Here is a 63,290-nt window from a genome sequence, read left to right on the forward strand (position 1 = left end):
CATGTTATAATGAAGTGTCCAAGATACGGAAAGGAAAGACAGATACTGATTGATGTCCTCAAGGAAAATAAAGAAAAACTTAATTTGATGAACATTTTGGGCAATGAATCAGGGGATAAAAACTTTCGATTTTTAATGCGTTATTTAAAGGACACGGGATTATATAATAGAATTTAGTGAAGAGTACGGTCCTGATACTATTTCCGTGACACTCGTGGTCCTCCATAATCCACACTCCTAATCAGTAGCTGCGGTAATGCACCTAAAAGTTGTATGCCATCCGCCATTAAACACCAAGAAGAAGAAGAAGAAGAAGAAGAAGAAGAAGAAGAAGAAGAAGAAGAAGAAGAAGAAGAAGAAGAAGAAGAAGAAGAAGAAGAAGAAGAAGAAGAAGAAGAAGAAGAAGAAGAAGAAGAAGAAGAAGAAGAAGAAGAAGAAGAAGAAGAAGAAGAAGAAGAAGAAGAAGAAGAAGAAGAAGAAGAAGAAGAAGAAGAAGAAGAAGAAGGTCGTTAGATGGCGCTGATTCACTTACTCAGCAACGCTCACTGCCAGCAAAACATCTCGCGAAGTAAACATTCACGTGTTGTTACACTATAGCTAGTCAACGAAACAGAGTGCAAATGCGGGATAAAAAGGATAAAGAGAAGACCCAGATGTCCGATGACCCTGTGAAGAATTTTGACAAATGGAAAAGGAAATACAACAAAACAAAGAAACGAGTCAAACTAGTTCAAAAGACCACCAAGAAACGCGACTGGGAGGTGGAGAGAGAAAACATACAGAAGCTGGTGAATAAATACTCGGAGGTGAGATATCATGAGGCTGATATTGCAAAGCATTTCTGACTTCTCGTACAGTACTTGTTTCTAGGGATTGCCACGTGTTTACCCACCTGTTACGCAGCTGTTGTGGCATCTGGCTTGACAGATCAGTCTTTTGACATTTAAAAGCAATGTTTACAAGTACTAGTCCTGTGGATGTTGTGCTTGAAGTGTTGCTGATGGTTGTTTGTCAGCACAGGTCTTCACATAAACATGATACTGTTTTATTGGTGGTCAGTGTTTTTTAGTCCTGGGACAGAACAGGCCACGTAACAGACATAAAAGTTAACATGTCAAGGTTTTTTCAGCATGTCAAGTATTCAGACGTGTTGCACTGTTCAGCATCTTCTATTTTATGTGGTGTTGTTGTTGAGATTGATAATAGTCCTGATATCCTTCAGAAGACACCTAATCCATCTTAAAACATGCCACTGTGAAGGTTTTGACAGGAGTAACTGTTTTCCTAGATCAATCCCAAAGAGGCTGTGAAGTTCTCTGATTTTCCACTCTCAAAAAAGACTCTGAAAGGTGAGCAAACTTGATTATTTGCATGTTAATAAGTGTGTGGCAGCAGCAATATACAGTATCCTAAATAAATCAATAAATCCACTGCTCTCGTCTCCTCTGAGGCTGGGACTCTAAATATTGTTCTGTGCTCGTCTGTGCAGTCAAAGACAGAACAGCTAGCATGTTTTGCTCAAACTTTCGCCATGGCATTAGAACTGGTACACCGTTGTCGCTTGCGAAATCAAAATGACGGTGCCGTGGGTGGGAACTCTTTTAGATTAAGGGGTGGTAATATTATAATGAGATCCCTTTGCCACGTCACCAAGGGAGCGAAATCGGACGTGCTCGTTTTCTCAGAGGCTTGCAGAAAAAAGCTTACCAAAACAAAGTTACTGGGTTAATCTTTTTCACGTTTCCTTGGTTGGTAGATGCACCAGGGACCTGATTATAGCACTTAAAACCTGGAAAAGTCAGATGTTCATGATATGTCACCTTTAAATAACATGATATATTTTCTCTTCCATGGCAGTACTTGATGAAGCCGACAGAATTCTGGACATGGGTTTCGCCGACACGCTCAATGCCATTATTGAAAACCTTCCGAAAACACGGCAGACCCTTCTCTTCTCTGCCACTCAAACCAAGTCTGTCAAAGATCTGGCCAGACTGAGCCTGAAGAACCCAGAGTATGTGTGGGTCCATGAGCAGGCCAAGTTCAGGTAAGCTCATGGTTTTATAGTGATTTATGTTGAGCATCTGTGTTAGTCAGCCCGCTCTTAAAGAGATGAAAATTGTGTCATAATTTCCTGAACCTCATGTTGTTCCAAACTTGTAAGAATTTCTTTATTCTTCAGAACACACACACAAAAAAATTTAAGAATGTTGGTAACCAAACAGTTTGCGGTACCTACTGACTTCCCTAGTATTGAAAAAAAATTATGTGGAAGTCAATGGCTACCAGCAACTGTTTAGTTACCCACTTTCTTCCAAATATCTTCTTTTTTGGAGGGGTCAATACCTTTAATGTCTTTTTAACATCATGGATGGACACGAAGCTCTTAAACACTGATCTTCTCTGCAGTACACCAGCCACTCTGGAACAGAACTATATGGTGTGTGAGCTGCACCAGAAAGTCAACATGCTCTTCTCGTTTTTGAGGAGTCATCTTAAGAAGAAGATCATTGTCTTTTTTGCCTGCTGCAAAGAGGTAACAGCTCAAACCATTTCTGTAGTACATCTCCGTGTCTGTTTTCATAGAATGGAGTGGGTTTAAAAAGTCTGAAACCACTAGTAAAAATGATTAAACATATCTTGTACTACTGTTCAAAAGAATCTGTAAACCTTTCTTGAGTCTCTTATGCTCACCAAGGTTGCTTTTAGAAATTTATTTTGCATTTAGATCAAAAATACACTTGAAAACAGTAACATTTTGAAATATTATTTTCATTTGCCATAACATCTTTTTTTTACTTGAATATACTTTAAAATGTAATATACATGATTGCAAAGCTGAATTTGCAGCATTACTCCAGTCTTCAGTGTCACATGATCGTTTAGAAATCATTCTAATATGCTGATTTGCTGCTTAAGAAACATTTCTTATTATTATTATTATTATCAGTGTTGAAACCAGTTGTGCTGCTTAATTTTGAATGAATAGAAAGTTAAGAAGAACAAACATTTTTGTAACATTATAAATATATTCACTGTTTAATCAATTAAATGCATGCTTGCTGAACAAAAGTATTGATCAAAAAAACTTTTGAATGGTAGTGTGTTACTAGTAGTGTAATGAAGATGAAATGCATTGGTGTTGTTCTGTATGTGCAGGTTCAGTATCTGTTCCGGGTCTTCTGCCGGTTGCGTCCGGGTATCTCCGTACTTGCTTTGCATGGCAAACAGCAGCAGATGAAGAGGGTGGAGGTTTATAATGACTTTGTCCGCAAGACCTCAGCCGTCCTCTTTGCCACAGACATCGCTGCCAGAGGACTTGGTAATGGAAATTTATTCTGTGGAAAAATGCACATTTTAGCTTTGAATGACTGAAATAATTGCTGTCAATTTAATATTTGATTTGAGCACAAATCTCAGCAAATGTTTGTGAATATTTTTTTAATGAAGCAGCATGTCCTGTAAATAATTCAGTTTGATGGACAGCTGTAACTGAAACACATTTAATGGGTTTTTGTTTGTGGTCCTAGACTTCCCTGCAGTGAACTGGGTGCTGCAGTTTGACTGTCCTGAAGATGCAAACACATACATCCACAGAGTTGGCAGAACAGCCAGGTAACACTGATTAACTGTTTTAATCTGTATATTTAGTGACGGTTAATTTTTCATAAAGCATTGTAAAAAATCTTAACAGAAGAGTGTTTTATCTGAAACACTAGATGGCAGATTTGAACCGTTCCTCATCACTTCCATTTTTCTAATACATATGGAAACAATGTTGACATTGGAGTAAGCTCTTACATAAAATCATATTTAACCACTGTACAGATTTGTCTATTTACACTGGACACATGATGGATTAACAGCAGCTCAGCTATTTAGTTTTTCCATTTTTGGACTTGTTACAGTCTCACCTTGAGGGCACGTTTTAGGCACTGGATAGTTACAGAAACATGTCAAGTTTCTCAGCGCTTAGAGCGAGACAGCACACACCTGCCATCCACCCAGCTGCCAGCTTCACTCTCTTTTCTTGGTGCTACGCTTGTCTTTTCAGTGTGGAATCGATAATCTCAGTAACTCCCCTTCATAGATCACCACCCTCTGCAGAAAGCTCATGAGCTTTAACACGAACACTCACAGAGCTGAGCATTTAAAAAAAAGAGAAACGGTTGTGTGAGAGGCCTGTATTGCAGCAGACCACTTAGTGTGTCCTTAAAGGGACAGTTCACCAAAAAAGAAAAAATTCTGACCTCATGCACTCACTGTCATGCCATTCCAAACCCGATTGCTGATATTTTTATGTGGCACAGAAATGAGGAAATTGAGTGAAATATTCCTTTAACACACGCATTCTCTTTCTCTCTTTCTCTGCAGGTATAAGGAGGGAGGCGAAGCTCTCCTTGTCCTATTGGCCTCAGAGGAGAAGGGCATGATTGCACAGCTTCAAAAGAAGAAAGTTCCCATTAACAAAATCGAGTGAGTGCATCTCTCCTTTCCTCTGTGACTGCATGCAGTCAGTTTTGCAGTGAAAATAAGGAGCTAATGTGTAGTTTTGTCAGTGTTGTAGTGTGTGACGTGTTTAGCAGAGACTGTATGCATGGGCTTTGTGAATAATAGAGGAAGCCACATGCATGCTGAGAATGAAAGATGGCAGCTTAATGCATGTGATCATGTGAGATCATTATGATCTGTGATATCTGCTGTGAGAATGCAGCTGCAGTCACAGTCTCCACAGGCCTGATTTTATGTTTGCTGTTATTCAGTGTTACTGTATTCACAGAAATGTCCCAATTTAACCAGAATGCTCAGTTAATTTAGTTGCATTTGCAACTGCATTTACAAACATCAGTGCCTGACTGGAATGGGCAAAAATTCCGTTGTTTGTTTAATTTCAATTTCATTGAAATCCCTGTTGGTGTAACGGTCAGATGTCCCAATACTTTTGTGTTTATTTAGTGTATATTCCATAATTAGACACTTTTATTTAAAGCAAGTTATGTCACTATATGATCAGCAGCCGTTTTTGTAGACAGGTGTTTTTTTTTTTTTTTCAAAGCAGCATGCGATGATTTCAATTTAAAGTTCAATTAAACATTTTATATCATACAAAATATAATAATATAAAATAATGTGCTTCTGTGTTTTTTTTTAATAATTTATTTGTTTTATAACTAAGTATTTGTTTATTTATGTGTTTTATTATAAACCATTTCATTGTTAATAAAGTGTTTTTTGAGTTGTTAATAAACTTAAAATTAATTAAACCTCTATATTTTTAAATTTTCATCCAATCACAAATATGTTGGACTCTGTTTACACCTGCACTGACCGCTTGACAGATGTTAATACCAGGTGTAAATAAGGCCATTGACTTAAAGGGATAGTTCACCCAAAAATGAAAATTCTGTCATTAATTACTCATCCTCATGTTGTTCCAAACCCATAAGACCTCTGTTCATCTTCGGAACACAGATAAAAATATTTTTGAAGGAATCTGAGAGCTCTCTAACCGTCCCATATACAGCAAGGGCACTACCACGATCAAGGTCCAGAAACGTAGCAAGGACATCGTTAAAATAATCCATGTGACATCAGTGGTTCAACCATAATTTCAAGGAGCTATGAGAATACTTTTTGTGCAAAAAGAAAACAGAAAAATAGCTAAAAATAGCACCATTTTCACGTATGTGATACTCTCCAAAATGGCGCTATAGGGTGACGCGGAGGAGACAAATTGTTGAATAAAGTTATTTTTGTTTTCTTTTCGCACAAAGTATTCTCATAGCTTCATAAAATTACGGTTGAACCACTGATGTCTATAGGAGGGTCAGAGAGCTCTCAGAATTCATCAAAAATATCTTAATTTGTGTTCTGAAGACGAACGGAGTAATTAATGACAGAATTTCTATTTTTGGGTGAACTATGCCTTTAATCATTTGTTTTAATTCATTCACAGGGTGAACCCAGAGAAGTTGGTGTTCGTCCAGCAGAAGTTGGAGGCCTTCCTGGCACAGGAGAAGGAGCAGAAGGAACGAGCACAGAGGGTAAGGCCCGAGGAGACCTGAGTTCCTGTGCAGTCTGTCACACCTCGTCTCAAACACTAAAGCTTGATGCTATACTGTAGAGCAGAGCCATGCTTTTAGGATAATCTGATTGTCTGCCTCACGCTCAGGGCTGAGCTTTGTGAGGCTCATTATAGAGAGAAGAACAGCATGAAATGTAATCGGCCAAATTGCTGCCATGAACGCCTGCTAGTGCACTCTCACTAATGTGTTTATCAGGGATAAGTTTTCAGATTTTATCCTCCGTAATGCCTCTTCTCTTTTTCCCCTCCTCTCAACGGCAGTGTTTTGTGTCCTACCTCCGCTCCATCTATCTGATGAAGAACAAAGACGTCTTTGATGTTTTCCAGCTCAAACTCCCAGAATATGCCATGTGAGTGGATGCTATGAAGTAATGCCCAGCAGTCCTCTGTGTAAATGTGTTTGTGTGTGTGCCATGCGTGTCCACTTTGAACACACTCTTGAGGACTTCAAATGATGTGTCATTGTTATGCAATTAAATCATCCAAAAAGAAACCATCACCATCTGTTTTGAAAGCAGAGACTGTTTAATACAATTATTTTGTTCATAATTCATTATAGTCTAGTGGTTTGTGTCCATAATCTTGTCTCTATTTTTCCATACCCTGTCCAAAACTGTCTTTATTTATAAAAAGTGTCAAAAATGACCTGTCACTGTATGTTCAGAGGTCATATTTCTGATCATACTTGAACATTTTAAAGCAGCATGTACCTTTTAATTTATTTGTAAAAAATTGTTTTATTAATATGAAAAATATACAAATATTATATAAATGTTTTGTTCTAAAAGCTTTTTTTGCCCATCTGCAAATGTCTCTATTAATAAAAAGTGGTTAAAAGAACTGAAATAGTAAAAAATTGTCACTATATTCAGTAATCGTTTATAATCATATTTGAGCAGTTACTTTCTTTTAAAACAGCATATAACTGTTTTAATTTTTAAAAAACATTTGGCGTTTTATTAATGCACATTTGATATATTATAGAATATATACTCTATTATAAATGCTTTATTTTTTACAAAACATTTTATTTTTAAGACTTTATAAAAAGTGGCAAAAATAACTCAAATGGGATTTTTTTTAAATGCATTTGATTTGATGTTAAGCTGACATCTTTGTATGGTCTTGTCGCTGTCAGGTCACTGGGTTTGGCGGTGGCTCCGCGGGTCCGTTTCCTCAATAAGGCCCAGCAGCAGAAGAGTGGAGTGACGCAGGACAACAGCGGCGCTGCAGGACACCAGTCTGAAGATGAGCTGAAGAGTTTCAAAGCCCAACTCAAAGGAGAGCAGTCTCAGTCCTCACAGTCTGAGGAAGAAGAGGATGAGAATGATGAGGATGAGAATAAGGATGAGGAGACATTAAAGCCTGCAGCTCTGCTATGTGGCTTTAATGAAGAGGATGAGGATGACCAGAAAGATCAGGACCTACTGACTGTCAAGCGTAAAGATGTGTTCAATATCAGTGAAGAGAGCCAGGATGATGAGGTAAATAAACAACACGCATCTGGTGTAATTACAGTTATTGCACATTTCTGATGGGCTGTGCTTTGTGAACACATGAATTATTAGCAGTTAAGGGGTCCCATTTCAATTTACAGTGGTGTGAAAAAGTGTTGGCCCCCTTCCTGATTTCTTATTTTTTTGCATGTTTGTCACACTTTAATGTTTCAGATCATCAAACTAATTTAAATATTAGTCAAAGATAACACAAGTGAACACAACATGCAGTTTTTAAATGAAGGTTTTTATTATTAAAGGAAAACAAAATCCAAAACTACATGGCCCAGTAATATATGGTGGTGGTAGTGTGATGTCTGGGGCTGTTTTGCTGCTTCAGGACCTGGAAGACTTGCTGTGATGGAACCATGAACCATGAATTCTGCTGTTTACCAAAAAATCCTGAAGGAGAATGTCCGGCCATCTGTTCGTGACCTCAAGTTCAAGTGCACTTGGGTTCTGCAGCAGGACAATGATCCAAAACACACCAGCAAGTCCACCTCTGAATGGCTGAAGAAAAACAAAATGAAGACTTTGGAGTGGCCTAGTCAAAGTCCTGACCTGAATCCTATTGAGATGCTGTGGCATGACCTTAAAAAGGCAGTTCATGCTCGAAAACCCTCCAATGTGGCTGAATTACAACAATTCTGCATAGATGAGTGGACCAAAATTCCTCCACAGCGCTGTAACAGACTCATTGCAAGTTATCGCAAACGCTTGATTGCAGTTGTTGCTGCTAAGGGTGGCCCAACCAGTTATTAGGTTTAGGGGGCAAACACTTTTCACACAGGGCCATGTAGTTTTGGATTTAGTTTTCCCTTAATAATAAAAACCTTCATTTAAAAACTGCATGTTGTGTTCACTTGTGTTATCTTTTACTAATATTTAAATTAGTTTGATGATCTGAAACATTAAAGTGTGACAAATATGCAAAAAAATAAGAAATCAGGAAGGGGGCCAACACTTTTTCACACCACTGTAAATGGTTGCCTAAGGCAAATTCATGGCTGAATGTTTGATTTTATGCACCTGCTAGTAATAAGTGTGACAGAAATGGCTCAAACTATTAATTAGAGGAAAATGTCCATATACTTTTGGCTTTATAACCGAGTAATAGTCACATTTTGTCATGCAGAAACAGGACGTTCCTGAATGCATCATTTGCATCTATTTTAACATAACGCAGGAATTCAATTGAGAATACAGAATCACAAATTATCTAAAAAATGTTTGAATACAAATTACACACTTCAGCTTTATCCTTAACATGAAACATGGAAAATAGTGAATGCAGCTTATCTTTGTAACAGTGGGAAGATTGTGTCTGTGGTGCTTGAGAAATTGACATTTTTTTTCAGTCATCTTCCTCCTAACGTCTCGGCTGTTGTGACCCATTGCACTGTGATTCAGAAGAGCTTCTATTCGAGGTTCTGTGCACTTGGCGTTCAGAGCGCGTGGTTTTAATAGGCCTCTAGATATGAAAACATGCTAAATTATGTAACTTTCCTCTGAATATGCCTTTGAGACGCAGTTAACATGACTCCTGTGCAGACCTGGCAGGTTTATGAGAGACGCGGACCTGTGAGTCATGTCAGAATTGCCTGATATGTCTTGAGGCTCCACAATCAAATACTGCAGTACAGTCAGATATATATATTTTTAAATAATATTAAAATAATTTAAAAACTTTCCATACAGCTACTTTGCCAAAACAAGGGCTGTCAGTTGTATTAATTTAGCCCTATAATTTATTGTTATTATTAAAAATAGTTAATTATTAAACATTTGGTATTATTATTAGTATTTTAAAGAATAATGATTCTATTGACCGATTAAATTCAAATGTAAAGACATTTTAAAAAATGCTGTTCTTTATCAGTCACAGTTTTAACAAAACTAAGAAGCAGCAACTGTTTTCAACAGTAAGAAATGTTTCTTAAACACCAAAACAGCATATTAAAATGATTTCTAAAGGACCATGTGCCACTGAAGGCTGGAGTAATGGCTGCTAAATATTCACAGGAATAAATTAATCGTAAAGTATAGAAAACAACAATTATTTTAAATTTTAATATTTTACAATATATGAGTGTCACAGCAAAGGGTCTGAATACTTAGGACCATGTGATATTTCAGTTTTTCTTTTTTAATAAATCTGCAAAAATGTCAACAATTCTGTGTTTTTCTGTCAATATGGGGTGCTGTGTGTACATTGAGGAAAAAAAAATAACTTAAATGATTTTAGCAAATGGCTGCAATATAACAAAGAGTGAAAAATTTAAGGGGGTCTGAATACTTTCCTTACCCACTGTACATGCATATAAAGAATTAAATGATCAAAGCAACAACTCGATTTATAATTAAAATATGGTAATAAAACACAATATATAGAGAGTTCTAAAGACATTTGACATCTATTTAATTATTACATATCACAATAATAAAATGTCTTTGAATTATCATCTTTTGCTGGCTTTTCTCTGCAAATGTGGATATATTGATTAGTCAACACCTTGTAAATGATTTGATTTAGATTTTTATAGTCAATTAAGTCAACAATTTTTGTTAAAATTTGATGCACAAGGGCTAAAGGCTGTTACAACGACACACTTGCTCATCTGCACTTTAATAGTTGTATCTTTTTTCGAGTTTGCAGAGTGTTTAAGTGGAAAGTGGTTTTCCTCAAGATCTGAACCTTTTCACATCTCATCAGCAATCGACTTTAATGACTAGAGAGGAGAAAGTAATATTGTGGAGTGGTGTTGGGTGTCTCAATGTCCTGGTTGAATGACGGGATCAAATGAACTGCTTTCGGAGCTCCTTTATGAATTCGCTTTTTTTAATCTTGGCCCCAGGGAGGTAAAAATGACAGCTTTTATAATTACATCTGCTTGTGTAAAATACATTTTCTCTTTCTGTAGGGCACAGATGCTAAGGCCAAGAATCAGAAACAAAAGGAATCCAAATTCAAAGATGCAAAGAAAATACAGAAAAAGAACTTCAGGGTCAACACTAAGAAGATCTTCACTGAGGAGGGAGAGGTTTGTATGATCAGAAACACATTACTGAGAGTCATAAAAGGCAGTGTACATTAACTGTGATGTATGTGTGCAGGTGGTGCAGCAGTGGCCTCCATTGCAAAAGACCATGGTACTAGATGAAGAGGAGGAGGAAACGTCTGGCATTAACATGGAAGCAGCCAAAGAGCGGCTTCGCAAGGAAGACCAGGAGTTCGACAAGATCGAGTACCGTCGTAAAATCAAGGAGAAACATAGGGTGAGATAGACCATACCATCATATTTTCCATCCTCCTGGTTCATGCCAAGTTTATATAGATCCTCCTGGAGTCAAAAGGCTTCTTTGAATCACTTTATTTATTGTGTTCAGCTCCAGGTGTTTCAGATTAAAGTAATATTGAAGGAGCTGAGGGCAGTGGGCAATCGAAAAGACACTCTGGCCCTGTGGCTGGTGCTCTCGCAGGTTCAGGCAAATCGAAATAACAGATGCCTGAGCAGGCAGCGTGGCTTGAAGCTCCAGGCGTCAGTGCTGAGATTGGGCCTCCGTGAATTATTACTGTAGTTCTGAGACAAGCTATTGGACAAGCTTTTAAAGGATTGCTCTCCGGCAAAGTCACACCATTTGCATTGTTCCAGCAAAGAGTCTTTCTCGTTGAGAGTCAAGTATGGTGAAGTGCATCCCTAGTTTATGTCTGATGTAGTTCAGTTTATTTTTGTTTTTTTGAAATCGATCGCTGGGAGAGTGTAGCTCAGTGAGAAAGCACAGAAGTAATGGGATCTATTTCTATAACTGGACACAGAGCAGATGAGCGCCATGTTCTTTATGTCCTGTTTCAGTGGCCCTTTTTCATTCCAGTTAAACCTAGAGTTAGTTTTTATTCGATTTTTGGCTGTTTTCCACTTTTTTTTAACGATAGAGTACAGAAGGCAGGAACTGATTGGAAAAAGAGTTGAACTTGCAGCAATCATATGAGCACCATGGCTTAATATGTCTGCTAAACAGTAGATCAGGGTTTTCCAAACTCCAAAGTAAATCACAAAAATACAAATGAAATAAAAATGAATAATTAATAAAATCATAAAAATCTTAGAATAAAGACAGTCAAAATAAAATGCTTACTCACAAGATTAAATGATTTACGGACAAATAATTAATCATAAACATTTTAAATTAAAGTAAACCTTTTTAAAAATTAAAAACTCTAAAAATAATAAATATTTTATTTGTTTACCTGCATGTCATGTGACTATTAACCTACATCAGTAAATCATGAACATGGAAATGTGTTGTTAAAATATCTAAATAATCAATTCAAATCTCAGATGTACTTCAAGCAAATATTTTGTCATAAAGCTTTGACAGACAACAAAAGTTTGGTAGTTCCTGCACTAGGTCTTGGCTTGGTTTTTGCCAAACATTTAACCAGATGAGTCATCCATTGAAAAGCAAATATTAAAGTCAATGTAAAATAAGATGCAGGTATTTCATTGAATAATTTTTTTTTTTTTTACGTAATCTCTGAAACAACAATCCTGTTCTTCTGACATTACTTAGACTTTACATGTTATATGTAATGTTCCCCAATAGCCACACAGCTATTTAGCCCATGTTTTGGTAAACTCTCATTCTGGTCAGGCTCTATTTGTATGTAATGGCCACTTTTTTTCCAATCAATACAATCACCTTTTTTTTTTAATCTTATAAAAAAAACTATTTTGCTCAGAAATACATCAAATTGTGGAATTAAGTTGTGTTATAAACTAAATTCTCTTTGATTTTAATAAGCTGAAACTGAATATTTGGCCCTATTTTTTTATAAACAGAGAGGTTGTTGTCTATGTTAACCCAGCATAGTACATTTTAAATCTTTCATATCTCAGCCAAGCAAAAACTAAAATAAAACATGCTGGTGCCAGTCTCTCCTGCCAATTTCTTCTGTCAAGTACTGACATGCAGACTGGCATACAGTAAAAAAAAAATTCATTTTTTCTCTGAAAGTCACGAGGCAGAAGACATTGTCTGTGAACATTCCTGTGAAAAGCCTAACCATCCTAATCCATTTTGATTTAGTATTTTGTGCTGTCAGAGACTTTGAGAGGCAGCTACCCAGTAATCCATCAGATACGTGCTCATGTTCATTAATCAGACACGCTAGGCTCGCTGGTGCCTTTGTGTTTCATATTCTCTTATGGAGTCTTTATTACTCCAGCAAAACAACATCTGTAGCTGAACCCTAAGACTTACATCATGCATAGGGTTTTTTCTGTTCCTTTAAAACTGCTGATGGGTTTTGCTGTTTGCTGTCAAGTCAGCAACTCAAGATGTGTCAGTAAAGTTGAACTTTAAGGGTATGCTGAGTCCTTAGACCTCCTAAGCTATTAATATCAAACTTATGCATTATTTTAATAAGAATATAGTTTTATAGAGTACCACAGTGTTCTTGCTGATCTGTGGGAGGATAATAACCTATTTAGAGAGTTTTTAGATAGAAGAATGTTCCTGGCTTTCTCAAATATGCTCAGGTCAAACTCACACTTTTTTAAACTTTTTTTAAAAATTTATTAAAGAAATTAAGAAACTATTATAGTTAAAAAATGTCACATGAAACAAAATTAACACCAGAAGAAACGCCTGAAATACTTTTTAATAAGCAGTAGTGACGTCATTTGAAATTAAGTATTTCTATAAAAGAGATCTCCAATGAGATTTAAACATTAGTTTAAATGTTTGGTAGCACTTTATTATTACTAACATGCATATTACTAGCATATTGGATGTTTATTAGTACTTATAAAGCACATATTGACGCCTTATTCTGCATGACCATATTTTAGATCCCTTAGTCCTACCTAACATTAATAACTACCTTACTAACTATTAATAAGCAGCAAATTAGGAGTTTGTTCAGGGAAAACTCTTAGTTAATTGTGAATATTTGTTCTGTATTCTAAAGTGTTACCAAATGTTTTATGCAATATATTATGACATATTTAATGGCAACCCACCACTGTCACTGACTTAGATTTTGTGGCACTGATATTTGTGCAATGACGTATCCAAGTGAACCGGTGGATATGTTTCCACATTTAGCATCATTTGACATTGACGAAAGTAATGAAAAGCCAATGAAATGCACTTGACATTGGGTTTATTACACTCTCAGCGCTCTGATTTCTATTCAACCCTCAACCTTTTAATATTTCCCGTCTTCCAGACATCTGTGAGTCACTAATGTGTATAGTTGTGTCTGGTAGTCCAGTCGCCCCTTTATATTGGAAAATGACACAAGACAAACATCAAGTCCTGTTCGTTCTCTCTCTGAAAAAAATGCAGAGCACTGAAGTTAAATTGTGCTTTCTTTTCCCAGAGTCTGTGTAATCATTTCAACCCCTTGCTGTTTGACATGTTTATGAGATTGTGGAGTGACCAAATACAAGTACCTGAGCGCCTATTTATTAAGTTGTTTCTTTTTTTCTCTCTCTCGTTTTCAACAGGAGAAAAGACTGAAGGAGAAAGCAGCTCGGAGGGAAGCGAGCAAACAGCATAAAGAGGTACGTCAACCATAGCTCAAAGTCATCTTGAAAGCTGGATGTTAATGATGATAGCTGCCGGTATTGTATGTGAATTTAAAGCAACAGCACATTTAAAGCAAATTTGAGGATCTAAAAGGTCCATAAATGGTTTATGATTTGAAATGAGGAATTCCTGTCACAGGAAGTCAGAGGGGAAAGATGCCCCTCAGTTTCTGGCTTTTCCCTCCCACAGACAACGCATAATTCACAGGATGGCAGCTGTCATGTGTCCTGTCTCTCTCTGCCTGTCCTCGCTGGGGGATTGAGCTCTGCGCATCCATATGGAAATGCAGCTGCTGCTCTCCTCTCGTTTGTCATCTGATCAATGCAGCGGTCTGTCCAAGAACGCGTGACTATTCATCACCACCCTAACAATGAATCTCAGCACTCTTTTAGCATTCACTCATTCCTTCGACTTAACAGCCCGATTGGTGGTCGATCTGTCCGTCATTACACGTGGTCCAGATTAATTTAGAGAGCTATTGAATCGCCCTTTTGACAGCATATGCTGTAACAGATAGCAGTGCCGCTTCATTTCCTGTCAATTTCGCTTCTTTTGGGGCTCCTCCCGAGACGTTTGAGGAAATAGATGGACCCGACAGAGTCTTGTTGCTCAATCGGTGACAGTCATTACAGAGAAATTCGTTAATGTAACGCCATTCATTTACAAAAAAAACATACCTTAATTTCATTTGTAGAAGGTTGCCACAGTCACAGAAAATATGCCTTAAGCAGTTTTGCTGCCTAAACTTTTTGTGGAAATAGTGATACTTTTTTTTTTAGGATTATATGATGATTTAAAGGGGACATCAGATGCAAAATTCACTTTTACATTGTGTTTGAACATAAATGTGTGTTGGCAGTGTGTGTTACACAACCACACTATAATGATAAAAATCCACCCAGTGCCTTTTTTTTAATCACCTCTAATCATAAGCACTGTCTCAGATTAAGCTATTCACAGATTGGCAGAGTGACAACACCAAGGCCCTTCCCACGACTATTGACGGACACTGCCGTTTTAGCATAGACCTGCCCTGAACAGCCATTGTTTCAACGCCGGAGCTGAAGTAGACAAGAATGGCAAGCGATTGAGGTGTTTTGTTGTTGGATGTAATAATGAACATAGCAGTCGTCATTTACTCCCGACATCTGAGCTGCTGTAGACGCAGTGGATTATGTTTGTTTTTGAAGTGAATGTGCCCCCAATCTACCTAAATGCGTTTTGTTCACGCAAATCATTCGTGATTCAGCCTCAAATCCAGAAGTGAGTATAAGGTTATTGCAAATTGCCTTTTCTAATAGTGTGCTAGTTAGCACGAATGTAGCTAAAGTTACAATCTCAGAGAGCTGCTCGTCACCCCACTGAAGACAGGGCAAGCAGTAACTCATTAGCATTTAAAGGGACATGCACCGAAACGGGTCGCTGTGAACGGAGCTGTATTTGACAGGGTAAAAAGGGTGTTGTTTTACACTACCATTGAGAAATTTTAATCAAAGTATGTTATAGACTTTTCATGAAGACATAAAGAATCATACCAACTTGTGGAAAATGAGCATCTGATGTCCCCTTTAAAAAGTCCAAAATTTTTGATAATTTTAATATATTCTTGCAGAATAAAAGTATTAATTTTTTTTGTTTAAATACTGACCAGAAGCAATTGAATGGTAGAGTACTATTTATTGTCATTTTAGTGTATTAAATTTTTTTTCTAGTTTTGTTTTAAGTTCTTGCTTTATTCCAGAGTATTTTATACTGACCCCCGTTTATATCTGTTCTCGTTCTCTGGCGTTATTCAGCACACATAGACGTATCTGTTCAAAGCGCAGGTCTGTCAGCAGAATTCAAATAGGTCTTACAAAGCATGATTAGATTACAGCACCGACAGAAGCAATGCTGAATACAGAGTATCCTGTACCTAAAGAAACCCCATATCAGGTCCAAGCACAGATATACACGGTCCCCCTAACCAAATCTTTGACTGCAGAAAGCTGTTCTACACTGTAGATTATTCAGACCAAGTACCACCCACTTAGACATGAAGAATTCAACCTGTGAAGTGACCAAGCACAGTTTCTTTTATATGATTTTCATTTTGTTCCTTTATCTGTAATAGATTATACCACAATATTATCCTGGCACAGACAATTCAGCCTCTACCAATATGGGCGGTCTATTTAGATGTGCATATTACTGTAGATCTGTGAATTGAGATTTAGATTTATGGAGTTATGTGTAAGAAACAAAACCGTTTGACCACAGACATTTGTTTTTCTTTGTCTTAAACCAAAGAAGAAGAGGTCAGAACAGGGGGTCATGGTGCACACTATAGACCTTACCAAGATTAAGAACCTTGCTTGAGGGCACAGCTAGTCCGTCTGGAGGTGCAGCAGTCCAGTGGGAAAATAAATCTGGTTGTGACCAGCCCAAGGTCTGAGTTGTTAGGTTTTTGAAACTTTTAATGAACAAAGACAGGGCTGGAATCGATTCCTTTACCACTATCGCTGGAGGAAACGGACACACTTTAGTTGTAAATGATCAAAGACCTGACATATTCCGGGAGATGGTATCCATTGAACAGGATGTGAAGGACCTCTAATGGCCACAAGTGCATTTATAATACCTAGAGAGATCTATCCATTAGCTTTCTCAATGGCAGTTGCTCAGCTGGTGCAGGACCCCTTACACTACAAATTCAATGTTACAAGTTAATGGGGAAAGAAAATATTAATTGCGAAAGGTGCCATCGTAAAAGATATCAGATAATCAGTATTAACGATAAATAAGTACATTATGTAATTGAAGTTTTCTCTCTGTCACACAGGAGAAGAAGAAAGGTGATGATGACGACGATGATGATGAGGAGGAGGCGGTAGCGTATCTGTCAGGTGCCGATGAAGAATTTGACCCCAGCACACTTCCTGACCCCGACAAAGTGCGCAACTCTGAGTCCTCTGAGGAGGAAGAATGGTAAGAATGAAACTTTTGCGAACAACATTAATGACTTGAATCACTTTCAAAGGTCGTTTATCAATTTCATCTCTTAAAACCTCTGATTCATTTCAATGAAGACCGACTGAGTTTTTCATGAAAAGCTAGGAGTGTTAAAAAGGCACAGGACGTGGCCTAAAGGATAGTGATCCTCCTAAAATACAAAGTTTCTAATTATGCACACACAGCTTCAAATTGAATGCCTATATTTGAGCGTTGAACCAAATATCATATTTTCCCCTTATCAGTGCATTGCGAAGGTATGCAGGGCTTTGTGTTAGTGGAAAACCATTACACCAGTAAATCAAGCCAATCAGTCCGACACCACATCACGAGGCCGTAATTATTCTGAAATGAGGAATTGATTCTTCTGATACTTAATTACTGCCGCGGCTTTCTCAGCTCTCTCTGCTTGTATTGAGTTTGTAGCGTTCGATTAGGCTCAGGCATGCTGATCCAGTGTTCTTTTTGTACTGAGGTCCGCTGCAGAATTGCCTCTCGAAGGAGGTATCCTTCTACAGGGGAAAAAAGATTCATGATGATTCATTTTCCCCATGGCAGCATTAACCATAGATCTTTTAGTACGCGGTAGATAATCTATAAAATGCATAATTGCATCCAGATTTAAAGTAAGAGACAGGACCATACGTTATGCCTTTTTTTTTCACACTCTCACTCTCGCTTTTTGTCTTTCGTCCGATCTTCTCTTGTAAAACCCAGTTACGTCCTCTGTTCTCATTCGCCTTCGGTCTTTCCATCTGTCATCCCGTACCTTTATGTCTCTGTTTTTCTGTCATTCACTCATGTATGCGCATTAAGGACGCTCACTGACACATATAAACACTTGGGGTGTAGCAGTGCAGGTGATACGGCATAGACAGCAGCAGCGGCTCTGATTAATGACTTGGTGCGGTGTGTTTACTGCATGGCTACACTTACTGAATGCAGGAGAGGCTCCGGTGCTGTAAATCTGATAAATCTCTTTTTCTTCCTCTTCCTTTGGCTCGCTCGCCCATTTTCTCTTCCGTTATATGGAAGGCTGGTGTTCGGGACTGGAGCCAGAGGCTTCACTAACCATGAGCTCTTTCCTGTTGCGGTACCGGTCTTCCTGCTTTGCTGTCTTGACAGATACCTCCCTCCCATAAATCTAATTGGATCTTATTGGCCCTGCCTCACCTCTGCCCCTGCCAGCGCTTTGTGTCAAGAATAGCAAGATGCTGTACAAATCTTTGGAAATATTCAAGAGTGCATATAATCCTTTATAATAAAGCGAGAGTGCAGTTACAGTAAAATGAATGAGTGGTCCATTTGTAGAGGTTCATGATAAGTTTTTTGAATGATGAATCTGTTCAGTGAATCAGTCGATCCGGTCATAAACATTTCTAAATTATTCATTTATGACTCTCTTCTCAATGATTCTGTCTTAAGTTTAACTAACTGACTCATTGGTCCCGTCGCAGCAGTTAACGGATCATATCGGGAATCCTGAAACTAGGGTGGCATGATTAATTGAAATGAAAACCGATATGCAATATATATTAGTGTGATTTATCAAATCGTAAAAACTGTTGTTTAATTCAATAAATATTTGCTGCGTGAGTGAAGTGCAGTACTGTGTTTACACGCAAGTAGGAGTAGATGCTACTCCCTCACTCCACTCATCTCTGGATCTGCTCTGAATTTAAGTTGCCTAAAATAAAGCGGCTGTTCTCAACAAAAAATATATATTTTAAGGACTTTCTGCACTGAAAATAAAATGTTGATGATAAAGAAATTAAGACAGCCATAAATATGAGTATTGTAATTCTACACTTACACAGTAAAATTATTATTTAATTTGTATTAAATATATAATTGGTTTTTATTTTATGGTCGAAGTACAATAGTGTTCATTTTTATTTTGTTAATTTTATTTAGTGTTTTTTATGCAGCTTATAATAATAATAATAATAATTACAAAATAATAATAAATATTACAAAATGTTGGCAAAATCGTGCCGCCCTACAAACAAGTTTAACAATGTCGTTTGCACTGCGCTCTTGCGTTACTTGATCTTTTTATTTTGGAGCGTCAATCTGTTGAGTTACTTAGTATAGGAAATTATGATCTGCACTCACGAGAACAATCTTATTTTTTCTTTTATTTTACATTGAGACACACTGAGGAAGGCTTTGAGCCGAAACGTTTGTGTCTTTTCCCATCAATAATGAATGTAAAATAAAAGAAAAAAAGAAGATTGTTCTCGTGAGTGCGGATCATAATTTCCTATACCAAGTAGCCCTACAAACAAGCACATCAAACCTGGAAACACACACATACACACATATTTATTTATATCACAATATTTTAAATTGTAGAAAATTTGTAATTTATTATTTTTTTCCAAATCGTGCAGCCCTTCCAACAACTGACAAGAAGATATAGATTTTCTTACATACACAGTGTTCCTTAAGTGATAGTTCACCCAAAATGAAAATTCTGTAATTTACTTACCCTTAAGTCATTATAAACACGTATGACTTTCTGGTTACACTTTATTTTAAGGTCCAATTCTTGCTATTAACAAACCATTAACTACGACTTTTGCCTCAATGAACTCCTAATTTGCTGCTTATTAATAGTTAGTATGGTAGTTGTTAAATTTAAGTATTGGATAGGATTAGGGTTGTAGAATAGGGTCATAATATGTGCTTTATAATTACTAATAAACAGCCAATATGTTAATAATAGGCACGATAATAAGCAACTACTTTATTCTGTTGAACACCAAAGAAGATATTTCAAAGAATGTTGGTAACAGTTTTGTTGCCCATTAACTTCCGTTGTATTGACCAAAAAACTGTGACATGAGTTAATGATGACCGGATTTTCATTTTTGGTCATTTTCCCTTTCATTTTAATATTTTTTTACCAGCAGTGCTTTATTTAGCTAGTTGATTTGCACATCCCTATTCCTGAGTCATTGAGCTGGTTGGACATAGCCAGTAATTTGAAACTCTATATGACCAGAAGCCCTTAACAACTTAAAGGGTTAGTTTACCCAAAAATGAAAATTAGCCTGTGTTTTACTCACCCTCGAGGCATCCTAGGTGTATATGACTTTCTTCTTTCAGACGAATCCAGTCGGAGTTATATTAAAAATTGTCCTGGCTATTCCAAGCTCTATCATTACAGTCAGCGGGTGTTGCAGTTGAACAGTCCACAAGTCGTCAAATAAAAGGAACAGCAGGAAACACGATGCATTAAGAGAAAAAACTTTTGAACAGGATGAAGAGCAGGACACAGAGGATTTTTCTGAGGAACAGTGCTCAGTTTAACTGTTCAGAACAAACAAGGGACTCATGAACAACCATCACAAAACAAAAAACAGTGGTAGATCATCCAGGTAACCACACACTGTATTAAGAACCAAGGGTTCCCAAACTGTTGAAGGGGGTTATTTTTTTTATATTTTTTTTGTCTTGTAGACTATATGTAAACATCTTTTCTGTAAAATATCTTACTCGGTACAGTACTAAATAAAAAATAACATGCATTTTGTATGATCTCTCTTATTTTGTTAAAATTATTCACATTTTCACAGATTCTGCAAGGGGTTCCCAAACTTTCGCATGTCACTGTATTTCAAATGTAATAAACACTTTTCTCTCACTTCCGGTATCTGTCATACGTGGAAGACGTTCGGGCGGATGACGCAAGACGTATGCGCAGTGTGCGCGCCTTTGAGATATGCTAGTCTCGCGAGTTTGTTTATAAGAGCAAAGAAAGCAAAGTTTCCTTACTTTAGCAAAGGAAAACCAGTCTCCTCTTGGTTTATATCGAAATCCTATGACATTTTTCTTTGCAAATCCTCGGTTTGTACTTCTAATTCGTGACCGGCGTTTTGTTTTGTTCTACGCGTTTGTCACTAATCACGCAACGCTGACGTCTTACGTCATCCGCCGGAATGCCTTCCGCATATGACAGATACCGGAAGTGAGAGAAAAGTGTTTACTACGTTTGAAATATGGATATTTTTCTTTAAAAAAAACACATGGATTCGCTACAGGAGGCCTTTATTCACGCCCAGGAGCGGTGTGAGGCACGTTTATTATGGATGCGTGCGCTTTATTTGACGGCTTGTGGACTGTTCAACTGCAACACCCGCTGACTGTAATGATAGAGCTTGGAATAGCCAGGACAATTTTTAATATAACTCTGACTGAATTCGTCTGAAAGAAGAAAGTCATATACACCTAGGATGCCTCAAGGGTGAATAAAACAGTCTAATTTTCATTTTTGGGTGAACTAACCCTTTAAAGATGTGTGCTAGCTACAACCCTGACTGCTATAGACCAGAGGATGGATTTTCCCACCTCCAGGTGGTCTCTGGACAGACCTTTAATGATAATAGTTGCCCTGGATGTTCATGTGTACACCATTTATGTATTAACTCACTTAATTAAGTTAGGACCATTTAAGACCTTCTAACTTAATTAAATGCTGTGCTGATCTGTCATCCTTCCTGTTATCTTCATGGTTATAATATGTAAAAGAGCTGTGCAGCAACCACTTTGCATGAGATCCCTAATAAATAACTTGGGCACAAATGCACTGATCCTTCCCATTAAGTACATATCTCATTACATATAAAACCTTATCTGTTGCAAAGAGTTCAGGAAGGCACAGAAAGTTCTCATCAAAATATGCTTTAAACAGTCTAGCACTCACAGTGAAGCAAAAAACGTGCCACTTTTGATAATTAAGCAGCTCAAAATAATAACTCCAAAAATGGTGGAAGTCCAATAGCTTTCCTTTACAAAACAGCTGAACTTTTGTTCTTGCTATAAATGTGACTTTTATAGACCAGAGGACAGCATTTCACACCTCAAAGTCTATTGACAGGACCTTAATAGTATTACTTGCCCTGGATGTGCATGAATGCACCATTCTAGCCTCATTTAATTAAGTTAGGAATTGTCTGCATTGGCTATCAAGGTCACCCGCATGGGCCGGTACATTAAAAAACCCATTCACCTCAACAGCACATAGATGCCTTTAAAATGCAGTGCGCATTTATGATGGGAATTGTCAGCGCCTCCTAGATGTATCTCAGATGATTGCTTTTGCAAGCGCTTTGGTGCATCAGTGGTCCTGTGGGAAATGTTCAGTGCCTTGTTTTGCAAATGCACATTCTCCAAAGAAGTTTCAGTCAGCTGAAGGAAAGTCCTTTCCTTTCTCAGTGCATATCTATGCTCTGTGGTCTCAGATCGACAGCTGAAAGCTGTTGTTGTATTTAAAGATCAAGTACGAGTAGCACATCACAGGATCTCTTGTGTTTACATGTAGGAGATGGGATGGGGTAAGCTGTGCTCCTTGTTCAAGGCCGAGAAAGGTAGTAAAGACATTGTTAAAATAGTCCATGTGACATCAGTGGTTCAACCGTAATGTTATTAAAGGGGTCATGTGATGAAATTTCATGTTTTCCTTAGTCTTTGGAGTGTTACAAGCTGTGCGTGCATATATAAGACCCGTAAAGTTGCAAAGATTAAAGTCTCAAACCCAAAGAGATATTCTTTCTAAAAGTAAAAGGGGTCATATGACGTTGCTAAAAAGAACATTATTTTGTGTATTTGGTGTAATGAAATGTGTTTATGCGGTTTAAGGTTAAAAAAACACATTATTTTCCACAAACTGTACATTGTTTCTCCTCTATGCCCCGCCTTTCTGAAACACGTCGATTTTTACAAAGCTCATCGTTCTGAAAAGCGAGGTGTGCTCTGATTGGCCAGCTATCCAGTGCATTGTGATTGGCCAAATACCTCAAGCGGTGACGGTGATGCCGTGTCCCGGCGCGACGAGACAAAAACAATGAAACCCATTATACACGTGGCATTTGTTGCATCCAGTGGGGACATAATTACGCATTATAATGACTTATACTGTCTTTTTACGAGTTGCGTTGCTTATCGCGCCACGTAAACATAAAACCATGTCTGCATTTGTGATCAGAGAAACGACAAACAACAAGCGCTACTCTACATTGCTCAAAACTCACGTTTGAATCATCAGTGGCAAATTCTTTAAATATGAAAACATACTTACAGGTTGTGAGTCAGAAAAGCCGGCGTTGTAGGTTAAGGAAACAGTCCTCTGTTAAATGCGTTGCACACACACAAATATTTGGTTTGAACTGTTCCAGAACAGTGTTGTAAATACAACTTAACCACTGATTTCTAGTTGTGTCCTCTTTTGGAAGACCAAACAAAGTAGTTTCGCTTTCATAATGAAACACACAGCGTCTTCACGACATGGCGGCGGCAGCAACAATACTACAGCGAGAATCAAAGTTATTCCTCCTTTCTTTGAGTGAACATTTGGGCTGTGTTATGCAAATCTTCCCACACAGTGACGTAGACATGTGGGGGCGTGTTCAAACGAGGTGTTTTAGGAGGGCATGGACGAGTCTTAACGTTTATAAAGAATGTCTCTTTGGGTTTGAGACTTTAGTCTTTGCAACTTTAGGGATCTTATCTATGCATGAACAGCTTGTAACACTCCAAAGAGAAAGGAAACTTGAAATCGCATCATATGACCCCTTTAAGACTCATCCACCCCTTCCTAAAACACCTCATTCAAACACGCCCCCACAAATCTGTCACTGTGTGGGAAAATTAGCATAACACCGCCCAAATGTATACGCAAAGAAAGAATGCGTTACTTTTATTCTCGCTGTAGTGCCACCGCCGCTGTGTCATGAAGACGCTGTGTGTTTCCAAATATGGTAAGGGGCGTAACATTTAAGTCACACACTTGAGGTATTTGGCCAATCACAATGCACTGGATAGCTGGCCAATCAGAGCACACCGCACTTTTCAGAAGGATGTGCTTTGTAAAAATGCATATCAGAAAGGCGGGGCAGAGAGGAGCAACAATTATGTACGATATGTGGAAAATAATGTGTTTTTTGAATCTTAAACCGCATAAACGAATTGCATTGCACCAAATACACAAAATAATGTTCTTTTTAGCAACAACATATGACCCCTTTAAGCTATGAAAATAGTTTGCGCGCGCATTTTTCACATTTTGTTGTTGCAGCCTTGTGTTAAATAGTTTTTTTCATCAATCTAAACTTCATACACCAAATTGTGCAAAAAAACAAGCAAAAAAAAGATTTTAGGTAACTGAAACAATTGAAATGCGTAAGTATTCATACGCTTAACTCAGTACCTGAAGCACCTTTGGCAGTTATTACAGACTCGAGTCTTTTTGGGTACGATGCAACAAGCTCTGCACATCTGCATTTGGGCATTTTCTGCCATTCTTCTATGCAGACCCTCTCAAGTTCTGTCAGATTGAATGGGGACCATTGGTGGACAGCTATTTTCAGGTTTCTCCAGAAATGTGTGTTCGAGTCTGAGCTCTGGCTGGGCCACTCAAGGAGTTTACAGAGCTATCTTAGATGTGTGTTTAGGGTCATTGTCCTGTTGGAAGGTAAACTTTCTGTCGGTTCTGAGCGCTCTGAACCAGGTTTTCATGAAGGATATATCTGTATTTTGCTGCAGTGAGCTTTCTTTTAACCCTGACAAGTCCCCCAGTCCTTGCCACTGAAGAACACCCCCACAGCATGATACTGCCACCAGCATGCTTCATTGGGATGGTGTTGTGCAAGTGATGAGTGGTGCCTGGTTTCTTCCGGACATGATGCTTGGAATCAATGCTGATGCTGATGGGTTCATCAGACCAAAGAATCTTGTTTCTCACAGTCTGAGAGTCCTTTGTGTGCCTTTTTTTCTTCTCCTGTCTCTCAGCTCTGCAAGCCGTTCTCTAATATGTGTTTTCAGCTTTTAGACCTTCTATAGACGGGTGTGTGCCCGACGTTTTCAACATTGATAAGAAATGTTTCTTGAGCACCAACTCAGGACATTAGAATTATTTATTAAGGTTCATGTTACACTAAAGACTGGAATAATGGCTGCTGAAAATTCAGCTTATTTTAATAAAATTGTAATAAAATTTCACATCATTACTGTTTCTGTATTTTCGATCAAATAAAAGCAGCCTTGATGAGACTATTTTCAAATACATTATGCTTCAACATACTTGTACTAAAAGCCAAAAAACGTTCCTTTTTGATTTCATGGAAACTTTAATGCACATTTAATTGTGCTCTCCAGTATACTGGACATACATAGTGAAGGCATGAGAGGGAATGGCTCTTTTCACAGTGGGCTTGTTTTTACTCACTTTGAGTAGTTTGGAGATGACTTGTTTATTCGTCTTTGATTCTTATCACTTATCACCTTTACCGAACAACTGCAGGCAGGCGGTACTCGTAGTGTTGTGGTGGATGTGACAGGCATACACCTTGATGTATTGTGTTTGTATATGACTGGGTTGCATATATTCTCTTTGTCCTCTGGGTTTGTGTGTGCAGAGTCATCCATCACAGGCATGAGTTTATTAGGCGCCTTCATCCTGCCTGGAAAGCTATTTCCCTTGGTGCTATTTCTCCCCTCTAATGACTGTTTCAGCACTGAGGAGTGTGTAGCCCTTCAGTGGTTTCTCTGTAGCATTGTGCACCCAGAGCTTAATGTACAAGCACATGTTAATGATTATACAAATTCAGATTGCAGCTATTGTTTTGCTTAACAAAGAAGGATTGTTAACTTACCCCAACATTGAAAATACTCATCATTTACATTCTTATGTCATTCTGAACTTCTGTGCCTTTCTTCTTTGGAATTTTAGCAGTTCTCCTCAATGCAATAAAGGTGGATGAAGCCCAAAAAAAGACTAAAAGCACCATTAAAAGTTCATTAAAAGATGTATGTGCTACCACAGTGGTAGCCCATACATATCGAGCACTATATTCCAAGTCTTTTTAAAAAGCACAATAGCAGAGATGGAATGGAATGGAAGGAAGTCATTATTCACTGAAAATGTTGCTTTGAAAAAGCCATGATAACCATTCAAATTCAATGAATAGGAAAAACAATCTGGGACAGTCTGCTATAAATATCTTCTTGTATATTCCACTGAAAAAAAGGAATATCACTTGCTCACCAATAAATCCTCTGCAGTGAATGGGTGCCATCAGAATGAAAGTTCAAATAAAAAGCCATGATAACCATTCAAATTCAATGAATAGGAAAAACAAGCTGGGACAGTCTGCTATAAATATCTTCTTGTATATTCCACAGAAAAAAAGGAATATCACTTGCTCACCAATAAATCCTCTGCAGTGAATGGGTGCCATCAGAATGAAAGTTCAAATAGCTGATAAAAACATCACAATAATCCACAAGTAATCCACACGACTCCAGTCCATCAATTAACATCTTGTGAAGTGAAAATCTGTGTGTTTGTAAGAAACAAATCCTTTAAGGCGTTTTAACTTTAAACTGTCACTTTTGGTCAAAAAGCGAGTCCATAATCTATAATAACACCTCCTCAAGTGAAAAAGTCTAATCCCTGTTGTGCTCTCACATCAAAAACCACAAAAATATTTGTTTAGAACTGTTTTCAGCTGTTTTTGTGGATCACTGCTTGATCTGTGCATATTTCTCTCCCGATTCAGAAAAGAAAACTTTTTCATTGGAGAAAGCAATTTTATGGATAGATGACTTGTTTGAGTCATTTTAATGCTTCGTAAGACTGATTTGACATAAGACATGATTGATGGAATGGAGTCGTGTGGATTATTGTGATGTTTTTATCAGCGGTTTGGACTTTCAATCTGACGGCACCCATTCACTGCAGAGAATCCACTGGTGAGCAAGTGATGTAATGCTAAACTTATCAGAATAATTTCCAAAGAAACAAACTCATCTACATATTTGATGGTCTGAGAGAGTACATTTTCAGCAAATTTGCATTCTTAGGTGAACTATTCCTTTTAAGGCTAAAGGAAGCATAATTGATGGGTATCTCCAGTACACCTCAAAGATGAAGCTACAATGTGGTTGAGTTGATTCCATGCTAGTTGATGTCTCTAGCTTGATGTTACCGTGGCTCCTCTGTCATAAAGAATGGATCGACTGTAGTGCCTTTTGGGAGAGGATGAGACGTGCCATGTTGTCATTAGCGACAGAAAAGCTTAGATTTATCACATCTGGTGTCTCTGATCTGGTGTATGAGAGCAGCTCTCCATATACTGTAGATTGTAACACTGAAAATTATGATTCACAACTTAGAGGTAATGAGATGCCAAAGGCGCTGTTTGTCTCTCCTACTCCCTGGATCATAGCTTTCTATTTACCCATGGTGACAGTATTGTTGTAAATTATAAGGATTGTGTTAATTAAATTGCCCATTATTTACTCATATGTATATTGTGGCTGGGGTGAATGGGTTCACATCTAATTATAGAGTATTGGGAGGTCAGCCAAGTGGTTGAATTGCTTATTGGCTTTTTTATCTCTTTATTTATTCCTTCTCTTTCTAGCTTGTACTTATTTGAACAATGTCTAAAAACTTGGTATTACAAGCACTTCCTGTATCTGTTTGCCTCTTTAAGAAGAATCGCTTTATGTATCCCCCAATTGTAAGTCGCTTTGGATAAAAGCGTCTGCAAAATGACTAAATGTAAATGTAAATGGTCCAGGTGAAGATTATAAGGCAATTTAGCTCTAGTTTCAAGATGTGCCCAGAGCTGTCTGACCTGTGAAGAGATGGGGACAGCTGTCACTTGACTTTAGATAAGGTAGGCAGGACCACTATAAAAGAAATGTCTGACAATCACTGGACCATTTTGGGTTTAAGGGTCAGCATCTTTACCCTGCTTGAGATTACAGATTATAAGAACAACTTTTAGAAGTTTCTTCCTGTGTCAAAGAAGAAACCCAGTGCGGACAGTGAATAGCCTGAGGTACAGCTTAGATTCCATTAAATGGACATCAGCATATCTATTCATAATATTGCTTTCTGCAGTGAAGAAGTAGTCTTGTCTGAATCAGGAGAGAAATATGCACAGATCTAGCACCGTTTACAAGTAAAAGCAGTTCTAAACTAATATATTGGTGGATTTTGATGTGAGAGAACAACATGGAATGTACTTTTTAATTTTACGAAGCTTCATTAAAGATTATGGAATCGTATTTTGGCCAAGATCAACGGTCAAGTTAAAGTTAACTTGACTGTGACTTAGTGATAGATTTGTTTCTTACAAACGCAGCTTTTAATGTCTTTTCATGTTAATTGACGAACTGGAGTTGTGTTGATTTCTTGTGGATTATTGTGATGTTTTTATCAGCTGTTTGGACTCTCATTCTGATGGCACCCATTCACTACAGAGGATCCACTGGTGAGCGAGTGATGTAATGCTAAGTTTCCCTAAATCTGTTCTGATGAAACAAAACAAACTCATCTGTATCTTGGCCTGAGGATGAGTACATTTTCAGCATTTAGAAAATTCAAATTTTAGATAAATTCTAACTCTACAGTAAACAGCTGTAGAGTCAAGACTGTGGTTATAGGCTAGCAATGGAACGTAAACTGTCAGCCCAGTGACAGTATATCACAATGAAATTTCTTGGATATTCTTTGTCTGAAACAATGTTTTAAATCCTAAAGAAATTTACATTAAAATGGCCTGTTTAAAAGGAAAATGCATCCTGATGTATGCATGTGGTTTACAGCTACAGGATGTTTTCAGCACTGGACAGCACCTTGTCTCTAGCTTATTTTTCTGGGGATTTGTTATTGTTGGTTGTTGTCTTATTTACATGCATGTCCACGCGATCCCTCTCTGTGAAGTGTTTACTGGAGCACTTCATTGATTCACTAGCCTTTGGTGCTCCAAATGTTCCTTCTCATGGGGTTTATTTGGCAGAGTGAGCAGTCCGAAGCTCATGCGTCATTAAAAATAAATGGCGAAAAATGATAGGGGAGCGCGCACTGGATCGCGAGATTAATGAGAATGCTCTCTTGGGCTACTGTTTACGTTAAGTCTGAATTAAACAACTCTTATACACACTTAAGTCATTTTTACCACGACTGCCAGAGATTTCACTTAAAGGTGACATATCATGAAAATCTGACTTTTCCAGGATTTAAGTGCTATAATCAGGTCCCTGGTGCATCTACCAACCAAGGAAACGTGAAAAAGATTAACCCAGTAACTTTGTTTAGGGAAGCCTTTTTCTGCAAGCGTCTGAGAAAATGAACGAGTCTTATTTCGCTCCCTTGGTGACGTGGCAAAGGGATCTCATTATAATATTACCACCCCTTAATCTAAAAGAGTTCCCACCCACGGCACCGTCATTTTGATTTCGCAAGCGACAATGGTGTACCAGTTCTAATGCCATGGCGAAAGTTTGAGCAACACATGCTAACTGTTCTGTCTTTGACTGCACAGACGAGCACAGAACACTATTTAGAGTCCCAGCCTCAGAGGAGACGAGAGCAGTGGATTTATTGATTTATTTAATGTATATTGCTGCTGCCACACAGATCTAAAATAAACAAGCGATTTATTTCCCAGCTTTTACCTTCACAGACATAACCGACTGTTTTTGTAGCTCATGTGTGCTTTTAACATAAACTTGTGTGTGAATGAGAACTTAGTTTAGTACTCACATGCTGTGTGGTGGCCGCTTTCTGTTCCTGTGCTTCGGATGTGTGTGCTCAGAAAACCATATATCAGAAGTTTTAACTCATATGATTTAAAACGCATGATTTCAGCGCGATACACATGATAATCAGAACCAAGCAATTTTTGTTGTCTGTGAAGTCAGTTAAATTAAATCCTTCAAGTTTCGAAACATCCTCAATCTTCTCCTTTTTGAATTCTTTTCAGGGCTGTCATACGAGATGGCTAACTGGCTGAAATAAATCCAACGACTAACGGACATTCAGGTCAAGCTGAATTCACGGATTGTGAATAATGCAGACGTCTGAGATTACCTGGGGCGCTTTTAACGGAGCGACCGAGACTAACGGGACGCGCGCGGAGAAAGTTCAGCACGTGCTCCAGCCCTTCTCATCCACTGTCGCGCTTCTGGTGCTGGGAATGGTCATTATAGGGGTTATATTACTGTCACTGACCACCTACCACTTTCACAAAAGCAAGATGAAGAAGAGGAAGATACTGAGGGCTCAGGAGGAATATGAGCGGGATAACTGTGGCTCCTCTATCCCGGTCAGAGTGAAGCCCATGCTGAGCCGCTGCGTGATCGCTCGCCCCGCTCCGCCGCAACATCCACCGACAAACACTGACGCTAAACACCGCGACGCCGACGGAGTCGTTTTGGACGGAGTTACAGGCTCCTCATAACCGGACCAATGACAACTGTGGCTTTTGTAAATATGTAAAATGAGCAGGCATCTATAATCTCTTTGTCTACATTGGGAGATGCGACTGGTCTTTCCTAAAATCATCGAATGGTGGACTTTACAATGTATCTGAATAATGAGTTGAATGCGTTATAATTGGAAATCAATGGATGGTGAAACACAACAGTGGGCCAGTGCTTGAAAGGAATCTCTAGATGCTGTCCAAGGTGCTGATTATTATTCTGTACTCCTTTAACCCTTTTAATCCCTCAAATGACATGTACCTTTGAGTTGGAATGGTTTTAAACGAGTAGTTGAGGTGTTTTACACACAGTAAATTAATCTGCAGACTAGTCTAAGTCTTGATTTCATGTGAACATGTTTACATAGCTGGTGTAAACCGTCACATGACCTCTGGTTAAATTCCATGTTTGATAATTGTAGATTCGAAAAAGCATGTTATTAATGTAGGATTTAAATTGCTCTTTTCATACATGCAAACATGTCAATGGTCACATATGTGCCTGGTGGGAAACCAAGAGCCCCTTTTGAATAATTAACGGATTAGAATCCAATCAATGTATTGTTACATTAATGAAACACAAAGTAATATTAATGAATTAATTCTTACTTTTCCTTTTCCAAAACTACCTGATAAAAATGCATTTACTTTTTTTATGTTAAAATTAAAATATAAATATGTTGACATTTTTCACAGTCTACAAATGTGACCATTTTTTAAAACTTTTTTTTTGTATGCCATTCATTTCATAGGCCTATTCAAGGAGTGTAAAACAATATTTAAGATTAAATGGGTTAACTCTGTCTAATCAGGAGGAGAATGATATAAAACTATAGCTTTACTATTCTACTGTTAGAATAGTTACTGTTAGTATTAGACTATATATTTGTTTGTAATTGAAGATAAAACAATATTACAGAGCTTAGACAGGAGCTTAGTCAACTTTCTGTTATCCTATCCCCTTGACTTTGCCATATCCATAACCAAGCATTTAGCAGACCCATGTACTAATCATACCAATATTAAAGCACATTGATCTAAAACATCATTGGTAAGACGTTTCTTTCAGATTTATACCTCTTTAATGTTATTAAAACACGTACTCTAATGGTTGTGATGACTTTCATGTAAATAATAAAGCTTATTTGACTACACATCCAGCAGATGAATTGAACATTGTTGTATTTTGCCACATTTCTTATGGGATTTTATTTGTGCAAGGCTATTTTCTGTATTTCTTGAGTCTTCTGTATCAGTGAGCACATGCTTGGACATGCTTTTGTTTTTCCTCTGGCAAAGTTTCAGAGTAATCCATGCCAAACTGCAGATTATCTTGTAATCATTTGCATCTTGTTATTAGAAAGCATGAAAAAGCACAGTTGAAGACCATTTTAAGACAGAAATCTGTTCTTTTCTTATTAGTCTGGGTGTTATCTTTAAATGAGATCCCACTGCATCTCTGATTATGTGTTTATAAATGTATGAATCCGTACAACTTTCATCAGTAATCTCAGAATTACAGTTTTCTGTAATATACGTCTTATAATACTGGTGAAACAATGATTAAAAAGAGGCTGATTTTCCATCTCAGTTGACTATATCTCCAGAGATATAAAAGCATGGGATCTCCTGGATGGTGTATCAGGGTCAGGACAATAGCTTTTCATGTCTTTTTGATCTGGATGCAGCTGACTCTAGAATATTCAACTGCCAACTATTGTAACTGTTTATTTTAAAGGGGAAAAAGGTTGATTCCTGTAACTAAGATACAGCTAAACTGATTAAGTAACAGTTAGAATATAGCCTGACCCAGCATTACACTCTGGAAGCTGTTACAGCACGCTGCATAGCTGTCAGCAATTTTGCCGCAACTCCAATTTATCCTTTGGGTTAAAAAAAATAAATTTCACCTGCCTCTCACTGTCACAGCCATCTTGATTTATGACAGGTTCCTCTTACAGGCTTGTCAGCTCAGTAACATGAAATTCACGGTTTATCTCCCGTGCGCGCTTGAATAAGACTAAATACGAATATGAAATAACTTTCAAAATGTCAATCATACGATGCGCTCTTGCATTAAAGGATGCATTAAATTGAAATCAAAAGTGAGAGTAAAGATGTTTGTAATGTTGCACAGGAAATCCTGTTCTTTTCAAGTTTCTATCAAAGAATCCTGAAAAAAATGTATCAGATTCCATAAAAATATTAAGCAGCACAACTGTTTTCAACATTGATGATAATAATAATAATGAGACTATACAATAATATAAAATGACTTTCAAAATGTCAATCATATGATACTCTATTTAAACATACACAGACAAGGATGGATTAAAATGATAAACACATTTACAATGCTACAAATTACATTTATAATGTTACAAAAATGTTCTAAGAATGTTTTGTTAATGCCATTAATGTCCCCATTATGTTATCAAAACATTATTTCTGAATGTTCAACACGTACAGTTTTTTATACATTTTATTTGGCCTACATTAGGGACAACATTAATGGAACATTCCATTTAATCATTTTGCAAACATTATGAAAATGTTCTCTAAACCATCTGAATCACCACTTAACAAACTTTTAATTAAAAAATCCAACTAAAATAAACAATGTATTAATGATGTTGTTGTGCTACTCTTTTTAGAATGTTTAAAAACTAGATACATTTGAATGAACAGTCTATTAATGTTAATTGAAGAATGTTTAAAGAATTAAAGGTTAATAATAAAACTATACATAAATCTAAAATGAGTTTCAAAATGTCAGTCATACTCTCTTTAAATGTGCACAGAGTTGCTGCAGGGTTTGTATTTCTCTCAATCGCACATACCAAGGCTGTTAAATTACCTCAGACATGTTGGAGAGAAATCAGTGCCTTCAGGGAGGACGCTTGCCTGTGTTTCCACCGGGACATATGACTTTCACTGATAACAGCGAACCTTTCTGGGCGGCCCTTCATGGAGCTGGGTATTTAAAGAACAAAGTGTGATCGAGGCATCCTGACTGAGCACCAGGACTCCTCGGCAAAGACCTGGACCCCAGCTCTGAGTGCAGATATGACAGAGTCAAGCTTGCGTATCAGTGGGGGAGCCGTCAGATTTGGAGCCACCTATGGAGGCAACCGTCTGTTCTCCGGAGCCAGGAGCGGTGGAGGCGTTAGCTCGGCTCTGTCCCGTTCGCTCGGCTTGGCGAGAGGGGGTGGAGCAGGAGCCGGTCTCGGCCTGGGAGGAGGTTTTGGGGCTGGAGCTGGACTGGGTCTCGGCGGAGGTGCTCTCGCTCTCGGTGGAGGCCTCGGTTTGGGTGCCGGCGGAGCCAGAGCAGTGGGGATCAGGGCTGGTGTGGCTCCACTGAGAGCCCGTCTAGGGGGTCGAGGGTTTAAAATCGGAGGCTATGGTTTCAACCCATCCTTCATCAGCTCTACCACTATAGTGGACGCAAGTGCCAGTCCGATGCTAAGCATCGACCCAACACTCCCATCACTGGACACAGTGCAGATCACACGCTTGAAAGAGAAGGAGGAGCTGCAGGCCCTCAATGATAAATTTGCATCTTTCATTGATAAGGTGGGTCAAATTTGGGTTTATTTACAAGCATTTTTACAAATATCAAGCTATGTCAGATTAACATATGGTCAGTAATTAGAAAAGACTTTTACAAATAGGTTCTAATGGCTATAACTTTGTCGTGTCACAGGCCAGGTCTCTGGAGCAGCACAACGCAGTACTAAAAGCCAAAATTTCCATGTTTACTAACCCAGAGCAGGGTGGACCTGCTAGCACTTCCATCCTTTTGACCTCTGCCATCGGAATGTATAAATCCCAGATCGACAGCCTCACTGTTACTAAAGAGGCCATCATTGCTGAGATTGAGCACTATAAAGGCATTATTGAGGATGTTCAGGCCAGGTGAGTCCACAGAATCTGAAGAAACGTACTTTCAAGAATTAAAAAAATATATATTAATAAAAATTATACTCTACCATTCAAAAGTTAGGGGTCAGTAAGATTTTTTAAGTAATTAGGACTTTATTCAGAGAGAATGCATCATGTTGATCACAGAAGACATTTACAATCCTGAAAAAAATGTATCATATTTTCCACATAAAATATTAAGTTTTCAAAACTGATAATAATGGGGGGGTTTTTCTCGAGCACCAAATCAGCATATTAGAATGATTTTTGAAGGGTCATGTGACACGTAAGACTGAAGTAATGACTGCTGAAATAATCTTTAATAATCTTTCACAATATTACTGTTCTTACTGTATATTTGTTGGAGACTTCTTTCAAAACCATGAAAAAATAATACCGACCCCAAACTTTTGAAAGCTTCATCAAAGAAACTTCATTGATTACCTGACATTAAAGCTCATTTTAGAAGCACCTTTATCTTTCAATAAAATTTTTCATGACATTTCAATACACATTTGTAATTATATTCCACTTAACTGCTGCCCAACGATATTAGTTCTGCCTTCTTATTGGCACTTTGTGGTTTGATTTTAATACTCTACGTGAATAGTGCTCATCTGTATTGCCAAAGTAATTGTGCAGATGAGTATGTGAAGGCATTTAAACTTTCTCAAATTGGTCTTTATATCTCTGACCACCTGCTTAGGTGATTGTCACAGGTAAAATATGCCCTTTGGGTAAGAAAGGACCAGACAAGAGGACAATTACTGATGTACCTGCACATTCTCTCCTTCTTTATTGTCTCAGGTATGATGAGGAAACGGCTCAAACCAAAACTCTGGAGTTTGACTGGACTGCGCTGAAAGAGGTATGAAACATACGTCATCAGGATGGTACTTTATGGCTTACTAATGAATGACTCTCACGAATTCTCCTCCATTAGGAAGTGGATAATCTCTACCTTTCCATCTTTGAGTTGCAAACCAGCATCGGTGGTTTGGAGGATCAGATTGCTCTGTCCAAACAGGTGTATGATGCTGTGAGTCTGCAGGATACCTCTGTGCCTCCGTTTATTTCAGCAGTGTTAAAATGGATCATTCATTTCCCAGTGGCCTAAGCTTGTGTTTGTCTGTCTGCATGTGTGTTAGAAAGTGAAAGAGGTGAGGAACATTGTGACTGGTGGTGTGAAGTCAGCAGTGTCTATCTCAGTGGATAACGCAGCCCAGGCACAGGATCTGACCTCAGCGCTGACTGAAGTCAAAGCTCACTATGAAATCCTGGCTCAACGCAGCAAGCAGGACGCCCTCCTCTCAGTGCAGGACAGTGTAAGAAACCTTTGCTCTTTAATAAGAAAACTCTACTAATTCCCATTTAGAATATTAGGTACTGTAATATTTTGAAATGAGGGTAAAACCTTTTTTTTTTAAATATGAATTTATTTCATGTATTATAAATATATTTATTTTATTATATTTATTTATTTATATTAAATTATATTTATAAATTATATATATATATATACACACACACACATAGTATTTAAATTATATCATATATCTCATTTAAATTGTGTATGTAGTATATAAATATCTTTATAATGTGGTTCTAAATAAATCATTAACATAAAAATGTATTTAAAATTTATAAAACTTATTAAAAATATATATAATATTTAAATATATTTGTATCGTGGTTCAAATGTATTAACTGAGATGTTAATGAATTAAAATCATTTTAGATAATAATTTAATACAATATAATTTTATTTAATTATTCCAATTTAACTTTATTTAATAATATTTAGATTATTTATATAAATTAAGATTAATACAGAGAAAATGTACTCATTCTTCATTTATCTAGTGCAGTTTTAACATATAGAACCTAGTTGTAATTTGATGCCAAATACTATGTACATTATATAAAACTTTCCTAATGAATAACATAAATCTAATGCATCCTTGTACCACTTCCCGGTGAACCTCCGTTCATCTTTTACTAACTGCCTCCCCCAAGTGGCGAGTCTTTGTATCGCAGGTCAAGTAACATGCTTTAGGCAAAGCTAACGACCTCTTTTTTGGCTATTTAGCTCTCCATGATGTCTGTATCCTCTCAACCCACGTCTCAAACACTCACCTCAGCCAAGGAAGAGCTCAGAGTTTACAAACTACAGATTGACTCTGTGCAGAGAGAGATTGAGAGGATCAAATCTCTGGTAAGCACTTGCTATGCTGTCACAAAGGGTTAAACCCCCCTATATTAAAGTTCTTGTGAATAACGATGTCCTTTCCTTTGACAGAACTTGCAGTTGGATTCTCAGGTGGAGGAGGCAGAAGTTCACTCCAGCTCCCACACAGAAACATACCAGGATCAGGTTCTTACTCTTAAGTCCCAGCTTGATGATCTCAGAAAGGTAAATAAATATATAAATCGATTAAGACTAAATGATAAAAACTAACAAACACGAAGTTATCTTTACTAAATAAAACAATGAAATAACCTAGGTTATCACTCAGATTTAGAATCTAAATGGGTTTTTTTCTTCAGCAAATTGCTCATTATGGTCAAGAGTATCAGGAGCTTCTCGCCAGCAAGATGTCACTGGATGTTGAAATCACGGCTTATAAGAAACTCCTGGACAGTGAAGAGAAGAGGTGAGGTTGTTTAACATGAGTGGATGAGATTTTCTTCACTCAACAATCACATTGTATCTGTCTCGTGGACCAGGTTGAAATCTGGAGGTGGTGTCACCGTGCACATGTCTAAGACTGTGGTCGGAGGAGGAGGTCTAGGCCTGGGTGCAGGAGGTGCAGGCTTTGGTGGAGGTGCCTCAGGCCTGGGAGGAGGTGCCGGTCTAGGTCTTGGAGGTGGAGGTGGATTTGGGCTGGGCGGAGGCTTAGGAGGTGGTCTTGGGGGTCTAGGACTGGGACTCGGTGGAGGACTGGGCTTCGGAGGAGGTGCAGGGAGCAGTTACATGTCCTCCAGCCTGAGCAGCAGTGCCTGTGAGTATTCATAAATGTTTTCATACATGTGCACATGTAAACTGTTCGCTCCAGTCCGAGGCCAAAAACTGGGATTTCAAATCTAATGTAAAGCTGTAAATGAAATAAAAGTTCATGAAGATTATGAACATTTTGAAACAAAGAATAGAAGAAGAACCTAGTCAATGGTAACCTAATCAAACTAAGAGACTTAGAATATATAAACTTTTCAGTTCATCTTTTCCCTCCATTTTTGCAGCCGATAATACAGTATAAGTGATAATGAAAATAGAAAAGCAATTCTCCTAGTGTTTTCAGACTTTAAGAGTCCCACTAACATGCTGTTCATCACTGAATCAGAACTCAAATGGAAAAATGACGTTCACGAAGGAATGTTTTTTGCAGTGAAATGTCACGTTCGCTTGTAGTCACACTTTCCATTGTTTTCACTCAGTGTCATCCACTGTTTACTGAAGATTCACAGCCTCCACTCTTCAAGCCACAACAGAATGCTGAGCTTCCACATATGGGGCAGCGAGGATGCTTCATGAAGAACGCCTCCCATAAGTTTTGATATTATGACCGCACCATCACGTACATTTAAAACAAAATTATGAAAGATCAGTTCACCATCTGTGGGGTGCTGTTCGATGAGTCTCCAAATTCTGTACTAATTTAACACCAGATCAAAATGTCTGTATTTCCATGCATCACTGCTACAATAATAAATAAAAATTCCATTCTGGTTATTACTGAGGAAAAACACAGTGGTCTTCAATCTTTCCGTGTAATAACGTCAATAACATGTCAGTTCTAATAATGATAAATTAAATTCACATAATTTAATAATAATAATAAAGTGTGTCCATAAAGAATTTAATATGTGACCAACCACCGCAAAACCAGTCATAAGGGTCAATTTTTTTAAATTAAGATTTATACATCATCTGAAAGCTGAATAAGTAAGCTTTCCATTGATGTATGGTGTATTTGTTAGGATAGGACAATTTTTTGGAGAAGATACAACTATTTGAAAATCTAGAATCTGAGGGTTTCTAGAAAAAAAAAAATCTAAATATTGAGGAAATCACCTTTAAAGTTGTCCAAATGAAGTTCTAAGCAATGCATATTACTAATCAAAAATTAAGTTTTCATATATTTATGGTAGGAAATTTACAAAATATCTTCATGGAACATGATCTTTACTTAATATCCTAATTTTTGGCATGAAAGAAAAATCAATAATTTTGACCCATACAATGTACAAATATACCCGTGCTACTTATGACTGGTTTTGTGCTCCAGGGTCACATATATGCAAACTATATAAAATGTACATATTATTTTAAAAAAGTCGGTAACATTTTACAGTAAAGTTCCATTAGTTAATGTTAATTAATGCATCAGCTAACATGAAGTAACCATGAGCAATACATTTGTTACAGTATTTATTAATTTTTGTTAACATTAACATTAGTTCATTAAAATGTTGACTGTTCATTGTTAGTTCAGGTTAGCTCAGGTCCATTAAATAATATAAGCAGATACAACTTTTAATTTTAATAATAGATTAGTACATTTTGAAATTAACATTACCTAAGATTAATAAATGCTTTAGAAACCTTTTTATATTGTCAGTTCTGTTAACTAATGTAGTTAAATCATGTTAATAAATGGAAATTTATTGCGAAATGTAATTAAAATATTTATAAATATAAATACTCTAAATAATGTTTTTCTACAAATTGTTAAATAAATATACTCTATTCAAACATATCTCAATCTCAATTTGATTTATAAAAACAGCAACAGCTGTCCATGTGCTGTACAATGTACAAGCAAAAATGATAAAAATCAATAAAACCCAACATAAGACATAAAGGATGTAAAACAGGGCATAAAACATCACAAGTTGTAGGCTAAAGAAAAAAAAAGATAACGATCTGTTCCAAAGTTTAAGTGCTACAGTGAAATTTCAGTCACCTCCAGATTTGAACACAACGCACACATGTTAGCTGTGCCTTAAAAACTATCTCACATGTGCACTATTTTATATTTAGTTTGAAGAACACAATGCATGGACTTTTAATTAATTGAATTACATCATAACAATGTTTTAACCCTCTTAGCATAACATTTTTAAGTATATATCAAAATGAAGGTCTTTGTCAACTGTTACACCATTGTTGCTGTAAGAAAACAATCTTACAAAACGCTTAAAAAGCGGAAAAACATACCCACACACCACCTACAGACTCAGATGCCAAATGTCATAAACCCTAAATAATGAAACATCATCCTCTCATTTCAAAAACTACGTCTTGCAACCATTAACTAGCCTTCATCAGCTTCCATAGAGCCTCCAACGTATGTGATCTCATTATAAACCCAGTCTCTAGGAGTTTATCAGATTTTCTGAGTCGGAAACTAAAAGAGGAAGTTTAGTGTAAGAGCTCCATTTGAAGACACAAAAACCAGGTTCTACATGATACTGATTGCAACAGTTTGTCACCAAATGCGAATGAAAGGCTGCATTTCAAAGGTTTGACATTTTGAACACACATGTAGCAAGCAGACTTTGAAGCAGGAGTTTTCACCTCTGTGTCTTGTGTGTTGCTGTGGGTTTGTGGGGGTCTCTTCTTGGTGTCCGGCACGATGCTGCACGGATGTGGTTAGATTCAGTTTAAAACAGGAAACACACAGGTTCATACTGCTCTCATTAGTCCTTCATTTGACTTCAGCAATATCCATCAGAGCAGAGATGGAGTGAGAGGCCTAATCTCACTGAAGGTAACCGATTACTTACTAATACTCTTCATAACTCAACTCTATGATTGATAGAAAACTGTGTGACATGTTTGAAATGCTTAGAAGAAAACTGATTTTTAATATGTAACACGGGGGAAGCTGGTTTTTGATGTTATCAGACACTTGCATTTCTTCTCATTAAAGGACCTGTTATAAATAAAACAAACAAACAAAAGAAATAAAAACTTAAAGAAAGAAACTTTCGATAGTTACATTACTTGCATCCTGCGGTTCAGTTAGTTGCTGATGAAAAAGACAGGCTTTTCAAACATGTGGCATAGTGCTTCATCGAACACTATCACGTTGAATCATCTTACACACTAAAAATGCTCTTATCCTGTGCACTAATACTTTGTGCCATTGTGTCAGAATGGTGAGAGCTGTATTTGTGGTTGTGAATAGATAACATTGAAATGTGTTCTCATATGCTGATTTCTTTTTATATATATATATATATATAGCCTATATAAAAAAATCTGTAAACCTCTGAAAGTGTCAAATTAGATTTAAGAGAAGTATATCTTCTAAAGAAAATCTTTTTATTTAAAGCATGATTGAAGTCCAAAGCCAGCAAGGAGGTCTCCTTGCCATTGTTTCTCTGGCCTGCCTTGGTTGTATTTATGCTCTCTGTCTGTGCTGCGGAAAGAAACCTAGTAAGTAGTCTGACATTACAATACTTTCAGCTCCAAAAAAAAAAGCAGTTTGTTTTTCTCAGCTCTTAATTGTGCACGATACATATATTTGTCTTTGTCGTCTAATGTTGCTGTATTTTATTTTGAGCTATGCAACAAGAGGACAATGACCTCTATGACCAAGATGATTTGTAAGAAAAATGTTTTATATATTTATTAATGTTAATTAATAATTGTGTATGTATATATATATATATAATAATTACATAATTTTTTGTTTTCAGCAATCAGGACAGTGAATATGCTGAAAGCAGAAAACGTACAGCAGGTAAGCGATGTCCACTTTTAACACATTCTGAAGAAAAACGCATCTCATTATAGACTTATATTTAGCGTCAGTGTTTTATCTTTAGAATATTACAAAGCACTTACTTTTACACACATTTTCTGTCAGAGGAAAGCTGAGATTCAAAATGCGCTCATTAGCCAAGAATGAGATTTTCTTCATATCTTGTCTATTTTTTTTAGTGCTAAGCCCAAACCAAAGAGAGATGCCTTCAACCTCAAGGTGAGATCTTTTTAGCAGTAGTCAGTGCAGCTACTTGTTTTTGTATTTAGTGTTATAGTCATGTCCACTTTCTACTTTATCTAATATTTTGGGTGCAGGGAAATGTTTCTCTACATAACTGAAAGCATTCAGAGTCTGTAATGTTTAACTGAACAATGTTAACTGCCATATTTGCTGAACCGTCATGATAGAAAGATCAAAATGAAGGAAATGTTACAGGCGTGATCAATTGTATTTTCACAGGCGATCACCGACGAACAGGCCTGTGAATAGTAAGAATTTTTCTTTTGAAATTTGGGATGTTTAAACTGTTATCTCTGTGGTACCAATTTAGGATCTATTTTTCTAAAATGTATCCAAAATTTGGAGTGATTTTATTTGTTTATTCATTTATTTTTGTTATTTTGACTTTCTAAACAGGTGACACCCAATGGAGTTATCAAAACCTTACAGATGGTAAGATTCATCGCTGTTGCGATCGTAAGACATTACTTTTGATGAAAGCCATTTTTAAATGCAAACTTCTAACCTAGTAATGCATGTTTTTGTTTCTGCAGTAGAAAATGGCATCTTGGAACCAACATACGTGTGAGTGTTGTTTTTCATATGGTTTTGTGAGGGAAACAAGTCTACAAGATACTCATCAAAGACTTTTTTTGTAAAGCCTTTCTGTAAATTCTAAGATTTTACAAAAGCTAAGCTTGCTCAAAATGATTTGTACATTGTGTATTTGATACACATACATGCTTTTTTTTTCATAGGGACCCAATTCCAAATTCGCTTTATGCAAACGAGGACGACACAGGTAAATGTGTGCTGGTAATTGTCATTGTCTAATGCAACCATTTTACACGGTTCACTCTCTTCAGTTGTTCACAGGAAAAATGAGGTCAAGTGACACATTTTAAACTGAGCACCAAGGAACCTGTAAACATGTCAGAAAACCATAGATGATAAAAAAACGAGGCCACTAATCACAAAACTGAAAAAGTGTTCACGGATGTGTGATTCACTGCACAAGTGAACAAAATGCTTGAAGCAGTTGTTTTAATGAAATGCTTCATTTATATTCCCCAGATACGGATCCAAATTTGGACACAGGAACATACGAGAATGTTTTTCCAACACCAGAAGTGCAACATGACTCAGGTTGGTGTTTTCAGTGATTATCAAATCTGTTATTAGTTTATAAAATGATATTTGGTACCTCTTTATAACTTTCATCAATAACGATGAACACTACCGATGTTCAGTTACAATGTCACCCAGGACTCAACAGTAAGATAACATGTTATATATATATATATATATAATACATTTGTTCTTTCTTTTTAATCTTTTTTCTATTTAAAATACATATACATTTAATCGATTAAGAACAAATTGAGATTTGAACTTTTTTACTCGATATGGTTTTTAGAAAAATATTTCTTTGCTTATCGTTTGACAATGTTTTTGCAGATAGCTGTAATTATGAAAACTGGGACAATAGATCTGAGGATGGTAATATGGTCATTATTAAACCAATAACATTGATAAAACATTTTACGATTAATTCATGAAACACCAATTACTTTTTTCTTTCCCCTTTATTCAGATGAACCAGACTACGTGAATGAAATCATACAGTGAATAGGAACCTTTTTTTTTGTATCAGAATGAGGAGATTCTGTTCTAAGATATGTTTGTTTTTTCTTTTAGATTTTCATTTTGTTCTTGGTGGCATTTACTGTTATTAAATTAAAATGTTAAAATGCATACTGCTCGACCTTTTGAAGTAGTCAATTAAGATTGAGTGTGAATGTGCATAGTCTTCTGATCAACAATGATATAATTAACCGTCAATGAATAAGTGCTATAAACTACTACAAGATCTCTAAAATATTTTACGCAACAAAGGCACTAAACATGAGGGCTAGACATCAAGAGCTGTGCAATGAAGATTTGAGGTGTGACAAATGAGTCAGATGAGTATCCTGCCCTTTTCATCTCAAGTGAAACAAAAACCTATCAGGGCATGAGGCAGGTTTAAGTGGGGGCACGTTATATACAAATAAGGCGGAAGGTGTAATTTGGTATCTGCTCTTGATAATGCTTTCCTCCCTTGTGCTAAAATTGTCATTGGCATCACTAGGTTGAAACTGAACCCTGTAGAACTGTCACTTGTTCTGCTATACAGTATGGTACAGCATGGAAATTCATTGTTGGAATGGACTTAATTGTGCGTGTTAAATTGGGCTGTTTGAACTGCTTCAAATTCTCATTAAGTAAATGGAGTTAGTTCTACTGTGCTGCATTTGTAAAAGTACTTTGACATCAAAAACAGGCCATCACTCACAAACAACAAAAGGATTTTTATTACTGCAATTTGTCTTTTTTTTTTTTTTTACAATTATTAGTATTAGTACAGGGTCTGGAGATTAAAAACACTGAGGCTGAAGTGTGATCATTTGATAACATCTCTTCAGCTTGCATCAGGTGCAGCAGTCTTGCTGCAAAGGCGGCCCAACAGTCCAGCCATCTGTAACAGAGAGTTCACCCCTTCTGCAACTTTCATATGCGTGTAGCCAATTTCCTGGGGAATCAAAAGTATAGTTACAGTGTAGTTAAAATAAACATGGTACAATACCTGTTTTTATTGAAGTAATTTCTCCCCACATTAAAACACTTATGCCACAACAGTAGCCAAATAATAGCTAATCTATTTTACGTAGAGCAGGTCACCTCGTGTTGAGACCAGATAACAATAACTTTATCTCTGTAACATCACTGATAGTTTCACATCGACTGGTGAAAACATTGCCTCTATTGTGTTAGATGTCATTGCAATATATACAAATACATTACTAAATGAAACTTTTAAAGATTAAAGCTAATGTAAATGCTGCTTAGGGAGACACTACAAGGGCAATACGCACCTTAATATATTCCAGCTTCAAATATTCTGCCATCTGAAAGGTTTTACACACTCTAAAGATGTTTCCTATGATGTCCTCTGGTGAGTATCCGAGTGACCAAAGCTGCTCAATGACCTGTAGAAAGACACACCATTTCGATCTTACCCAGCATCTGTCATTTTTTGAACTGATCCTGAATATTTTCTAGGGCAAATGTTTAGTGGTACCTTGTAGGCTTCATCAATGTTGGCGTTGACACAGTGTTCCAGCATGCTTTTAACCAGCAGAGGATGTGGCTCATCACACACCTGCAGAAGCAACACTGTTGGTACTTTATCACCAATACATTTTTATACTGAAATGATTTCCATGCATTAGAAAAAGACAAAAATAAAATGTATCTAAAAATACCTTGAACACATTTTCACTGTTGATGTAACCAAATCCAGAATTTGTTGACTGCAAGTTGTTCAGAGCCTAGATGAAAAAAAAGTTTAAAAAATAAATAATAATAAAGTATTGACATTGCAGGTAAATCATAATAAATTATTAAAAGGTTTATTAATAATAATAATATTGTTGTTTACCTAAAAAATTTTTTTTAAATTCAGACCTTAAAAATTATTTTTAAAAAAAAATGTAAAAAGTGAAATGTGTTACAACAATAAACGAATACTGCAGGTAAAAAAAATGATTAAAAAAAATAAATAAAAAATAAACAAAAATTAAAATAATTAGGTTGCTATTATTAATACTGTACATTGCAAATTTAACAATAATAATAACAACAACCTAAAATGTTCATTTATTTTCCTACCTATAATATTATTAAAATTAAATGAATAAATTAACATATAATTGATATTATTATGTATACCTAAAATGTTACTTTTATTTTTTATTATTATTATTGTTCATAATAGGAAAAAATAATTGACCTAACCTGTCTCATGTCCCCTTGAGCGGTGAAGATGATGGCCTCTAGGCCGTCATTGGTGACATGCAAGTTCTCCTTCTCAACCACCTCCGTCAGACGCATCATGATCTGGTCGTCTCGGAGTTTGCTGTAACGCAGCACTGCGCAGCGGGACTGGATGGGCTCTGCAATCGAATGAGAAGATAAACTGAAACACTTCTGTGTTAGGTGTACGCTGGCATGTACTTCAGTGTTCTAGTTCATTTGAAGCATGTCATCAAAGATTTAAATGTCAATCTATTATAAACAGCATTTTGTAATACATACGTCCTCTTAATCTCCATACGTCCTCTTTTCTGACCTAAAAAAATGCATCCGGCCGGGATTCGGCTTTTGCTTTCAACAATCGCCATTCATTGTGTGCGTTTTTGTATTAGAGCCCTGCGAGGGACTGTTTTCATAAACCTGCTTCCGCTGAATTTCTGACCATTATTGCCCATTCCCGCGATTTTTGTGTCCAGTGCTCCCGCTGCTCATCAATTCAGATTCTTTTCAATTCCCAGTTTCGATTCCAATGTGATTAAATAATGACATCAAACATTTATCCTGTGTCTCTTTTTTGCAAACCATTTATTGCAGCTGAATACCATGAACAAAAATCAACAGGCTACATAAAAACTGGACTCTTTAAGAGCTGTTTGAGTGCAAAATAGAACTGCATGACTCTGGATAAAAAAAAAAAAATCTAAACTAAACTAAATCACATATAATTTATGAATGAATAATTAAATGACTCACTCAAGATGTACTTGTTTCATTACTGGATGAATCAGCGTTCTTGAACAAATCTCTTGTATGATTCAAAGACAAAAACATTTGAACAGCCCCTTTTCGCCACCTACTGGCGTAACAATGTAATCGATAAATCTTCATTTGAAGTGTCAAATTACGTTCAAAAGGTGCTTTACTCTTTTAAAGGGGTCATATGATGCGATTTCAAGTTTTTTTTAAATCCGAATTTAAGACATTAGGACTTTTTAAGGCCTTATATTAGGAAAATGTTATTTAAGACATTAAGACTTTTTAAGGACCCATGGACACCCTGCAATCACAACGCACTGGTGTTACTCGTCAGTTACTCAGTAACATTTTGTGAATTTTATTTAAAGGCACGTGACAATGTGATACGTGCGACAAACATCTTCCCAAATTCGTAATGAGAATCATTTATAAATCTGCATGCTGTTGTCAACAAAAAGAAGCACTGAGATCTTCCTGCTGGTTTCTGCCAAAATAAAAGCAGAGAAAAAGCAACAACTCCAACATTCATAAATGTTAGTATTTTAATTTTACTGTTTTACTGTAAAATAAAATTGAAAAATAAACTAATAATGATAATAATAATTACCCTACAACAGCTCTATTAATACATGTACAGTATTATAACATTCACAAAATGTTCAAATTGGGATCTGTAATATATTCTAATGTTTTAAAAGAATTATCTTCTGCTCAACAAGGTTGCCTTTATTTGTACAGTAAAAAATACATGCCTGATTCAAGTCTCAAAAAGGGCCCAACATTTTTTCTTTTTACTAACTTATTAATTTTAAGTTAAATTGTGCTTTGTTGGTATAATGTCTGCTAGAATGTTTTAAAAAAAAAGTTCAGTGTTAAGTAAATATTTTTAAATTGTTGTTTTGTAATTGATTTTTTATTTGAAATGCATGATAAAACAGTAAAAAGCACATTTTGGCTATTTAATTTATGCAATGGTGAAAAAAGGGCAAAATAGGCCTACATGGGGGGGAAAAATGCGAAAAACCGTGTTCGGTATTCGGCCCAGTGTTTCATTTTGTTTGGCTTCGGCTAAGAATTTTAATTTCGGTGCATCCCTAGCAGGCCCGGATTGGCTAATCGGGAGCACTGGGACGATTCCCGGTGGGCCGGTCTGTTTTTTGGCCGCGAGGGCCGGTGTTGTCATGCCACTGGGTTGAACTATGCTGTTCCTGCCTGCACTCATAGCAGACCCACACTTTTTTATTTATTTTCTCGCAGGCCATATTATTATTTTTACCAGATCATATCAGTAACAAATTCTCAATTGATAACTAAAATAGACTGATAACTAATCGTTATTTTTCCACAAATCGTTGTTTTATTTGTGAACACAGGCGTTTGTGGAAGGCTTTAAGACCAAGCGGAATTCTCTGCCAGCTGCTCCCACTTCACAGCGAGCGGGATTCGTGCTAACTCCACTCTTCACCGTCCGCTTTTTTTATTTTACAAAATCAGTTTGGGCAAATGCAAACAACTTATTGATCATGAGCCCAACATCCAGCACGGCAGGAAAACATTTAAAGGGGTCATATGATGCGATTTAAATTTTGGCTTTCTCTTTGGAGTGTTACAAGCTCTTGGTGCATAAAGAAGATCTGTAAAGTTGCAAAGACTAAAGTCCCAAATCCAAAGAGATATTCTTTATAAAAGTTAAGAGTCAACCACGCCTACCTAAAACGGCTCGTTCTAACACGCCCCCACATACCTACATCACGATGTGGGAAGATTTGCATAACGCCGCCCAAATGTTCACGCAAAGAAAGAAGGCATAACTTTTATTCTCGCTGTAGTATTGTTGCTACCGTCGCCGCCATGCCGTGAAGGTGCCGTGTGTTTCGTTGTGAAGGCGAAACTACTTTGTTTGGTCTTCCAAAAGAGGAGGATATCCGCTTTGTCATGCCTAGAGCTGATCCGTGCTGGTCGCTGAGGGAATACATCAACTTTGCGCTGTGGATCGCCGGATCAAATCTTCCCACATCGTGACGTAGACATGTGGGGGCGTGTTAGAACGAGCCGTTTTAGGTAGGCGTGGTTGACTCTTAACTTTTACTTAATTGAAGTAAAAATCCAAGCACCAGAAGGGCCCACACTCTCTTAAGTTTTCTTTAATTGAAAAATATGCATTTTCATTCATTCAAAGGATATAGTTGCAATAATATTTTAGATCAAAACTTTAAGTGCCATTGTTTAAAAAAAAATGCTTGATTGACTGACGTTTCATAGACCTTCAGTTGTTAGATTTTCAAATTTCATGCCATTTGTAATTTTACAGTATTTTCACCTCCTCAATTACAGTCACAATTCTATAATGGTACAATTTACTCAGGCCGATGGCATTTTTTGTATGACATTTAAAATTATTTTTAGAATAATTGTACATAAATAGGTTAAGCAAAACAATTGTGATTATTTCTGAGAACTTTTTTTTTTTTTGGAACGTCCCTTATTTTCTTAAAAAATAAAGACTTATTTTCTACAAGAATAAACACAATTTTCTTAAAGAATAAGATAAAGAATCACAATTGTCACTTATTTTCCATTTCTTATGCGAATGTGTCGTCACAGCAGCAATGCATTAGGTCACAGGAGCTACAGCGGAGACTGGACAATATAGTGAATGTAGGCGTTTGATATTATTTAATGTTTATATCTACTTAAGATCGCGTTGGAGTGGTTATGGCTCACTTTACATCATTTGCCATAGCCCTTTGCACGGCCGGTGTGAAAAACTTGCTTTTTTCAGCGTTCAAAAGCTGAAAAAGCGGAGGCAATTCCTGCAGACATAAGGGCTATTCCACAGCCTTTATCAATGTCTGCATTAAATACCTCTGCTTTTGATTAACGCTATGTTGATACAGAAAGCGTTAATCATTCCAACGCGATCTTAAGGTGAATCATGTAAACATAAAATAATATAAAATGTCTAACTTACATTCACTACGGAACTCGGATAAAAGTTAAACTGAAAACTCGGTATGTTAAACAACTCAAAAAAGATGTGTCTTAACAATTGATCTCTGTAGATTTATATATACAGTGGTTTGCATTAAACATAAGCCCTCACACCACAAATAAAAGAAAATCATATATGGAAACGTTATCTTGCGGCAGCTCGTTGATACCCAGCCACTTGTTTGTACGGATTAAGTTTAATTCATTCATTTATTTGATCGCTTGCATCGTTGTTCGGCATCTGTAATAGTAAGAATCTGCAACTTGGTTCATTCAAGTCAAGGTATTTATAGAGCATCCACAATACACATCGTTTCAAAGCAGCTTCTAGTAAGTTCTGTTACATCTATAATAGCTTAATTCTTTACACTGAGCAGTTTTACTGGGTAATATGACGATATATAACAATGATAAATGATCCACTGTTTGAGATCTAGCTATGTATTCTCCCCTTTAAAAAATAGCCATGGGTTTGCTACTCTAACCAAAGTGTTTTAGCAGTTAGCCTAAACCTGTGCCACTGTGGTGAAGGAGACTGAATAATTAATATTTGCAGCCTCTCAGACAAACCACAGAGAGATTTTTTTATATTTAAAGAGATTTACATATTAGTCCGTTATATTCTAAGAGTATGTTAGATGGTTTTCAAAAAAAATATTAATAGTAAACGGTCTGCTTTTTCTGTGGTGATTTGCATGTGTTTACACTGTGTGCTCCTGAGCGTGACCTTAAAAAATGGTGGAATCCAACGTGGATTCCCATTCTCTATTGGCAATGATGACGTAATTATCTTTTGACTCCCCTGACAGCGGAACCTTGCTAAAAAAAAAAAGTAATTGTTGGAGATATGCGAGCAAAAAATAATAGATAAAAATGCATAATAGAAAGAAGGGGTGTGCGATATTGACAAAAAATAATATCTCGATATTTTATGTGATTTTATCGATAACGATAATTAGACGATATTTTGCTGAGTGTGTTATTGTGCTGGTACCTTAAGGACTGCCGAAGACAGCTGACTCCTAATGTTTTTAATATTCTTCATATTCTGTGTGGTGGTCAGTTCATACTGATAGAAATTAATCTTTTCCATTAAGTTCAGACTGATTTTTGCATTTTATGGGCATTTTTACCTTTATAAAGCCAATTTTTCTAAAAGTGTCCATTATCTTTTGAGTCAAATTCTTACATTTAATCAGGGAATTAGAATAATAAGACATTTGGGCTGTTACCAAGCAAATTAAATCAACACAGAAGCTGCATCTGAAGTGGCATTTAGATGTATTTACACACATGTATTTTGTTTAATGCAAGACATGAACGCATTTAACCTGCAATTACAAATGCATAAATAATGTTTTGATATATTAAACAAACGTTGAATACTGATATCTGAAATGACTTAAAACATAAAAAAAATCAAAAAGAAAAGAAAGAAAAAGCCGAAATTTGAAATTAAAACCGCCAGCAGGTGGCAGCAAATAACTGTTAATAAGTGAGTCATTGCGATTGAACCGCATCATTTAAACGGTTGATTCATTCAAGAACGAAACACCGTCATGTTGCTCAGAGATGCAGAACAGCGCTGTGGCTGTATTCGGAATGATTTTTGTTGGTGAAAAAAAACAAGCAATATGGTGTCTAAAACATAAGTCTCTTAATTAACTTATTGTTTATTGAATTCAATGTCACATTTGTAATCATGGTAATTTTTGGAGAAAAACGGCACTCTTTGTGTGAAATTGAATAACTATATGAAGTGGTATAAATATATACATTTTCTGCCATCATGTCTTGAATTTGTGATCATTCTAAATGCATTTTAATAGCCTGAATCATGCAGTGAAAGAAAACACTAAATGCGCACACGCACTAGTCTAGACTTCACGTAATGTATGCGTGTGCCCTGTAGGGATGTTTTGAAAGGTTTTTGCTAAATACTCGATAATGTCAAATCGCACATCGTTAAAACAGCAATTACGATATTATCGCAGACGATATATATCGCACACCCCTAATAGAAAGCGCAAAGGCGGCACTGAAAAGGCCAGTAAAAAAAAACAAAAAGGGCCGGCATGAAACTCCAGGGCTGAAAATGAGTCCCACTCCGGCCCTGATCTCTAGCGATCTCAGATATTATACTTCGCTTCTTTGGCTTCTGATCGCAAATGTAGCCAAACTTTGGAGCGCTTAGATTAGCGAGCAAGGTCCTGGCAGATCGCTAGGTCTGGTCCTCACAGATGAAGAACAAAAAAGCGCATAGGAATCGATAGGCGGAATCGAATTTTTAATTTAACAACAAGTATCTGATTCCTGACCTTAAGTATCTGATTCTAGAATCGGAATCGATTTTCGATTCCCAACCCTACTGTTCACTTTCGATTTCGCGATCACGCACGCTCTGTGTAAAGGAAGATCAGATATTTGTCAATGAGCTCAGAATCTGTTGAGCAGCAAAGCATGGTCTGTCAGCCATCTCTCCTCTCAACCCGTGATCAGTGAAATCTGACTCCTGCAGCTCGAGTTGGATGTAGGGTTTTACTTAGTCTGTAATGTTGCTGTTTGAGCATAAAAAAAGATCTGCAAAGTTACAAAGCTCAAAGTCCAATTCAAAAGGAGATATTTTATTGAACAAAAATCACTTTTCAAAAACTACAACGAACGACTCGTTTGGACTACAACGCATATTTTCCGGGATTTGTGATATCACAAATATCGACGAATGGGACGAGACCTGGTTGAGCTGCACTAGAGAAGGCAATGAGTGTTATCACTATGTCGGAGATACGCTAGTTTTCCCAAGGCAGACGAACTTAGAGTAGTTACAATCATTCGGGTTTAAATCGTGCTCAAATTGATTTGATTTTGACGCAATATTTACACTGAAGCTCGCAGGCGGCTATGGTAAGGGGCATGTCATTTCCCGACCAGTGCTGCCAATCACAACACACACTGGCCCAGCGAACCAATCACAGCACATTTCGTATTTCAGAAGGAGGGCCTTCATTTGATACAGGAACTATTCGAGCCGTTCATGCCAGACTGGGGAGAGAGGTGTTGTAATAATGTAAAATATATGAAAAATTATGTGTTTTTCGAACAACCTAGTATGAGAGCCTGTTCTAGTACACCCCCAAAACAAAATCAAGACTTTGCAAAAGAGCATAACAGGACCCCTTTAATAATAATAATAATGAAGGACGGCCACTGGTAGGAAGCTTTTTAGCTGTGTTTATGATCAATATGCATAACAGTGACTGTAAAATATGTATTTTAGGTATGGAAATGACTCATTTTGAGTTTTAATATTTGGGATGGCCATTGCACTACGTTGGGCACTACTCTGGGGCCAGGCATTACTTTAACCACCAACCAACTACACCACAGCCATCCTGCCCACCCACATCCACTGTCCTCTTTTTGGAAAACTAATATATGGTCACCCTAGTTTTATGTGCCATGTCGCTCACCTATGATCTTATCTGATGCATTACATGCCAGAGCAAAGCGTGTGGTTTTGGAGTAGATCTCCATGGTTCTTCTGAGAGCCTGCTGGGCTCCATCTGTCATGCTGTTTTAGAAATACAAAAACATGAATGCATTAAGCATGTTTTAAATCTTTCAAATGTATACATTTCTAAATTTATTTTTAAATAACTATTTATTGAACTGAATGAAACCTAAATATTTTAATTACAAATATTTTAAAGAAAATGATTACTCTTACCTGTCAGCCTCATCCAAGATTATGATCTTGTGGCGACCTTTAGGGAGTGTGACCTTTTGCTGGGCAAACATTTTGATTTTGTTTCTCACAACATCAATTCCTCTAAAATTGATAATAGACAATTAAACATTAATTAACAGACATTAAAATAAGAATATGATCATCCAAAATATTGGATAAACAGAAAACGTGTTTGAAAACACTCAGCTTAAGTTTCTTACCGGTCATTTGAGGCATTCAACTCAAGCACAGCATCTTTCATAGCTGGACCAAGAAGAGCTCGAGCCAAACACAAAATGCTGGTCGTTTTTCCAGTGCCAGGAGGACCCTAAAAACAAACGTTATCTTCATTTTAGTGCATAGTGACATATCATTAGTAAATTCAGATGGCACCTGATTGTGAAACCATATTTTAACTTACAGCAATGATGATGTTGGGCACATTTCCTTCTCGTGCAAACACCTTCGACAATAACAGAGCAAAAGAGCAAACATGTCATACTAACCACATCAGACAAATCAGTATGTACTGTACTTTACTGTACTGTACTTTACGTCATACCGACCTCCAGTCTGCTGACAGTTTCCTCATTTCCAACTATTTCCTTCAGCTTCAGAGGTCTGTATTTTTCAACCCTGTCAGTAATAATGACACAATTATTCATCAGAGCAAATATGCAGCTGCAGAGGAACGCGAGCTTGGCCGTTCAATTGCTGTAAACATAGCTACAGGCTCGCTATCTTTAGCGACATTAAAGTGATTCAAAAACCACGATAGCGCGCTTACAAACAGCCACAAACAGTACCATGGTAGTTCATAAGCATTCGTTGAGGGTTTTGGTGCAGTATCATCCTTTTTAGGCGGTCCGTCGGCTTGACTTAGTTCACTGTCTGCCTCTTTCATTTCAACATCCATGTTGCCTCGTGTCATACTAACCACATCAGACAAATCAGTATGTACTGTACTTTACTGTACTGTACTTTATGTCATACCGACCTCCAGTCTGCTGACAGTTTCCTCATTTCCAACTATTTCCTTCAGCTTCAGAGGTCTGTATTTTTCAACCCTGTCAGTAATAATGACACAATTATTCATCAGAGCAAATATGCAGCTGCAGAGGAACGCGAGCTTGGCCGTTCAATTGCTGTAAACATAGCTACAGGCTCGCTATCTTTAGCGACATTAAAGTGATTCAAAAACCACGATAGCGCGCTTACAAACAGCCACAAACAGTACCATGGTAGTTCATAAGCATTCGTTGAGGGTTTTGGTGCAGTATCATCCTTTTTAGGCGGTCCGTCGGCTTGACTTAGTTCACTGTCTGCCTCTTTCATTTCAACATCCATGTTGCCTCAGTTGCCTACTCGCCCGTGAGCAGCGCGTATTCCCGCCAAGACAGGAACTAAACAGATCTGAAATGACGCCACTTCCGGCAACGGGAGCCCGTGATTTTTTAAATTCAAATAAAGACAGAAAGAAAGAAATAACACTGGTACGTAACAAACTGGAATGGAAAAAGAAAAAACGAATAATAAAATTAACTAATAAAATGATAGTTTATATTCCTTATTAAGAAAATAGGTTAAAGGAACACTAACAATATTTTAGATTAAAACATTTCTGCAGGCTATTTTACACCAAAATGTTACAGAATTAACACAATGACTGAATAGATTATGTGCAAAAAGCCTATTGCAAAAGATACACACTATATCTATCTATCTATCTATCTATCTATCTATCTATCTATCTATCTATCTATCTATCAAAATGTTACAGAATTACAGAATTAACTGAATAGATTATGTGCAAAAAGCCTTATCTATCTATCTATCTATCTATCTATCTATCTATCTATCTATCTATCTATCTATGCATTTGTGAATGAATGAATGAATGAATGACTGAATGAATGAATGAAAATACTGACTTGCTTTTAGGTTTGTTGAAAGTAACCTTCAGAGCATCTGTTGGCCAGTCTAAAGTTTCTCACACTGAAAAATGGATCAGATTGTCTGCATTCAAATGTAGGACAATGATCCCTAAAGAGACTGAAAACATGAAGATGATAATGGCTTTATAGCTGCTCTGAATACACAATGGCCGACCCAAAAACAAGTAGATTCTGCTGTAGATACCGATCGCAACAAGATCTGTGCCTATATGCACAAATAAAAGCTGTGAAGCTGTGGAGATCAGTACTCCCCAAACCAAATCACACTGCCTGACTGTGCCTGACATGCTGTGCAAATGACCTTTTTATTCATAAAACTATTTTTAAAAAAACATTATTAAACAAAAATACGAAAATAATATTAATATTAATGTAAGAATAATTTAACAAAATTGCTTATCATTCTTGATGAAATAGGTCAAGAACGCTAACAATGTTTTATTGAATAATTTTCTGTAGACTAGTTTATACCAAAATGTTACAGAATGAACACAATGCATCAAGTGGTCTATAGTTTTTCATCACTGAATATAAAATTGTGTGAAATATGGTGTCAGGTGTCAGTTACAATAATAGTAGTAATTTGAATGAAAATGATTGAACAGTTTACAGTAAAACAGCGCTATAATGACAGACAAGAGCCTGTTTGATCTGAAACAATATTAAGTTAGATTACATTACAGTAAATTAGCTATCTTAAGGCCAAAGCTGTTTGAATTCTCAACCTTCAGAGCATCTGTCGGTAAACCAGAGGCTTCTCAGTAAGTTTGTTTTAGCTCTGTGCCAGGTTCACTCAACATGATGCTTATCTGCTTGCTGTTCTGTTCTCTGTGGGTGTGGAGGGTTCAGAGAAGTTTTCCTTTGGCATTGCTTACCACCAAATGAAGAAAACTTGTTTGCAGATTGGAACAATTCAAAAGACATTATGTCTTATTAAGTAAAGAGAACAGTTTTCAGATCAGTGTAGTCAGTATACAAGCATTATTTTACCTCTGTAAGCACATTATGCATAAAAATTCAGAAACTAGTTTGCTTATTTTCTCTTTCTTGATTCTTTTGAATGCAACATTAGTGACATATAATCAACTAAACTAATCACATTAACATCCATGTGGCAATATGATTAATAATGTATGTGACAAATTAATGTCATTTTATAGAGTAATAACCTACACAATCATTTTAATTTTGACTGTGCAATGCATCCAGATTTGAACTTAACCTTTTAAAATCATGCTAACACATTAGATTTTTTAAATATTTTTTTTTCAGCCACGATTATGATATAGTGTTAGATCTCATTATTAAACATTTTATTTACAGGAGCTCACATTACATAGTGATAATTTATGCACAGTCAAATGTCACGATCTTGTTATGAATGAAATGCTTCGTTTTAACTGTTGCAGATATAGGCATTTTCAAAACTTAAAAAAATCCCAAATATTCAATAACATGCAGATTTCTACTGTTCTAAATTATGTTATTGACAGAAAGTCACAGCATATGGCTGGTTTCCACATGTTGTTACATAAGTGTCCGCACATTCAGACATAGCCTTGTGGTTTGTGAACATCTGTGATGTTTGTTTGTTTTTGTTAAAATTACATTCTCAGTTCACTAAAACTGAATAAAAAGACAATAAACAACATATAGAAAGTCTAAAAATTGTTATAATTTGTATGTTATGTCCAATTGAATGACTGATAACCCATTTTATATAACCCACATCTTTTCAGATAAATTTGTTAAATATGAGCAAAAATATTTGTGCTAATATAGATTTAATATATTTACATGAATACATGTGAATACACATTTTGCATTTTTTTTGCAGAATTGCATTTTTTTTACCTGTGTGTGAAAGAACTTTGTGTAAAATCTGCATGATGACCTTCACAGATTCTGTTGGACAATCTGAAGTTTCTCACACACGTCATTCGTATGGAGAAACTCCATCTATATAGGTCAGGGCAAAAGATCTCTTTTCACTCAACACGCTGAAAACATGAAGGGGGTCATCGCTCTTCTCCTGGCAGCTCTGTGCTTCGAGGGACTCAATGCAGAGTGTCCCGACCCAGCCACGCTGAAAGATGATTATGGAAGCAAGCTCTGCGCCCAGATGTTTGAGCATAGCAGCTACTACTACGATGAAAGCTGTACTGGCAATTTCCTGTACGTTTATCCCGATGAAGACACCCCCATCATGTCATGGGCTTGGAATAACCGTATTTCTTCTCTTGTGGTGGGCCGAGGCTGCTCCCTGACAGTGTGGTCTAAATCCAAGAAGCAAGGATATAAGAAGAAGTTTTCTGCTGGCATCGTGTACCAACTTAAGGAGGTGCAGAAAGGCCTGTTTGGAGACTGGAACGATTCCATCTCAGGATACTACTGCACATGCTAGACGTGAAGCATGAAGGCTGAAGACAGAGGCTGAAAGGACATTAAGAAATAATGTCAATGACACAAGAGAAAAGCTGTAACCCTGGTAAATCTGTTTTCAGATGTAAAATTCTGCTCTATGTAATTCTGCTTGATTCCTGCAAGTGAATTAAACACCACATGTTGCTGCAGGGAATCTCTGCATGAACGTGATGCAGAAACATTCAAGACCTGGTGCGTGATTCTTTTTTTATTGAATTAATGAAACAATCTCACAAGGGTTTTGAAAGTATTGCAAGATGCAGTCAAGTTCCTTTTAGTAAAATGAGTTAACAAAACCAACATCAGTGCTTGAAATTTGAAAGTGAAGCCTAATTTCAGTTTTATTGTTATTCTTGCTTTCACTTCAATAAACTATCAACAGCTATGTGAACACATTCAAAAGTATGTAAATATCAAAACCATTGCAGCAGTTCCAACAGTTCAAAAAGAAATAATCCATGCATCTAGTCGTTCATGAAAGACAGATATTTGCAACTGCTACATAAAACTTGAAATTTTCGGGTTGACTAGCAGACACTCTGAAAGTTTAAAGTCTCATATTTTCATGGATTCTCTCTCTCTCTCTCTCTCTCTCTCTCTCTCTCTTTCTCTCTATGATCACTTCACTTTTGTATGGAAAAGGTGACATTAAACAAACAATAACAGTTTTCCTAACTGATTCGCATTTAAAATGTGACCCTGGACCACAAAACCAGTCTTAAGTCGCTGGGGTATATTTGTAGCAATAACCAAAAAAACCTTAGAAAATTATCGATTTTTCTTTTATGCCAAAAATCATTAGGATATTAAGTAAAGATCATGTTCCATGAAAATATTTTGTAAATTTCCAAATGTAAATATATTAAAACTTAATTTTTGATTAGTAATATGCATTGCTAAGAACTTCATTTGGACAACTTTAAAGGCGATTTTCTCAATAATTTTAAAAAAAATTTTGCACCCTCAGATTCCAGATTTTCAAATACTTGTATCTCGGCCAAATTTTGTCCTATCTTAACAAACCATATATCAATGGAAATCTTCAGTCCCTTATGACTGGTTTTGTGGTCCAGGGTCACAAATTATAAACAAGAAAAAATTATACATAATTAATGTGCAAAATATATGTGCTTTAAAAATTGTAATTGTGTAAGCTAATATTAGGACTTATGTGTAGAAATTATGTTTTTTCCACATTTTGTTAAGTTGCTGCCTTATGCTAAACTGCTTTAAATTACTTTTTTCCCACATCAACCTACACTCCATAAACCACAATGGTAAAGCAAAAAACACGTTTTTAACATCTTTGCAAATTTATTAAAAATAAAAAACTTGAATGATTCCATTGCATAAGTATTCATACCCTTATCTGGGACAGTTGAAATTTAGCTCAGGAGCATTCAAATTGCTTGTAGATGTTACTACACTTTGAGTGACGTTAACCTGTGGCAAATTCAATTGAATGGGTATATGATTTGGAAAGGCACACACATCTTAATAAAAGGTCTACCAGCTGATAATGCATATCAGAGCAAAAACCAAGCCCTGATGTCAAAAGAACTGCCTGTAGAGCTCAGAAACAGATTTGTGTCAAGCCACACATCTGGGGAAGAGTTCAGAAATAAAATCTGCTTCATTGAAGGGTCACAGAAGCATGTAGTCTCTGTTACCCTTAATGGAAGAAGTTTGAAACAACCAGGACTCTTCCTAGAGCTGGCCTCCTGGCCAAACTGAGCAACTGATGGAGAAGGGCTTTGGTTAGACTGGTGACCAAGAAGCTGATGGTCACTCTAGTTGAGCTCCATGATCATATATGCAGATGGGAGAAACCTACAGAAGGACAAATATCACTGCAACACTCCACCGATCTGTGCTTTATGTCAGAGTGGCCAAACTCAATCCTCTCCTCAGTGAAGACACATGAAAACACACTTGGATTTTACATAAAAACACCTAAAGGACTCTCAGACTCTGAGAAACAAGAGTCTCTGGTCTGATGGACCTCAATTCCAAGCATCATGTTTGAAGGAAACCAGGCACTGCTCATCACAGAGTTCCACCTCAAAAGTAAAGTGTGCTGGTAGCAGCCTCATGCTGTGGGGCTGTTTTTCAGTGGCAGGGACCGAGGGACTCGTCAGAGTAGAAGATAAGCTCAATGAACCAAAATATTGAGATAGCCTTAATGAAAACCTAATCCAGAGCATTCAGAACCTTAGACTGGGCAGAATGTCCACCTTCCAACATGACAATGACCCTAAGCACACAGCAAGAGTTGCTTATAGACAACTCTGTGAATGTCCTTGAGTGGCCCTGCCACAGCCTGAGCTTGAACCCAATCAAATAATTCTTGAGAAACTTAAAAATGTGAATTTTCTCCCATCCAACCTGACAGAGCTTGAGAGGTGAAGAGGTGAGGAGAAGAATGGCAGATAATTGCCAAATAATGATGAGAAAAGCTTGTCGCATCAAACAAAAAAGACTTGAGACTGTAAAGGTGCTTCAGCTAAATATTTAGTTTAGTTACTTATGCAATGTACTTATTTCAGTTTTTTTTATTTTTAATAAATTTATGAAGTTGTGACAATTCTGTTTTTGCTTTGTCATTATGGTGTATGGAGTGTAGATTGATGTGGAAAAAAGTAATTTAAAGCAGTTTAACATAAGGCAGCAACATAACAAAATGTGAAAAAATGAATGGGGTATGAATACTTTCGCAAGGCACTGTAAATATGTTAAATAAAAAATATATTTGTTCTCTGAAAACAACAGATTTAGCTGTTTTTCTTCTCAAGTAGATTGATGTTTTAAGGATATTCAGATTTTTGAAATGCATCTTACTCAGAAATAACGTGTGCAAACATTTTACTACAACCAGCAGAGGCGAGTTCTTATCCAAATATACTAAGTAGCTTTACAATATGGCACTGAGCCAAAGAGGATCAGGCAATGACTATGTAAAAGTTTATTTTTTTGGAATGGAAGAGTCTTTTCTTTTCTTTTTCCTCCCTTACTCCCTCACAGTGATCCACCAGTGCCATGATGAAATATTTAAATGCCAAAGCCGATTGTTGTAGTGAATTTTCAGTGCTGGATTTAGCTACATTTTTCACATCTGCACTAACATGTAGACCAATAAATCATGTCTGAGAACAGCTGCTAATGAGCCAGTTGACATTAAAGCCCTGGAGAAGAGCTTTGAGCCACCTGCAGTGAGCTCAACAGGCAATCCTTCCCCAGGTATTAATGATGAGAACTGAAACACTTAACCACAGCATCAGTTTCTCTCCTGGTGTCACATCCTCTGGGTGGGATTCGTATCAAGAGGGACATGTTAATCTAGAGTGCAAATATTTATTTTTCACAAATAATAAAAGATCAAAAAATAAATAAAGAGAAACAATAGTGCAAGTAATCACATGCAGGATTAATAGCCTTCTGTCTTGACAGGTAGCAAACATTTGTTGGAGGAGGGCATGAAAATCATCATTTGGTGTAAATTTAGCCCAGACCCCTATATACTCTACAAAGAATAAAAATTATTCTCTTTTATTACAACCGTCTTGCACTAATTATCTGATCTTCTTCAGTTCAATATCACATCCGGGTGGGATTCGTAGTAAGAGGGACATGTTAATCTAGAGTGCAAATATTTATTTTTCACAAATAATAAAAGATCAAAAAATAAATAAAGAGAAACAATAGTGCAAGTAATCACATGCAGGATTAATAGCCTTCTGTCTTGACAGGTAGCAAACATTTGTTGGAGGAGGGCATGAAAATCATCATTTGGTGTAAATTTAGCCCAGACCCCTATATACTCTACAAAGAATAAAAATTATTCTCTTTTATTACAACCGTCTTGCACTAATTATCTGATCTTCTTCAGTTCAATAATTTATGAATGTTTTGTCTATCTGTTGAAACAGCAATTTTTTTACTCAACATAATAGCTCAGTGCAGCTCATTGTGGTGGCAGGTATCACTCATATACGCTATTATGCATGACTGAGATATTCAGCTGAAGGTCACACCCCATGATGCCTGTGACTTGCCTCTTCAGCCCAATATGGGGGAGGAATAAAAGCTAATTATGAGAGGCGGCAGCCTTTCCCATCCCTCCACTCCTTACTATCTCTTCATTCAGTCCTGCAGGTCGTAATGTGTACAACGAACAATCTACGATAACAAGACTTTTCTTCTGCCAGCATCACGAATAAATCTGGATCAACTGTGGTAAGTCATTAAGGTATATAAGCAGCATGCTGTGTTAAATATAGATAAAGTTTTGTTTTGTAATATAATGTAATATACAGTAACTGTAATGTAATATGACAAACAGTTATGCCACATTATATTGCATTGCTTTGCAACTGCATAATTCAAATTTTAGTGGTGCTTTGATTTCCATATGAAAATATGTTCCTAGTAACAAAGGTTCCGTGTGTTAAATTTATGAAGTAAAAGATTAAATCCCATAAAAACTTTTCAAAAAATGCATAAACCATTCATTTCAATTGAACATCTCAGACAACATATTGTTCAGCTTTTGAGCTAAAAGTAAACTGTGAATTTTGTGAAATTGTCACTTTAATGTTAAAGTGTGAAGCATATTATATGACTTTATATTAATAAGTGAGCAGATTATTTGTGGTCTCTAGAGGATTTCTGCACTCATCTCTCCCACTGAGCCTCATTCAAAGCACAACCAGCTGAGACCCAGCAAAACAATTACTGCAACTCTGCAACAGAGATGTTTTTAATAGTCTAGAGGAGCCAATAGCATTGTCTTCTTAGGGAACTAAAACATCAGACATCTGTAGAACTGGAGGAGAGTTGTTATCTACCAGATGCATTTAGCTGGACTCTCCTGGGGTTTGTTTTGCTGTATTCCTGCAGGGTTAATTTGGTGTCTACAAGAGAGCAGTATGTCTAATAACATGGCCAAGATTGCAGATGCGCGAAAAACAGTGGAACAACTGAAATTGGAGGTTAATATTGACAGGATGATGGTAAGACGCATTTTTATGCTAAATAATTTGTTAGATTTATTAATTAACATACTCGTTCACAAAATTATTTAAAATTATTCAAGAGGAAAAGAAAATACACAGAAAGGCACATTTATGGTATGTATCTCTTTGCACAGGTATCTAAAGCAGCAGCTGAGCTGATGGCTTACTGTGAGTCGCATGCAAAAGAGGACCCCCTGGTGACCCCCGCACCATCCTCAGAAAATCCCTTCAGAGAGAAAAAGATATTCTGTACAATTTTGTAGATGCTATTTATAGGTTACAAGGTTTATTGTATTATTTTCAAGATATACCTTAGACCTTAAAGGGATAGTTCACCCAAAAATTAAAATTCTGTCATTAGGTTAATTACTCACCCACATGTCGATCAAAAACCTGTAAGACCTTCACTCATCTTAGGAAAACAAATTAAGATATTTTTAATGAAATTTGAGAGCTTTCTGACCCTGCATACAGAGTAATGTAAAAAACAAAATGTCTCTGATGTTATAATGGACTATTTTAACGATGCCCTATACGTTTCTGGGTCTAGGAACATTTCAGTTGCATTGCTCTCTATGGAGGGCCTGAAGCTCTTGGATTTCATCAAAAATATCTTAATTTGTATTCCGAAGATGAACGAAGGTCATTACTGGTTTGGAACGACATGAGGGTGAGTAATTAAAGACAGAATTTTGATTTTGGGGTGAACTATCCCATTAAGCCAAATGTTTCGTTGATTTCATAAATGTCACTTAAATGCAGAGGCGGGCAAAGTACTCAACTCCATTACTTGAGTGAAAGTACAGATACTGCTGGTCAAACATTACACCATTATAAGTAAAAGTTGTAAAGACAGATTTTTACTTAAGTAAAAGTACAGAAGTACTTGCTTTTAAAAGTACTTAAGTACCAAAAGTAAATTTCCTTTTTTATGTCAATGTTTTATTGTTGTACGTAGTAGTACTTACAATACTTCTGAAGCAACTTAGAATACATTACACCTACTGAATACACTGACTAGCTTGTAGAATATTTGGAATAAAGAGCTTTTAGAAAGTAAAAAACCTATAGGGAAAAAACAAAACAAAAAACATTTAACACCCCTACCCACCCCACAAAAGCAGGATGGTAGTGATCTCACAGAGTTCTGACAGTGTGTGCACACATCTATGTGTAGCCATTCATCCACATTTGAACAGAGTGGACAGTGAAAT

The 63,290-nt window shown here is 36.8% G+C and overlaps 5 protein-coding genes across 7 annotated transcripts; 4 read left to right on the forward strand and 1 right to left on the reverse strand.

Moving 5' to 3' along the window:
* Nucleotides 1–1,850: 1,850 nt before the first annotated feature.
* LOC107603288 (probable ATP-dependent RNA helicase DDX10) lies at nt 1,851–18,373 on the forward strand. The gene is made up of 13 exons (XM_016296049.1): nt 1,851–2,047; nt 2,410–2,536; nt 3,160–3,322; nt 3,531–3,615; nt 4,375–4,476; nt 5,957–6,044; nt 6,347–6,435; nt 7,224–7,569; nt 10,503–10,622; nt 10,696–10,857; nt 14,094–14,150; nt 16,997–17,142; nt 18,202–18,373. The coding sequence occupies exons 1-13, from the start codon at nt 1,851–1,853 to the stop codon at nt 18,371–18,373; spliced, it is 1,854 nt and encodes a 617-aa protein (XP_016151535.1).
* Nucleotides 18,374–33,404: 15,031 nt separating this feature from the next.
* LOC107548194 (thread biopolymer filament subunit alpha-like) lies at nt 33,405–38,098 on the forward strand. Its single transcript, XM_016228801.1, has 10 exons — nt 33,405–34,016; nt 34,147–34,358; nt 35,172–35,232; nt 35,308–35,403; nt 35,513–35,689; nt 36,454–36,579; nt 36,664–36,777; nt 36,912–37,018; nt 37,092–37,366; nt 37,800–38,098. The coding sequence occupies exons 1-10, from the start codon at nt 33,510–33,512 to the stop codon at nt 37,817–37,819; spliced, it is 1,695 nt and encodes a 564-aa protein (XP_016084287.1). The 5' UTR covers nt 33,405–33,509; the 3' UTR covers nt 37,820–38,098.
* A 5,617-nt stretch (nt 38,099–43,715) lies between these two features.
* Nucleotides 43,716–54,111, reverse strand: LOC107548195 (replication factor C subunit 2-like). Of its 3 annotated transcripts, none has more exons than XM_016228803.1 (12): nt 54,047–54,111; nt 53,492–53,606; nt 53,252–53,321; nt 53,107–53,148; nt 52,907–53,013; nt 52,686–52,787; nt 52,429–52,529; nt 45,194–45,351; nt 44,662–44,727; nt 44,478–44,558; nt 44,272–44,385; nt 43,716–43,928 (listed from the first exon to the last, which is right to left on the reverse strand). In XM_016228803.1, exons 2-12 carry the CDS (start codon nt 53,599–53,601, stop codon nt 43,818–43,820), a joined length of 1,062 nt encoding a protein of 353 aa, XP_016084289.1. In that variant the 5' UTR covers nt 53,602–53,606; nt 54,047–54,111; the 3' UTR covers nt 43,716–43,817. The 3 variants fall into 3 exon arrangements, with proteins under 3 accessions (XP_016084289.1, XP_016084288.1, XP_016084290.1); XM_016228802.1 differs by having other exon boundaries at nt 54,038–54,082; XM_016228804.1 differs by lacking the exons at nt 53,252–53,321; nt 53,492–53,606 and adding an exon at nt 53,683–53,752 and having other exon boundaries at nt 53,923–54,111.
* A 2,537-nt stretch (nt 54,112–56,648) lies between these two features.
* Nucleotides 56,649–57,044, forward strand: LOC107603289 (syncollin). Its single transcript, XM_016296050.1, has one exon. It carries the CDS (start codon nt 56,649–56,651, stop codon nt 57,042–57,044), a length of 396 nt encoding a protein of 131 aa, XP_016151536.1.
* A 4,200-nt stretch (nt 57,045–61,244) lies between these two features.
* On the forward strand, nt 61,245–62,339 carry LOC107548138 (guanine nucleotide-binding protein G(I)/G(S)/G(O) subunit gamma-8-like). Its single transcript, XM_016228689.1, has 3 exons — nt 61,245–61,297; nt 61,961–62,073; nt 62,211–62,339. Exons 2-3 carry the CDS (start codon nt 61,990–61,992, stop codon nt 62,337–62,339), a joined length of 213 nt encoding a protein of 70 aa, XP_016084175.1. The 5' UTR covers nt 61,245–61,297; nt 61,961–61,989.
* Nucleotides 62,340–63,290: the final 951 nt, after the last annotated feature.

Source organism: Sinocyclocheilus grahami, unplaced genomic scaffold, assembly GCF_001515645.1.
Source record: "Sinocyclocheilus grahami isolate Dianchi unplaced genomic scaffold, SAMN03320097.WGS_v1.1 scaffold344.1, whole genome shotgun sequence".
In the NCBI taxonomy this organism is placed as follows: Eukaryota; Metazoa; Chordata; class Actinopteri; order Cypriniformes; family Cyprinidae; genus Sinocyclocheilus; species Sinocyclocheilus grahami.

Bases quoted from the DNA above. Each gene is read 5' to 3' on its own strand.
- LOC107603288 (XM_016296049.1), top strand. From the start codon at position 1,851: ATGGCAGTACTTGATGAAGCCGACAGAATTCTGGACATGGGTTTCGCC. The intron at 2,537-3,159 runs GTAACAGCTCAA...CTGTATGTGCAG, and splicing joins TTTTTGCCTGCTGCAAAGAG to GTTCAGTATCTGTTCCGGGT. The intron at 4,477-5,956 runs GTGAGTGCATCT...ATTCATTCACAG, and splicing joins GTTCCCATTAACAAAATCGA to GGTGAACCCAGAGAAGTTGG.
- LOC107548194 (XM_016228801.1), top strand. From the start codon at position 33,510: ATGACAGAGTCAAGCTTGCGTATCAGTGGGGGAGCCGTCAGATTTGGA. The intron at 35,690-36,453 runs GTAAGAAACCTT...TTGGCTATTTAG, and splicing joins TCCTCTCAGTGCAGGACAGT to CTCTCCATGATGTCTGTATC. The intron at 37,367-37,799 runs GTGAGTATTCAT...GTTTTCACTCAG, and splicing joins CAGCCTGAGCAGCAGTGCCT to TGTCATCCACTGTTTACTGA.
- LOC107548195 (XM_016228803.1), bottom strand. From the start codon at position 53,601: ATGGATGTTGAAATGAAAGAGGCAGACAGTGAACTAAGTCAAGCCGAC. The intron at 53,322-53,491 runs GTACTGTTTGTG...TATTACTGACAG, and splicing joins AATGCTTATGAACTACCATG to GGTTGAAAAATACAGACCTC. The intron at 53,149-53,251 runs GTCGGTATGACG...TTATTGTCGAAG, and splicing joins AAACTGTCAGCAGACTGGAG to GTGTTTGCACGAGAAGGAAA.
- LOC107603289 (XM_016296050.1), top strand. From the start codon at position 56,649: ATGAAGGGGGTCATCGCTCTTCTCCTGGCAGCTCTGTGCTTCGAGGGA.
- LOC107548138 (XM_016228689.1), top strand. From the start codon at position 61,990: ATGTCTAATAACATGGCCAAGATTGCAGATGCGCGAAAAACAGTGGAA. The intron at 62,074-62,210 runs GTAAGACGCATT...CTCTTTGCACAG, and splicing joins TTAATATTGACAGGATGATG to GTATCTAAAGCAGCAGCTGA.